We start from the raw sequence: 72,089 nt of genomic DNA on the forward strand, positions 1-72,089 counted from the left end.
ACGACCCAAGATTCAAGTTGGCAAGTTGACTCATATTAGCTTTGTTTATCTTTTGGATTATTTTTTAATTGAATATTTTTTTTTAACTAGGCTTTATAATTTTTTTTATTTGCTTTTTAAGAGGTTATCCTGATCTCATGATCATATTTAACGGGTTGAACTGAGTTGACTTGGTTAATATTTTTTATATAATTTTAATTGATTTTTTTTTTTCAATTTTATTATTCAACAACTCAATTTTCATTTTTTTTTATTTAATTTCACTCTCACTCCCATCTATCTATCTCTATCCACAACATTCTTTCTCCATAGAAGTGAATAAACCCTCGAACCAAAAGGCATTGATAAGCAATTGTCTGGTTTCAAATACCAAATGTCTTTTTCTATATTTGTATTAGATCCACTTTTGATATGCTCGTGACATGTTTTTTGATTCAAAAACCAAAATCATGCCAAAACCTATTATTATGCATTCAAAAACCAAAACTCATTAATATAAATGTCTTTTCGTAAGGATTATTTAATTATTCTTTCCCTGACCCAAATCATGGCAGCTATAGTATTTATGCCTTTTCAAGACTTTCAAGCAAATGGACATGTCCAGTGGTTCCTACTCCATGATAGTTGAGATAATTTTTTTTTTTTTTTTATATATATTCACCATGATGAGAGGGCCCTTCAGCATAGACCTTTTTAAAGTTGAATACAAGCATACGTGGAAGGAATGATTATTATTGGTTTGCAAATTGTGATGGACGATTGACATTATTTTATGTTTCATGATTGGTGGAGGTTTTTAGGCTGGAAATGGGAGGGTAAAAGCATAGTAGTTTTTACATATTAATCTATTATCATATCATTTTAATATTTTAAAATAAATTATTATCTACCATATCATCATATACTAGTATTTTTTAAAAAATATCATTCAAAATATATTATATTAAAAAATTTAATCCAACCCTTGAATACGAGCAAATAATCTAGTGTTAACCTATTCAAATTATGGATAGGATAACGAGAAGCATGCTTAAAGAAAAATTGAGTTCCATTAGTTCTAAGAGCTTTTGGTCGTAATTTGTAATTCATATTTTTTGTTATTGTTCAATTTATACAATTTTATTTTTCTGTTTAGGTTGAGTGTTGTTTTCCATTTCACATTGTTTCAAGTTAATTTTTATTTTTATTCAATCACATGATTTATATTTTTTTTTATTAACTTGAAACCGGTCTTTCAATCAATTCAACAAATCTTAAAGTTAACGAATATATAATCTTTAATGATATTGAAATTTGAGGATTCAAACCGATAACTAAGCAAATCCAAAAACCTAATTAATTAAATTCCCCCCTCAAAGATACATGATTTACATTTTACACCATACAAAACAAACTAGCCCAAATTCAAATTAAAGGAACACAAGCATCCGAATCGGTGATGATGCTGAGGAGGTGACCACTAGGGTGACGACAAAAGCAACCCACATCTCTTTCTAGTTTTAAAAGCTTTTATTCGTGATTTGTCATTTATATCCTTTGTTGTTGTTCAATTTGTACAGTTTAATTTCTATGGTTAGGTTGAGTGTTGTTTCCCATTTCATATTGTTTCAAGTTTTTATTTTTATTCAATCACATGATTTATAATTTTTTTTTATTAATTTAAAACGCGTATCTTAATTAATCTCATGGATCTTGAAGCTAAACATGTAATTCTTTAATGATTTTGAGATTTAAGAATTTAAATTGATAAATTTTAAGAAGCAAATTTAATAACTATTTAATTAGATTACAACCTAAAAATATATGATTTATATTTTACACCATACAAAACAAACTAGCCCAAATCCAAATTAAAAGAGCACAAGCATCCGAATCGGCAATGATGCTGAGGAGGTGACCACTAGGGTGGCGACAAAAGGAAACAACGTCTCTTTCCAGTTCTAGTTATAGGAAGGACACCAGTTTCTGTTTCCTCCTCTCCTTGATATCATACGAATCATAGTGATACACAACATATAAATATATAATTGTTATTATGCTCTGGGGTGGAAGATAGAACGTTTTAGAAAGACAGCTAATCAAGAACAAGACAAAACCGTAGTGTGTTTATCTAGTAATCTTATGCAAACGTCTGCCTAAGCCACAACACCGAGGTTACCTAGCTAGCTGGCTCCTCTTTCTTTTTTATATACTCTCTAGAGAAACCAGAAAAGAAGTGGTTGTTACGTGTACTGAGGCCTGACTGTGGAAGTAGTAATGGCAGCTCGCAGGATATCTTCCTTGCTCTCTCGTTCTCTTTCTGCTTCTGCTTCTGCTTCGTTTCTTTTGTCTCGAGGTACTGTTATTTCATTTCTGTTCTTTTCGTTTTTCTTGGTTTAGATGATGATATTTTATTGCAAAGGTTTTTTTTTTATTTTTTATTATGCTGTCCATTTACGGGTGAGTTAATTTTGGAGGTACCTTTTGCCTTAGGTTGGTTGCCAAGAGGTTAAGGTGGGGAAGAACTGGAAAAAGAAATTGGTTAAAAGTGTTTTTCTTTATCTGATTCATGAGTTCTAAGGATATCTGTGTTCATCTTTCTTTTTTCGAGTCTAAAGAAGATTCAGCATGGAACAAAAAGTTTTGGAGAATTTATTCCACAACTCTTTTCATCTGATTGGAAGGTGTTGCACAAAAAAACAGCCAAATATTTTTTTCTACAATTAAAACTGGAAAATGGGTGTCAAGTCTCTATATAGACCTTAAATCAGAAACTTGGGAGAAAAAAAGGAGTTGTTTTTTTCCATTTTTTAATTTTTCTTAATTCAACATACTATATCTCTTTAACTACATGATGATTTACAAGCAGTATATTTCTATCCATGGTGGCTCCCTTTGACTTTGGGGATAAATAGATACCAACAGTCAAAAGAGGATTCTGAGAGCATATACTGAATAAAGAACACAACTTATAAGTAAAAGGAAAAACTTTGTGCATTTCTCTCTCTCTCTTGGTTACAGAGAGGTGGAATTTCAATACTTAATGCAGGCCCTGCTTTTCATTTTCCTTCCTGTGCATGGGAATGCAATGATACTTTCTAGTTTTTGTTCCAATCATGTTTTTTTTATATATACATTTTTTTTTTGTTGGTTTTCGACATCTATGGTTGTCAGGATTAGTTTATATGTCTCTGATATGATCCTCAGGAAAAAATCCCAGCAGGGGAAGGAGCATCTACAGGTTTATCACTGCTACGGCACTTGAGGAACCAATCACTCCACCTGTTCAAATTAGCTACACTCAGCATTTCATCAATGGGAAATTCGTTGATGCAGCATCTGGTAGTTCTTGGTTCATTGAACATTAGTGTGTTATTTTCCTTCAGTTTTCATTTGCACTTCTTGAATTGGTCTTTTGAAAACTGGTTCCGATCCGTTGAGTCAGGCATTGATTCTTGCTGATCTTCTATTTTCTATTGGTTGTAGGCAAAACCTTTCCGGCATACGATCCTCGTACAGGAGAAGTGATTGCTCACGTGGCTGAAGGTGATAATGAAGATGTCAACCGTGCAGTAGCTGCTGCTCGTAAAGCGTTTGATGAGGGCCCATGGCCAAAAATGAGTGCTTATGTAACAATTTCTACTTTGCCTCTCTGGTGAATTATAATGTCAATGCTGTCTTGTTTGTAGCTAGTTGACTTGCGTTTGGGAATTTTGGCAGGAAAGGTCACTGATAATGTTGCGGTTTGCTGATTTGGTTGATAAACATAGAGATGAGCTTGCAGCTTTAGAGTCATGGAATAGTGGGAAGCCTTATGAACAGTCTGCTAAATCCGAGTTGCCAAGTTTCGCACGTTTATTTCGGTATTATGCTGGTGAGATTTCATGCAATTTTGACTTCTTATTTTGTTGTCTCCATGGATTTCTGATTCCTTTTGTCTATAATGATCCAGGTTGGGCAGACAAAATCCATGGACTAACAGTTCCTGCTGACAGTAATCACTATGTTCAAACATTGCACGAACCCATTGGTGTTGCTGGACAGATAATTCCATGGAACTTTCCTCTTATCATGCTTGCTTGGAAAGTTGGGCCTGCATTAGCATGTGGTAATACAATTGTTCTAAAATCAGCAGAACAAACACCTTTGACTGCTCTCCATGCAGCAAAGCTCTTCCAAGAGGTATGATTAATGACAAAAGGTTACATGATAAATATCTGGTATAAGAACTCAATAGAATTATCATGACATATGCTAACAGCAAAGCTATTCAAACAATGAACTTACGAGGTATCATAGAAGTTCATAAAACATCACCAGCTCAAGAAGTAGTGGGATGCTCAATTGGGTTCAAGTATCCAACTTAAGTATGAAAAGGTCAATGCATAAGGAAATAATTGCATTATTCAGCAATCCTTACATTATCTTATGCCTGCAGAAGAACAGTGCAGTTTCCTTAAACTAAATAGCATGCTTGATTCTTTTTTCTAATTCCTGTTGCACAATAGTTTTAAGATGGCTGACATGAAACATGTGAAATTTCTATACTTTACCATGGTGTTCGCCTGAATTTTTTTTTTTTTCCTTTCATGGCAGGCTGGTCTTCCTCCAGGTGTTTTGAATGTCGTTTCTGGCTATGGTCCAAGTGCTGGTGCAGCTCTTGCTAGCCACATGAATGTGGACAAGGTATTTTATGAGCTGTTAGTATCTTGCCAACTTTCAAGAGAGATTGAATCTCTACTTCATGATAAATTATATTCCACACAAGTTGAATCAATGGCATGTGATCTTGCATTATAGTACAGAATTTTTAGCACTCTGTATAGCATGGCTCAGAGAGTGAAATTTTGTTCCCATTTGTGTTCTTACTGTTGTTTCAACTTTCGTTCACAACTTTCACAGTAACAGTGATACAATGACAATGTCTAGCGCACATGAATTTTTATATGAGAATCATAACCTTCCTTGTGGCTGTTTTTAATTTCCTAGTCTAACTTTCTCTGATAGATGAATTGGCACCTCATGAATCAACTGCATCATAGAATCTGCTTAAGACCCTGCCTTCCTATATAGATAGAATTTAGATGTGCACCTTCAGAACCTATATCTTTTCATATCCAACCAATTTCGATTCTTCGTCACTGTAAGAGATTTCATTTCTAAACATTTTTGGATTGCCAGTTTTTTCGTTGTCGTAATAGAAGCTTGCATTTCCAATACTTCTGGTTGTGATCATTGGAATCACCTAAAATCCTGTAGAATATGTCATGTAGCATGTTTGTGGAATCACAGTGATTGATACACCGCATTGTTTGCAGCTTGCTTTCACTGGATCAACTGAAACTGGTAAAATTATACTTGAACTTGCTGCGAAAAGCAACCTTAAATCAGTTACGTTAGAGCTGGGAGGGAAATCACCTTTCATTGTTTGCGAGGATGCTGATGTTGACAAGGCTGTGGAGCTTGCACACCATGCCCTGTTCTTTAATCAGGTTTGTCTAACGATTATGCAAAGAATTGACTTCAATTGATGCATAACCACTGATTAGTTGTGTAAGTTTGCTCGTTGCAGGGACAATGTTGTTGTGCTGGTTCTCGTACGTATGTACATGAACGTGTGTACGATGAGTTCGTAGAGAAAGCAAAGGCACGTGCTCTAAGACGCGTTGTTGGCGATCCCTTCAAGAAGGGTGTTGAACAAGGTCCTCAGGTATACCGTCTCCTCGTATAAGATTTGATGACTGAAAGAATTGAGCAATGGCTATCTTATAGGAATTTGAAGTTTCTCCATTACTCTGTTTAAGGTCCAAATTAGTTACTGAAACAATTAGTTTAACGAGGAATGTGCTAGTCATTACATTAGACCTAAGAGTTAGAAAAAATCAATCACAATAAGATGATGAGTATGGCCCTTCTTTTCTATGTGCGAGTGAAACTGCTAGTCTAGCTGAAGCTTATAACTAAATACTCAGTGGTAAAACATACACACTGGTACGAGTACATGGAAGTTGTTATGGGATATTCCTCTGTCAATTAATGGTTATTATTTACACACAAATTGTTGAGAGCTATCAAGTAATATTGTTCATGGACCCTGTGAAAAATTCAGATCGACTCCGATCAATTTGAGAAGGTCCTCAGGTATATAAGATCTGGTGTTGAAAGCAACGCTACCCTTGAATGTGGAGGTCAAAGGTTTGGCTCCAAAGGCTACTTTATCCAGCCTACTGTTTTCTCAAATGTTGAGGTAATATTAACTCCACTTTCATCATTATTTCTCCCACTAGATGTCTCAAAATAACTCTTAATTTTATTTTTTCTTTTGTTCTTCGAACAGGATGATATGTTGATAGCTCAGGATGAGATCTTTGGCCCCGTGCAGTCCATCTTGAAGTTCAAGTGAGCTATAATGTTACAGACAAAGATAGTCGAATTAGTTGAAGCCATATTGAATTTAAATTCAGTGATGGTCTTTATATTCTATGTTTAACGCGTGTCTTCTTCTGCACCAGGAACGTTGATGAAGTAATACGAAGATCAAACAGCACTCGCTACGGTCTTGCTGCCGGAATTTTCACCCAGAATGTGGACACTGCCAACACCTTGTCACGAGCACTGAGAGTTGGAACTGTATGGATCAATTGCTTCGATGTCTTTGACGCAGCAATTCCATTTGGTGGCTATAAAATGAGTGGAATAGGCAGGGAAAAGGGTATCTACAGCCTCAATAACTACTTGCAAGTGAAAGCAGTCGTCACTCCATTAAAGAATCCAGCATGGTTGTAAAGCTCGTCAAATCCTTCCAAGATGATTATGGCTTTCCTTTCCACCGGCAAATAATTATGCAGGGATCGTCTGAAATCATGGGCTAAATTTAAACTTTCTTAATTATACAACAAGCTTCTTTGTACTCAATTACTCAAAATCGGTTCTGCCATGTCGATTTATAATTCACTCTTTCAAGGTCGAGTATATTGTGGCAAACATATTCATGAGCATAAGGTAATTAGTTCCCATATTCAACAGTTTCTCGTCTGCATTTGATCGGCTAGCTCCTTTGAAAACATCTATCACCTCTAAGCGAACCTATCAATCACCTCGATAACGAGCGAATCGCAGAATGAAAACAGTCCATAATTCTGCTTGTAGAAAGAACAGCAAAACAGAAGTTGGAAGATAGACCGAAGAGTTATCCCGGAACAGTCAACACCCAACCTGCATTGACTCTCCTCGCAGCAGGTTTATAATCATGAATTCAAGCGTTAGCTATCCCTCTCAACATTGTTAACCTTGACCATCAATTTTACTCTTAAGAAAACGTGCTTGTTTTGAGCTTAGGTTTCATGTAGCTTCTTGATGAGTATCAAAATTCAAGACGTTAGATAATTAGTTGATATTTTAATTCAAGCAATCTGGTTTAATTTTTAGAAGTTCAGAAGGTTGGTAACAGGTAACTGATGATGTCCAAAAAGCCATGTAACCTGTAGCTAGTTCATCCTGAGTCCTATCACATACTTAGGAATAAGACTAATGGATCCACATGGGATCCCAAAAGAATACCAGGCAAGTGTTAGATCCAGACTCATTAAAAAAGAAAAATACATCGAGGCACGCTACTTGAACCCAAGCATGTTGGGCTCGGGCATGCTCCTCAACCCAAGCACATTGACGGGGTATTTGGCATGTGCCTTGCATTGACTCGAGCATCATATCCTAGCCCAAGCTCTTTAGGTGTTAGGCTCGGGCTACCATGCCTGAGTCCACTTTTCTTGGCTCCCTTACTGTATTTTGAGCTTGAGATATAAAGTCCAAGCCCAAAATGTGTTCTTGTTGGGTTTATTTTAGGAAAAATTTTTAAATCTATTTTTTAGGATTTTAGTTCCATTTCATGTAAACCAGAAATTGTGCCATTGAAATATTCTACTACGCTGGCTTTACATAATCTGTTCCGTGGGTTCAATTGGTTGGCCAGGAACATACCTATCACCTAAGAAAGTGTTCCCTTAAGAATCGAACCGTAGAGTGAGACACCACATTCATCATTCAGCCATAGAAAGCCTGAGTTCATTTCAAAGTTCTTGCTACTTCATCAATGGTAGATTCACAAAAACTCTTCGAGACAACAGACATGGAGGCAGCATAACTGTGGAATCTTTATTGCTTAATTATTCCAGGAACGCACCGCTTGAATGCCGTAAGGTTGCCAAACAGGCAGCATAAAGTCACTTCGTTCGACCTGCTCTGATAAGATAGAATGATATTATTGTTGATAGGTGGACGAATTGCAATCATCTCTGTGTAGCTATACAACAAGACAATTTAGGAAACTAAATAAAAAGAATTATATAGAAATCTTTATCTTCTCTTTTTATTAGATGATTAGAATATATATTTTTTAATTGTTTGATTCTTTTATTTCTTCTTGTCATTTATTAGAAAATAATTCACAATATTTATTTTAATTATTTCTTTATCACACCCATGCAAATTAATCCAAAATAGTGGTGAGCAGGCCTAATAAAATTTCTTTACAAATAAGGGTACAAGACAATTTTAACCGACAAGCCAATAATTACAATTTCATTAACATTAACGAAAACAAAAAAGTTAAAAAGAAAGGAGAATTTATTGTACCATTCTTCACAAAAAAAATAATAATTAGAATAGTGTTTTCTTCTTCTTCTTCTTCTTCTTTTTTTTTTTTTTTAATTTGAATTCTATCTTTCGATATTAGATTTATTGGAGATTGAGATTTTATAATTTCTTTTTAATTTACTTTTAATGAGATTAGTATTACTACAAAATCATGACTTGAACCACAAGTTTGATGAGTTAACTCGATTGATTAGAGTTTTTTTTTCTTTTTTCTAATTAGATTTTTTTTCTCAATTTCATCCTTAAAACTTTGGTTTAATTTGAAATTAAGCTTCATAATTTATCTCGATTTACTTTTTATGAAGTTATTTTCATCTCATGATTTGGGTCACAGGCTTGACGTGTTAGTCCTAGTTGACTCAAGTCATTTTTTGGTATCCCTTTTTAAATCGTTTTTTTTTCAATTTTATCTTTCAACACTAGGTTGATTAAGAATTGAGTTTTATAATTTTGTTTTAGTTTTTTTTCTATTAAGTTATATCGGTTTCATGACCTTAATTGTGGGTTTAACAGGTCAACCCAGATTGACTTGAGTCATTGTTATGAGTCTTTTTTTATTGTTTTTTTTTAATTTTATTATTCAATATTGAGTTTATTGGAAATTAAGCTTTATAATTTATTTTAATTTGATTTTTATTAGATTGTTATGGTCTTATGACTTGGTGTATGGATTCATGTGTTAAACTGAGTAGATCTAAATAGATTATTTTACTAGTAAATAAAATGCTAATAATATTTATAGTAATACCAAATCAACAATAATGGTTATTTTATTAGTAAATAATGATTATTATAAATAATGATGATATGATTATTATAATAATGGTGGTGAGTCTGATAATAAAAAAAACTTAAATATATTTACAAAGTTAATGAAAGTGATGGTGAAATTAATGATGTTGGTGATAATATTAAATTAGAAGAAGATAAGTGACCGTAGTAATTATGATAATAACAATGTAATATCATACACATAAAAAAAATTAGTTCTAGAAATTATTCAAGAAAAAATGAAAACAATATTTCAACAAAAATAAAAGAATTCTTAAAAAAAAAACATAAAATAGAAAACCACAATGATAACAAATGATACCTTAATAACCAAGTAACTATTTTATTTTTGTTTGTTTTTTAGAAAGTCATCAAATTGTCTTTTTAATAAATAAAACTACTATTTTTTTTCTTAGAAAATTCAATCCTCTCCTTTTAGGCTATATTTGTTTTTATGTTTGGAAAGTATTTTTGAAAAAAAAAAAATTTGTTTCAAATTAATTATTTTTTAATATTTTTAGATTATTTTGATATACTGATATTAAAAATAATTTTTAAAAAATAAAAAATATATTATTTTAATATATTATTTAGTAAAATATACTTTAAAAAAATGACTATAATTACACTCGTAAACATGTCATTAGTTCCTTGAGAAGAAAGATAAATAAATTGAAAATCAAGATAAACGCTAATTGGTCTTATCAACACAGTTGGTTCTGATCTCTTATAAAAAAGAAAAAGAAAAAAGTAAGTATGAAAACAACCTTTCCACCTTTTTTTATATTCGTAAGAGTCTTGATTTTGCGATGATTTTCATAATAACTCAGTCTAATTTTTTAACCTAATTTATAAGTCATACGAAAGGCAAATAACACAAAGAATTAAGAGGCTGCTTTCTTTCTGGGTCCATTAATTAAGATTTGAAAGCTTGACTGGGAATTGAAGAGTGCATGTACCCATTACCCTCCACGTTCATAATCGATGCTGATATATATATTATTAAAAAAAGTTTACCTCAATTAAAAAATACTAAATTATTGTAATGTAGGGAGAGCTAGCGCGTAATATTAGTCATGAAATGGTTGGTCCACGTTCAAGCCACACCTTTCATTAGTCAACATCAAGCGTTGTTTGCCATAATATTAATAACTCGTTTATTTTTATGTTTAATATTTAAAAAATTATTTTTTTATTTAATATAAATATTTTTTAAAATAACCAAGGAAATAAAATAATTAATATCAAAGATTTTATCAACAAATGATAATGATTACGTAATGGGTATAAGTCATGCAGGAGATGTGAATCCTTACCAAGACGACTTTTGAAGTTCAAGTAGATTCAAAGATTCTTTCTCCTGCATAATTCTAGAAATTTATCTGTCCACGTAAATATATATTCAACTAGTAAGATTTTTATTTATTCTTTAAAAATATTAATTATAAATTTTAAAATTATTAGAGACTTATCTAATTATTAATTTTAAAATCTTAAAAAATTAATCAAGATATATATAAATTAATCAAGATATCCGCATTAAAAAAATAATAATAATATTTTTACATTCATATATGCTATGTCCTTCTTATTGAGACCATACATCCTACCCTCTTCACGTAGTGAAAGAATTGTCTGATTTTTTCGATGGGATAAAGCTCACTACGAGGACATACAGTGCAATGTTAAGCGAATGGAAGAGGGCGTCCCCATAGCGAGGAGAAATTGGTCTTGGAAACAACTAGCTAGAAACAAGTGAAAAGACAACGAAGCGATCAAGTTTTCTGTGTTTTAATATTAATTTTAAATTAATATGTTTTTAATATTTTTAAATTATTTTGATGTGTTGATATTAAAAATATTTTTTAAAAAATAAAAAAAATCATTGGTATATATTTTAACCACGAAAAAATTATTTGAAAAAACAACTATAATCATAGTAGCTTGTTTGGTAGTGTGGTTACGATTGTTTTTCAAATAATTTTTCATGTAAAAAATATACCAATGATATTTTTTTTATTTTTAAAAAATTATTTTTAACATCAACACATCAAAGTGATTTGAAAATACTAAAAAATATATTAATTTAAAGTTAATAAAAAAATAAAAAAATTTAAATTTTTTTAAAAATATTTTAAAACGCAGAAACAAACAATAAGAAGAATCATGATGACATCCTTAATCACTTCTCTTGCGTTTTCTTAAAGTTTTCAAATTTCACTTTCAATAATGGACAATTCATTCTTTAAGGTGAGGTGAGCTTGTCTTCTTTACCAAATATTCATGGATCTTCTATTCAAGTCATGATTTCTTAATGAACTGATTATGAACTAGCTAGTTTGTTCTTGATGGAAAGCACTTTAGTCTCTTTATTATATATATCTTGTGATGGCATCGATCTGTCAAGTCTGTTATAGCTTCTAAATCAAGGATGGTGTGATCTTGCTAGAGCGTCTGAAGTATTTCAAGGTCAATAAATTCCATATTAGACATTTCAAAAATACAAATTAACCTATTTTTTCATACCCTCCATGCATGTTGTATATATAGTATGAAAATCTTAAACTTTGTGTTATACACTATATATATATATATATATATATATATAAGATGAACTTGCAACTGATGAACCACTAACATGGCTCTAGGTCTCCATCATCAATCTCCTTAAAACATCAAAATTCTCAACACAAATGTTCTTTTTTCTCAGCACTAACATGACTTTGTGTTAAATGTTCTTTTTTCGCAATCCAAACCAACACACATTTAATCATATGCTAGCAAAAACATTCAAATTGTCTTATATAACTTAAATGACATCTAAATGCCTATTTGATGAAAATACTTTGAAGTTCTCATTAATTTCATTTCAATAATTAGACTATATGAACACCATCATTAAAATTCACATTTTGGTCCCAAAAATCATTTCCAGATCTTTAACACATTGTATTATTTATTTTGAATTATTTTTAATGTGTCACTGGTTTTTGAATTGTGATGAATCTTTGTTTGTTTGATAAATAAGTGATTTTTTTTTTTTTTTTTATCTGACATGTCATTGATTTATATTTTTCATAGTCTAAAATTGGCCAAGCTATTATAAATCATATTTAGATTTATCCTCATATTTAGTACCTAAGGTATTTCCATTTTGTATTGTAAATATTGATGTGGTGTATATTTTCACATTTCTTACTTTTGATGCTTTATGTTTTTCTTATAACTCAAAATTAGCTTAGAAATTGTAAATTATAATTATGTTTTTCCTTCGAACATCGCATTAATAGTAAAACAAATTTCAATGTATTTTTGCATCCATGCCTCTTTTTTGTTGATTAGTATTTTTCTTATAACTCAAAATCAGCTAATAAATTATAATTTATAATTAGATTTTTTTTAGATGCTGAATTAAGGGTAAGTGAGATGATTTTAGATCCATGATCCTATTTTCATGTTTTGCCTTTTGATTTGATAAATATATTTGATTTGGATCAACATGAATTCCACATAATCCTATTAGGAGCAAGAGGTGGCCTTCGATTCCATTTCGAACATACACAGGAGAAAATGGACCATAGCACAATTGACCATAGCCTTCCTCTCGGATCCAAAGCCTATATGCAAAAGAGTGAGGATTATGCTTATTATTAAGTCGAGATCTCAAATTTACTGTCTTAAATCTTAGTATCCTTTACCTTTAACAATACAAGCAACACATCAGTTCTAAATAAATTATTAGCATGTAAATATAATAGGTATATTTTTACCATTAAAACAAACACAAATGAGCTTATCTCAAGTAGAATGTTTTAAGATGATTTTAATTTTTTTTTAAATATAATTAATCTTTTATCTAGAATTTTTATAGACCAATTAAAATTTTTAGTTACTCTAAAACTAAATATCAATATCTTTTTATATTTTTAACTTTTTTATCTTAAGTTCAAGAAGATGTCCCACACAATATTTATTTTTTTATTAGATCACACCGATTACAATTGTTTGGTCATAATAATTAATTATTTTACACCAAACACGCCTCTCATTGCTACTCAATATATATCAAAATCGTTTGAACAAGATTTACAATATCAATCGGAAGAAATTAAAGCATTATGCTGGCATAAATAAATGAAACTTATTATAATTATAATTAATTTAATAATCACAACAATGGAGTGAGTGGTGTCAACAAATGTTATATATATATATATATATATATATATAATATATATATATATATAACAAGTTAACTATTAAAATTTTATGATTTTGTGAATCAATATACATCTAATATGTCAAATCGGATTAAAACTCAAAAACTAGTAAAATCGATCAAACTCGATAAAATTGGACCGATTTTATGAATTTAAAAAAAATATAAAATTATGCATTCTGGTAATTTGTATCATAACATTTTCATTATTCTAAATTTATATCTTACAAAACTTGTGCAATTTGATAATCAAATGCTTGAGTTTGAGTATAATTATTATAATTTTTTTAACGATACAAGTTATTTGTGGATTTTATTTCTGTATAATTAAAATACATATTCATTTTTCACAATTTCTTATGTAAACTATTAACATATCAATTTATATATTACTATGTTTTAGCTATCAAATATATAAAATAAAAGTTGTAAATTGGCATGCTTGACCCTTTGAGTAATTAATGTTAAATGGTTTATCAAAATTTAAAAGGACTCATTTCTTGTAAATGATGAAGTAAGTGGGTCGATTAGTTAATTTATCAAAGAAGTAGATGAATCAATGTGAATAAAATAAAAATACTTGGAATTTTCTATTGTTTATTTTATTTTTATTTTAATTGTGTTATATTGTTAATTATTACTTGATTGAAATTATTAATATATAATTAGTTAAAATATTTTACTTATAATTTTATAATTCAAGTTTATATTGTATATTCTATATCATGTTAAAAAAAATATTTTTAATAACTTTGGTGTAGACCCTTGCATGTTTGTATATACTCCACAGCTTCTTGTCTTCTGTTTACAACTCTCTATGCAGTTAATTAGACCTTACAAGCTCCAAATTATTGATTCGTAGAAAATTCTTCTTCATAGTGCTTGAGTTCATAAAACTCCTTTTTTTTAATTCGAAACAGCGTTGGATACATCCAAATTATCCACAATATTTATTCCAAAATGGATTCATAATGTACGTATCTAACTTTATGTTTTCTTTTCTAGTTAAAATATCAAAATATTATTTGGCCAACTCATACCTTTGAAGATTTAATTTTTTTGTTTAATTTTTAAGGTAGTAAATGTATTCCAAGGAATATGTTGACAGCACAATTTAAATAGTATTTGGAAACGATGATTGAAACTGTGTTTTTTAAAAAATTTAAAATATATTTTATTTAAAATTAATTTTATTTCATATTTTTATATCGTTTTAATATGATAATGTTAAAATATTTAAAAAATTTTAAAAAATATTATATTATGTATTTATAAATAATAAATATTTTAAACTGCATGCATCCATCTATTTATTTCTTATCTTAGAAATTAGAATTATTCCCTATTCTTTTCCTAGATTTAGCTCCGAAAATTCGAATCAACTCCAACGGTCTTAATAAGAAGAAGTCTCCCCATAGAAAAATTGTAACAAAAACTAACTGTTTTTCAACAATGACATCAAAGACACTGTTCTTTTCCTAGATTTAGCTCCGAATAATCTATTCAACTCCAACGGTCTTAATATGAAGAAGTCTCCTTCCTGCTTCCGAGAGGACAGCATTTTTCCTTAAGAAATAAGTCATAATAATAATATCTCAAGCCATCTCATCTGCATGCTACATTGTTTTGAATAATCTGACTCCCCGTTCTCGAAGCAACACGTCGTCTGATCATTGGGCCACGTTTCAAGGAGTCGGCTGGTAGGACCCACTTGCATCCCCTCACTCTAACAGGTCCGTACACCAACAACCCTATCCAAATAAATAACAAGGATCCAAGAAGCAGCACTTGCCCAACGCCATCTATCCACCTGTTCTCGCATTTTTGAATGTCAAAACTAGCCGTCAGCTCAAGTGCCTTAGACGCTTGCTTTTTCACCACGTGTCCAGGAAGATTTTCTTAGCTACTCCACCCTCATATATACGTCCGAATCCTCCTCCCACTTTCAACCCAAAGAAAATCACACTACACCCGAAGCGAAACAGAACAGAACAAAACCAGAGTAAAGACAGAGGGTCCTCTGTTTTTCACTTGAAATGATTCTAAAGTTTGACCAAACTGATCGCCGGATTCTCACATTCCCGGCGGTTCATCCCTGTGAAGGAATCTCCCCAGCAACCCTTCTCAGCTCTTTGATCGATCTCTCTCAAAACATATGCAATTACCAATCAAAGTTGTTCGCTACACAAAGGAAAAATGCCCGTGAAGCCATTCGACAAATCGGTCTTCTTCTTCTATTTTTCGAGGAAATAAGGGACCGTGGATTGGTTCTTTCTGATTCGGCCCTTCTTTGCTTCTCTGAGCTCCACCATGCCTTTCAGAAAGTCCAGTTCTTGTTGGAAGATTGTACGCGTGAAGGTGCAAGGTTATGGATTCTAATGAAGTGTCAACTAGTTGCTACGCATTTTCGAGCACCAATTCGAGAAATTGCGACAGCTCTTGATGTTTTGCCATTGAATTTGATTGATGTCGGAGGTGAAGTGAAGGAGTTGGTTGGATTAATAGCAAAGCAAGCACGTAAGGGTAAATTTGAGCCAGACCCTGTAGATGAATGGGCCTCGAAACAAGTGTTTTCGGTTTTGGATCATTTTCAGATGGGAGTTGAGCCTGATTCCAGCTTAATGAAACGGGTTCTTGATAATCTTGAGATTAGGAACTGGAATGATTGTAACAAGGAAATCAAGTTTTTGGAAGAACAAATTGGTTTTCAGTGCTCCGATTGTGATGAAAGAGAGGTTCCATTTCTAAGCAGCTTGTTGGGGTTAATGAGCTACTGCAGGGGAGTGATTTTTGAGACATGGAATAATCGCAACAATGATCAAAGCGATGCCAGGCACAGCATCGAGGCCCTTAGTTGCATAAATCGTGAAGATTTTCGATGCCCGATCTCACTTGAGCTGATGACTGATCCAGTAACTGTATCGACTGGGCAGACTTATGATCGGTCTTCGATTGAAAGATGGCTCAAAGCTGGAAATATGACCTGTCCGAAAACAGGTGAGAGGCTTACGAGCACCGAGTTAGTTCCCAACACCACTCTTCGAAAGCTGATCCAGCAGTTCTTCGCCGAGGTAGGCATTTGTGCGTCCAAATCAGGAAGCCGGAGTCGAGACGTAGCCAGGACTATCTCTCCAGGTAGTCCTGCTGCAGCAGAGGCGATGAAATTTCTTTCAGGGTTTCTTTCAACAAGGCTGGTTTCCGGTTCAAGTGAGCAGAAAACAAAGGCTGCTTATGAAATTCGGTTTCTTGCAAAATCAAACATTTTTAATAGATCTTGTTTGATTGAAGCAGGCACAATCTTACCTCTCATAAACCTTTTATCCTCTTCTTTAGACCGTCACGCACAAGAGACTGCTCTCTCAGCTCTGCTGAAGCTCTCGAAGCATACTTGTGGTAAGAAAGAGATGATCGAGAGCGGTGGATTGAAGCCAATTCTTGCAGTTCTTAAAAGAGGGCTGAGTTTGGAAGCAAAGCAAATGGCAGCCGCCACAATTTTTTACCTTGCTTCCGTGAAGTCATATGGGAAATTGATAGGAGAAACACCTGAAGTAGTTCCAGCTCTCGTGGAACTGATCAAGGATGGGACCACTTGTGGCAAAAAGAATGGAGTCGTGGCAATTTTCGGCCTGCTTCTACACCCAGCGAATCATCAAAGGGTGCTTGCATCCGGTTCTGTTCCATTGCTGATGGATATCCTGTCATCCTCAAATAACATTGAACTTATAGCAGATTCACTAGCAGTTTTAGCAATCATAGCTGAAAGTGTTGATGGGACATTAACAATCCTGCAAACTTCAGCTTTATCTACAATCCCAAGGATCTTGCGTTCTCTGCCATCTAGAACTGCGAGGGAGTATTGCGTTACTGTTCTGCTAAGTTTATGCAAAAACGGTGGTGCAGAAGCGATTGCGATTTTGGCAAAGGACCATAATCTCATGAGCTCCCTATATTCACTTCTAACAGATGGGACTTCTCATGGTAGCAGCAAGGCTCGTGCTCTGATAAGAATTCTCCATAAATTTCATGGAACAAGCTCCTCGGGAATGAATGCTTCAGCAGTTCCATGTGAACGACCGGTTCATGTTCGGTAATTTTTATCCATCGCACCTTCAATTCCTTTTTGTCCTTGTAAATACATACATTACAGATTGATGATGATTTTTTTCCCTTGGAGTATAATGCAATTAGCACAGTTTTTGTAAGAGCTAATTGCTATATCCGCTGTATATTGTTCATCAATTATTTACCAGATATCTGTGTACTTTGGTTCTTTTCTGTAATACTAGATAAGATGGTGTAAGAGTTACCTGATGTAGTGGATTACATACTAGTTTCTGTTAGAGTTTTCGATTTGTATTCTCTTGCTTCAAAGACAAATTTGATGGAAGTAGCGGAAGGAATGTCAAAACCTGACAGCGACATAGACAGTACTTGTAAGTGCTATCCTAGTCATTTTTTAATACATCAGAATTACGGTTTTAACTCTCTCAAAAAAATTATCGTCATCAAGTCATGTAAAAACTTAACTAGAAATGAGTTTTGAGAATGTTATTATTGGTACGATAAATATTATTATTTTTATTATAATGAATATTGCTAATATAATAGTTGATAAATTTGAAAAAATATTATTAATATTGGAATATAATTGTAGATTTGATTTGAATGTTGAAATTAAAAATTATAAGAATTTACATCAGATATGTTTAATATTATTATTAATATTATTGTCATTATTATTAGTATTATTGATATAATTATTAAAAAAAATTAAAAATATTATTACTATTGAAAAAAACTATAAATTTGATTTGAAGGGTAAAATTAAAAAATTATTGTTGTTGTTGTTGTTGTCATTGTCGTCATCGTTATTATTATTATTATTATTATTAGTGTTATTCTTATTCTTAATATTGTTATTATTTTTATTATTATTAAATTTTTTAAAAAATTATTATTATTAAAGAAAAACCATAAATTTGATTTAAAGGGATTAAAAACTATAATAACTTGGGTAAGATAAGTTTAATATTATTATTATTATTATTAGGGGAACCAAACCCCAGAAACTTGGGTCTGACTGAGACGCAAGACCCAAGTTTGTAATATATAGTATTATTCTTATCATTATCATTAATAATGTTTTTAAAAAATATTATTACTATAAAAAAATCATAAATTTGATTTCAAGGAATAAAATACTATAAGAACTTGGTTAGATAAGTTTAATATTATTATTAATATTAAAAATATTACTATTAATATTAATATTATAATTAATATTATGAATATTACTCTTGGGTCAGGCGTTGCAGCTAGACCTAAAGCTTTTGGGTTTACCTTTACAGATAGACTTAACGCTTTTGAATATTAGTATTTTTTGATATTTTTTATTGCAAAAACAATTAGCCCATAGTGTAGTGCAGGCCACCCCCACTAGTAATGTCTATTATGGATCCGATACATGTACAAATTATATTTATATATACATGATTTTAAAATGGCCATGTTTAATATAAATAGTAAGGAACATACTACATAATCAGTATTCATATCATTTATAGCAACTTAGACTAGGTCATATCAATTAAACAATAATCATTAAGTTACATAAAGAAGGATATATGATTCTTTTTATTATAATCATATGAAATTTGTAAGTTTGTTTATTGGGTAAGATGACCAAAACACTCTTTACTGAAAGAGTGAAAGATCTAGTGAATTGTACGTGGACCAAAAAGAATTCGTGTCATAGATGGATATACATGTTTCATCATTAATGACCATATCAGATATGGTCATGTGTATTTGATGAAATCTTGAATCATTTGAAAGATTTAAATAATTCAGACATGAAGTTGAAAAACAAATTAAAAAGAGTATTAATATACTCCAATCGAATTAAGGTGGTGAATATTTCAACAAGAATTTTCAAGATTGTCTCACAATGAACACCTTATGAAACACCATAATATAATGGAGTTTTTAAATGGAAAAATTATATTCTATTGAATATGATATGGTTCATGATGAACTGTATAGACTTTCCTCTTTTTTATAGGGCTATATTATATAAACCAGTGCTTACCTTTTAAAAAAGATTCCATTAAAATTTATTGATAAGAATTTATATGAGATATGGAATGTTAGAAGACCAATTTTATCATTGGATGTTGTTGCTAGAACTTTTTCTTCAAACTACGTCAAATGTTTATGATAATTTATTGCTGGTTGCTAATGTATTCTTATGCTAATATTAACTTTTCTAGTGTAAACACCTTTTTTAATTTCAGGTATCTAAATTTGATCATGCTTCTTGTATATGATATTAATTTGGATTTTCATAGCCTTCATTTGACAAAAGTTTCTTTGCACATTAAAGATAGCAAGATGTGAATCATTTGAATATATATGTATATAAAAGGTTCAATTTGGAGAGTTAAATTAAAAAAATAATAATATCAATTTACTAATTTGATTAAAAAACCTTATAACAAACTAAACCTAACAAGAAAATTTTATATGATTTGATTATAAAGTCTATAAACCAAACCCAATAAAAAAAATTTGAAAGCCTGATTTAATGTAAGCTCATTTAAAAAAAAATCCAAAAAACCCATATTTGATGGGATTAAACTTCCCAGTTTTATGACAAAAAAACTGAATTTCACTAGACCGAACCAGTTTGGTTTGAACCAGAATTCGGTCTGGTTTGCTTTATATTTTCCCAAATTTAGGTTATGGTTTGAACTAGAATTCAGTCTAGTCGGTTCGATTGATTTGCCCTAATTGTGTGGGTTTAATGTGATCTCACAAGGATGGATGGCTGTGGTTTTATCATACTTGAAAAGAGAAACAAAAAGCCTTCAGAAAGTTTAGTTTAATTTCCTTATCGTAACCTTTGATTTCTAACCACATTAATCTTCAACTAGCACTACGATGGGCCTTGTTTTTATTTCTTTTGCCATATTACGGGAAAAAAAATCAGTTTTTTATTATCGTTTTATTAACTAGTCTCCCTTCAACTTTTCTAATTGCTCCACAGTTCCACGGCGTAATTAGTTCACCCGAGTTTAATGTTAGATTGGAGTCTAGCTCCAAAATTTAATGATAAATCTGTTGATTTTTCCCAAATTTTATCATCAAAAAATGTTCAAACCCTCTCCCTTTTTGACAAAAAATAGCGGGTCTGACAAAAAAATAAAATAAAAAACAGAGCTCCAGTCCAGCCGTGATGGTTTCTTATCAAAAGCACTCTGTGGCCATGGAAACAACACAGAGTGATAAGTTGGCAGACAGGAGGCGGTTTAGCATCTTGACCTGTAACCAGAGTCTCCTAGCATACTAAGCAATCATAATTTCAACCAAACCTAATTAAAATATTTCGATATGTCAATTATCTGTCTTGATGCACCAACACCACCAACTGGAAGTGTGCATATACACACCATGTCCTTTCCCTATGAAAACATGCCCTTTTATTTTTACCTCACACTAAAAAAAAAAAAAACATGGAAATTTTAGATGTCATCTCGTTTCATTGCCAAGCAGTGAGAGGATCTTTGAAAAATACAAGAAAAGTAAAATATTTAACGTAAGAGATACACCAAGGGAATAGAAGGAGCAGTACCAATCAACTGAGTTCTAGCAATGTTGGTAGCTATATAGACCTTATGCATGAAGTAATCAAGCCAGTCTAGCATGAGAGGCCATTTGAAAAAAATACACATCTTAAAACCACCCCAAAAAATATTACAAGAATAGAGCAGCTAAATAACTTTACCTCGATAAAGCTGGATGTGACAGCCCCTCACCTATATCCAACATCATCTTTCTTCCCCTTTTAGTATCATATATCTCCTTTGTCTTCAAGGTTTATGTTGGGCCATCAAAAACCTTGAAACAAACTATCACAATTGTTCATATCCTTCAAGGGCCTCGATGCCTGCGGAAGCAAAAACAACCCCCTTGTTGATCAGGAGGGATCATGCCTCCACCTTTTGTTACGTCAATGGCCTCCAACATGGAGACAACCTCATCCATCTCAGGCCGCTTGTCGGGGTTAGCATCCCAGCAACGCTTCATTACATTTGCTAGAGAGCTTGGGCAACACCTTGGTATCTCTGGTCTTAGATTCTACAGTTGCAACATGGGAAAAACATTAAACAACGGATTATTCCTTTTATTTGTTTAAACAAAACCTTGGGTGGCATTGCCAGAAATGAATGGGATAGGAGAATGTGCCTGACCTGGCGGACCACAGCTGAAGTTACTTCTGCGAAACTAAGATCAGGATAAGGCATGTCACAGCAATATATCTCCCATAAACAGATGCCAAAACTGTACACATCGCATTTCCTGTTATATGGATTGCCATTGAGAACCTGTAACCAGCCATATAATGAGACACTGATCACAACCATATACTGAGACACTGATCTTTAACCTATCAATGTTTCTTTTTAGTCAACTAAGAAAAACAAGTTCAAACCCTATTTTGCAAAGTTGAATTACTCAAGTTATGTAAAAGCCAAATCTTTCAATCATTTACACAAAATGGGACAATATGAAAATTGGTGAGAACAAGAAGGTTTTTAAATGGAAGCTATGCCTTTGCCAGTGATGCATCCCCTTCATAATAAACATCCTAACACTTGTCAAAAATGATTCTACTGATTGCGTTTTCAGTGAATCATGAGATAAATTGAAGGTAAACTCTTCACCTCAGGAGCCATATATCCGAGTGTTCCTGTCTCCCCAGTCATATCATTAGGATTTGAAGCCTCAATACGGGCAACACCGAAGTCAGCAATTTTTACAGTCCGTGTCTTATCCAATAGCATGTTTTCAGTCTTTACATCTCTGTGAACAATTTTCTGAGAATGAAGGTAATTTAACCTACACCATACAGTCAATTTGCATTCATTTCACTTGTTAGCCTGAGAAATAAGTAATCACTCTTGAACTGCCTAGATATAATTCGCGAAAAGAAATAAAATAAAAAAAGAAGAGACGATAATGCTAATACCCTCTTGCAAGATCAAGTGCCAGCTCAACAACAACTTTAAAAGCTAGCTTTCTTCTCCTGTTTTTTATAAGGTATGATTTCAGGGCACCCCCAGGAAGATACTCCACAACAACACAACATATATTATTTGGCATCCCAATTTGACCATTCGCAGTTTGTATTTGTAGCTCTGCTGAACCCATTGTTGCCCCTATAAACTGCACTACAAAGACCAAATTCAGTATAAATAAGTTAACGCAAGCAAGCTATACTATCGTATCTAAGCCACTTGAATTAAAATGGTCAAGGTCTGGAATGTTCATAATTTCAAACAGATAGACTGATGTTAGCAATCAGCAACAATTCTTTTATATAACATATCTAAAGTGACAAGAGTTGATTATAGGATTTTGGCGATATAACATCAGCAAAGCCAAGGGAAAGCCAAGGTATCAAGAAAGAGCGGATCACCTTGGACAACAGGAAAAAGACAATAATTTAATTCATGGAGCAAGGTGCATTGAACTTGAAACAAAATTTTATTCTTTGGATTAGGAAAAGACATACCAAATGCAATCTTACAAATGAGTTGCAGAAACAAATTGAAGCAAACTAATGCTAACCTAGAAAATAGGAGCATGAGTGATGGAGGACTTAACAATGATTTTTGGAATTTCAGTTTGGAAAGAGAACCAGTGAGTTATGTACTTTTATTTTCTTATTTGTTTGACTCGTAATCCAATCACATGTTTTGGAGTTGGCCATCTGATGATAATTTAAGCCATGTACAATTTCTCTATAATTTCTACACACCTCTTCTCTCATCACTTCTTTCTACTCTTCTACCCTTTCTCCTCTGAATTATTGTGTGAAAAAAAACTTTTCAAGGTGTCAAAGAATCCCAACCAGTTTTATGATTGAAGATCTAAAGCAATCAATTCATTTTTTCACTGCTCACTTGCAAAGGTAGAGTTGAACAAATACACCAATTCAGCCAAACACATAAAAAATTCTCTATATCCTCATACAACAAATGCTCCAGCAAAACGACATAAGGAGCAACCTACTGAAACTCAACTGCTGACTAAAGTATATACACAGGCAGTATGAAATAAAGCATTTGAGTCCACTGAAGCGATGGATAAACAATGAGCAAATAGGACAAGCCGGATAAAAGGCCCGAAACATGCACTTCCTACAAAAATGAAATATATTCCACCGTGGAAAGCCAAAAAAGAATCAACTCAGTAAGGAAATGAACAAAAAAAATACTTATGCTGTAATTCCACTATGCAAACAAAATTTTCATGTTTTCTTACCACATTAAAAAAGGTCAATGAAAAACCAGAATTTAGAGAAAGAAAGAAAGAAAGAACGGGAACCACAAATCTGCTTAACTGGCTAAAACTGATGAGGAAATCCTCAACAGTTACTAAATTCATTCAACCACTATTCTTTCTATCCCTTTCTTAAGGAAACAAGTAACATATGCGAAGAGCTTATGATAGCCACCATTAGGCTGAGGACCAGATCATGGCTCTCGGACCAACTCCAACCAACTGCCCAACCCAGCAAAAACAAGGAAAAGAAAACAAAGAAAGAAACCAGTAGCTGAATCCGATAATGCAATAGTCAACATATGAATAGATAGAAGTAAAAAAAATAAAAAAATCACAACCTTCATAATAAAGGCGAGATATATGGAAGTCCTCCAAACAGTTAGAACGTAAATTAAGGCCATGGCTATCTCAAACATATATATCAGATTTATAGATGATCACAAACATATAAAAAAGAAAATTTTAAAAAGTTGAAAGCGACCTTAGTAACATTTGGATGATCAAGCTTATGCCAAACAGCAACTTCTTGGGTAAAAGCTGCCCTTAGTGCTGCAATCTCAGCTTCTGTCCTTTGACCCTCTTCTCCCCAGTCAAGCAGTTTAACTAATAATGCCCAAAGACAGAACTTTTGTTAGTAAAACAAGAACAAATACTTCTAGTGGTTAGATCCATATTCCAATACCTCTGCATTAACCAACAAGTGGGATCACATAAACTTTTAGAAATAAGCAATTTCAATTCAAACACGTGTAGAAATCACAGATTGCAAAAGAATTAACCATCACCTCCTTCAAAACTAATGATCAATCGAAAGTTACCGCAAATAAAAAATTTCATCTTTTCCACAAGACAAAAGGAAGACACAAACAAAGAAAAGTAGAAAAACAAGAGGGGAACTGACCGGCGACATCCTGGCCATCGTAGACGCCACGGTGGACAGTGCCAAAAGTACCACGAGCGATTACAGTCTTGATGGAGAGCTTAGAAGGGTCGATCTCCCATTCCTGCCTCTGCTTCTTGAAAGGGGTGGTTTTAGTGGTGGAAGGCGTAGGTGTGGGATTAGCAGTAACAACAACATCATCACCGTCATCATCTCTCTTGTTCTTGTTTTCAAGAGTCAATACTCTATTGAGATGCCTCTCCAATTGTTCATCTAGACTTTTAAGATCAATCTGATCTGCTCTCACAAACCCATCACTGTTTTCCTTCATTTTTTGCCAATAAAAGAAAGACTACTGCTTTCTTTCCTTTCGCTTTCTCTCTCTAAGAAAAACCGAGTGGCAGTCTTGTACTTTAGGTTAAAAACAGATAAGAACGTAGTGAGTATTTATTGTTCTTGTGTCCAGCTACAATAAGCCATGTGGGCACATGCCATTGCCTCCTCTACTCTACATAACGTGGTGCTGTTGTTGTTTCTTCGAATTCTCAATCTGACCCAGTATTATTGCCTTGCCTTCTTTCTCTTCGCTTCTCCACTCATTTTATTTATTTATTAGCATTAGTCCTGGCCTCCCCCTTTCCTCCCCCATTAATTACTGCTTTGAGTCGAATTTGACTTCATGGTTTCGTGAAATAGTCGAATTTGACTTCATGGTTTCGTGAAATTCCAGTACCCTTTATAAATTGCTTTGATTAATTAGTGTATTTTCTGCACTATACTCTAAAAAAAGTATTTAAAATATTTTTTATATCAAAATATTAAAATTAATTTTAATGATTTTTTCAAGTAAAATACAAGCCACTCACTTATAAGTTGCGTGTCATTTCATCTCAAGGAAGGTTTTGACTTCTATTTTATATAGTTTTTCTGCGTTTGTATTCGTATACTATGAACTAACCAAACCCACATAAATGATAAAACACTATACCTATGAGCAGGTCTCCGTCAGCTCACGAGTTTTCTTTAACCAAGAGTGACTGTCTAGTTCTTCTTCTACATTATTGAAATATTTATAAAATCTTCAGGGCCCCTTTTCTTTATATGTATTATCTGTGTTTCTTCTGTTGTCAAATGATTAAACATTAAAATAGGAGAGATTTGAGTCGTAATGTTTATCTTTTTATAAAATTACAGACCAAATAATTAAAACTTGTTCTTGTTCTTGTTCCATAAAACTTCACCCCAAAATAAGTTGCCTCCCTGGCTTAGGGGGTACTACGATCTTTAACTGCAGAAGAGTAGAAGGGTTCCATCATAAGATGATGCCATGGGATTTTGATAAAATTCTAAGTACTTGATAAGTCATCCAACTATAATGAAAATTGCCGTTAAGTCCCCGATATTTCATTGATGTTTCCGGTCTCCATGAGCATGTGCATGTATCTCATTTCAAATTAAACATATTAAATTGATAAATTATTAGCTACAAAACTGATAAATTTAGACCTTTTAAAAAAAATTATATATACTTTATAACCCCACCTCAAGGCGTAAGCAAGTGATCAAAGAGGTTTCCCTCTTCTTCTTCTTTTTTTTTTATTTCTTAAGTTCAAATCTTGAAATTAACACTTGATTAATACCCTTAAATACATTATTTAGATCCATTTAGAAAATACATTTTTAAGATTATTTGAGCAGGGAACATAGTTTACCACAATCAATAAGTTGGTCTGACAATATATGTTATAGGGAAAAAAAAAAAAAAGCACATGTAATTAACAAGAATAAATTAGTTTTTGAGTTATATACCTTAATTTATTTATTTTTCAAAGGAAAAGTTACAAAAATAATATAATGTAATTCAATCAAACATCTCTTATTTATCTGCTCAATTCTCGAGCATCGATCCCATCACCAGATCTCTTAGCCAATTCTCGAGCGTCGACCTCATAACCGGGTCTCTTATTTATTCACCCAATTACCAAGCACCGACTCATTTACCGGGCAACTAATTCATTTTCCCAATCTACTAGCACCAACCCCCTTTACATGGCCACTAATTCATATGCCTAATTTACCAAGCACTAACCCCTTTACCGGGTCACTAATTATCTGCCTAATTTTCCCAGGCATTGATATTTTTACTGGGTCACTAAGTCATCCGCCCATTTTCTCCAGGCACTGACCCCTTTACTGGATCACTATTTCATTCGCCCAATTTCCCAGGCACTAATTCAATGTATAAATTTGTCTGCAATTAGCACAACCACAATATACATAATAATATCACAAAATTATTTTATTATCAATTTTAAAAGCATAATACACTAATTTTTTCTCGAAAATATATGATATTGTTCGTATCAATCATTACAATCCTTCAATTAGTTCTATTATTACCAATTCCTCCCTGGAAAATAGAACTTTTCAATTTTCTTAATAATAATATCACATCAATGTTCATATTTACAATGGCATTATAAGAAAAATTACAATATTTTAACATTTATAAAATTTCCTAAATAGATTAGGTGTTGAGCACCTACCTGCAGTTTGGTCACATAATGCATGATCCTGATATTGTTCTCTCGTAGGCAACTCTCCTGTACCAACAAGAATTACTAAATCACTTATACAATTATTTTTTCTATAATAATTTAAATTTATCTCATCACAACATAATTAAATTTAAACTTCACATTCATAAATTAAATTTAAAGTTCACCATTCCATGACTTCAATTCCACCATTTTCACTAATCTTTATTTATTACAACAATAAAATTAAATAAGGATTTTGTCACAATTTAAAAATCAACTTTAACAACCCAATTCATTTATTTTCATGAACTTGGCCAAACCTTTATAAGATGGAAAATTAAGATTTTCCTTCTATCCTATTTAATTTGCAATTCAATCCTTCTCACCATGTTTTTTTTAATGTTTTTCAACACTAATTTTATCATTACCCACATCCAACACTAATTTTATCATTACCCACATCCAGATTCCATCATTTTATTTCTTTCCTCGCTTTGCCAAATTTCTTAGTTTTGTAAGGATGACATTTTTCTTTTCTTCGTTTGCATCCTACTTGTTTATGCATTACTTAACCCTATTAAATATATTTTCATCAACTCTACAATCCTAACTTAGTCAAATACAATTTTCCTCTTCTTTCATTGAGCCTCACTATATTTTTTTTAACATCCAATGAGGGATCAATTATTCTTTGATTCTAGTTTTCAAAACCTTATCTAAGGTTAATTTTATTCATTTGAGCATGATAATTTTTAATTTCATCAATCACACACATTCCCTACATTTTTCTACCAGTGCCAAACTTTAAAGTAAAGGGTAGCATTAAATTTATTCAACTTTTTACTCAATTAAACATTAACCCATTCTCATGCCAACGAATAAAGTTTCATCACAATAACACAAATTACTACAACCAATATACTAATCACAAAGTTCCATAATCAAGCACATCATCACCCAAGCATACATGTATGGAATTTCTACAATCAACACAATAAAACCATACTTACTACTAAGATAAAAATGAATTTAATAAGAAGAAACCTCAAGGTGAAACCAACATTTATCTCCCTCCTTTCTTTCTCCACACTTTGTTCTTCCTCCACAAGTTTTAAAACCCTTAGATCACTCAACTATTTAGTGTGGCTCACCATAACCTTTTTAATTATTTTAACTCTCCATAATCATACATTATTTTCAAGAATTGATGAGAGAATTGTAGAGAAAATATAAGAAAATCCTTAAGTCCCCTTTTTGTCCATATAACCCGCTAGACACCCAATCAAAATGGGGTTTACATAGTAAAACTTTCATTATTTGCATTTAAGCTCATGCCCTTTATGTTTACATTTATCTAGTCCCCATGAGTCATTTTCTTTTCTTTTTCCTTTTGGTCGGCTGGAAACAGCTCTTTGAAGGCTAAGTTTTCAACTAATTTTATACCATATTTCTTTTAATTATATCACCATGTGTTTCTGGTATATTTATTTTTATCCGGTTTCCAATATTTTTGTATGCAAATTTTAAAAATTACCGGGCATAATATTCTAAAATTCTGTAACTTTACCCTATAGTAAAATAATATATTAGAATGCTCCACACAAAGTTTCAACTCAATTTGTCAATCATATTAAAAGTTATGCGTGATAGCGCAAAACTGGTCAAATTATGATTTTTCTAAAAAAAACTCTCAATTTCTCCAAAATTTCTGAAATTTTAACCAAAGCTAAGAAAATATATTAGGAGTCTCCACGTAAATATTTGGATTTTTCTGACAACTTGATCGAGAGTTATGATTTTTTAACGTAAAACTAGTTAATTTTTTATTTTTCGCCCAAAAACCAAAATCTCCTTATTTCATCCCTACTCAATCATTATACTGTCTTCTTGGAGCCACTTTACTTTATTTATTTTCTATTTTTAGTCATTTATGATTTATTCCCGTGTCATGACAATATTACTAATTTCTTGCCAGTGTTTATACCAGCACTTTCCATACCATTATTTTTTTTTTGATCGGGGGTTTACACTTGGAATATATCTGTTTGATATATACCCTGCTTTGTATAGCTATAATCATGTATCTCATAATTTATGATAGCATGCATAATAGTAATGATCTCTCATTGAGTGTTTCAACTCACTCCTTCATTTATTACCCTTTTTTATTTTTTTTTCTAGATTTTTAGTCCAGTTTCAGTTGCATGATCTTTGGTTGTGTTCTTCATGCTACTTTGAGTTATGCATGCCTCACTTGTTCTCAAGGCTATTAATTTATTCTTTTTATTCAGTTTTATTTAATCTAGCTTAACTCCATATATACAAATGTTTTAAGGTATTTATAGATTTATTTTATGTTGAGATTTATGTACTAGGTTTGTTTTTTAGTTTTGTAATGATTACATATTTCAAGTTTGAGTATTTGTATTTTAAGCTGTGCTTATTTATAAAATTATAACTTTAAGGCTCCGTTTGTTTGCAGGAAAGTGAATTTCTTTTGGAAAATGAATTCCGGGGAAAGTGAATTCCGAGAAAGTATTTTCCGATGTTTGGTAGTGTTATAGAAAATACTTTCCAGTGTTTGGTTGTATTATGGAAAATGAATTGGAAAATAATTTATTAATAAATTAATTTTTTTTTTCAAATTTATCTAATATATATAAAATATTTAATCACTTACAATAAAAAAAAATAAAATCTAAAATGTATAATGATGAATTTTTTTTATTATATTCTATATTCATACATAGCTTATTTTATAAAATATAACTATATATATCATATCATATTATAAAGAAATAAGCTTGTGAAATATTTTTTACTATTCTATGAAACCATTTATAATTTCATTACGTACGAAATACATCCGACAAAAACTATAGTTTTAATAATATTTTTAGCATGTAATAAAATTGGATAAAATATTAAGGTATAAAATTCACTCCAAACTATTTTTTTTTTTTAAATGTTAAAAAAATAGCACACTTAAAAAAAAAAAAAAAAAAGTGTTCCCGCAGGCAAGTGAACAGTGCACTAAAACTGCACTGTTCACTATTTTTTAGTGAACAGTGTATGCAATACACTGTTCATGTAATTGCACTGTGCATTGAACAGTGCAATTAACATAAACAGTTACAGAAAAAACATGACAACGTAGTATTGGTCCACATCAGGAAAGTGTTTTTCAAGAATTAAAAGCGGAAAACACTTTCTTTATGTTAAACTTAACTTTTCCTTTGACCGGAATTGAATTTCCTTTGACTCACTTTTCATGTATTTGTCAAACATTGAAAAGTGAGGAAAATGGTTTCCAGAAAAGTGAATTCCTGGAAATAAACGGGGCCTAAATAAGTATGTTCGACTTAGCATAGATGGAGCGTCTCCTAATTAATAGTTGGCATTGTCTGTCATAGACTTGGAAATCAAGTTGTGGCATCATAAGTTCCATCTTTTGATGAGGTATTAGCCATAAATATCAAACATAATATATAATTGCATTGCATTAAAATATTAGATTTACAAGGAAACTAATGAATGAAATGGATTAGCCTCCAGTACTACACCCTTCGGTTTATAGTGCCGTTACACTTAATTGTCTTTATTTTATTACATTCCTAATTACAAATATCTCATATATTGCATTGCATTTAGAGGCAATTGACAGCAATTATATTTTTAAGCATCTCCATTTGATGGCCACCTTTATGTTTCAGATGCTGATATGCCATCCCACATATGAACACTTAGCAAATCAGATCCTGCAATCTCTCACATACCCTTGAAGTCTCCACACCAAGTCTGGAAATTCTAACCTGATAAATTTAATTACCAAGCAAATAAAAATTCAGTTTGTATATAGATGAAGCATGAGATACTTATACATGCAATATTCACCAGCGCGCAGTAAATTAGGGTTAAAATTAAATAAGTTGCATCGATCAATAATCACCTGGGCATGAATTGTATGGAAAACCTTGTCTCCAACAGTTGAATAGCTGGCACTGACAACTTCAGCTCCTTCTTCACTAAGAACATTAATAACTTCATAAAACATGAAGTTCTTGTTCAACCCACTAATCAACACCACTTCTATGGTTGACCCAAAATCTCTCAGTTCAACCACTGGCAATCTCAAGCCAATCATCATGCTAGTCATGGCACTGCTGCTTGTTCGAGTTGTTGTGATTGCTTGTTCTTCCTTTACCCTCCTCAGTCCCTCTACTCTTTCTCTCAGTTGCTTTATATAGGAGGCAGCAAGCTCAAGTTGATCTTGTTGTGATAGCATGTCCTGAATAAATGTCACCAAAAAAAGAAAAACAAAGTTAGGTTGTCAAAATTAATGTTCGTAGTATACATGGAACTTGGTAACGAACAGAACTAGTACGTTCAAGAATTGATTCAACATAAATGTACAAATTATAATTAATTAACAAAATACCCAAAAAATGTTGGAATCAAAACTTAGCTTATAGCTGATTTCTACACCATGTAAAATTATATATATTGTAGCTGAATCTAGATTAAACATCTTGGTAAGAATCTACACTGGTTTATGAGTGCTAGAATTTTTTAAATAAAAGGACAAATTACTAATAAGTATTTGGTATTATATATTATACATACATGTGTTATATATAAAAATTAATTTGAAATATATATATATATATATATCAACTCAAGTCAAGTAAAATTAATTTAATAATGCTTTTAAAATGAAAAAAACTTACATTATAATTGTTCTCTTCAAGATTTTATATTTTAAAACTACTTCATAATAATTTTATTTTTAATCTCATTAAAAATATCTTTCTCAATATTATTATAAACCCTAACATTTTCAATAACTAATTATAAAAAAATAAAACTAAAATTAGATAATGAAACAAATAGAAAAGATGAAGAAAACTTTCCTAAAGTATAAAGCATAAGAGGTTAATTGCTTAACTAATTAATAGCTTAGGTTTGAAAAAAAATTTAATAGAAGGAAGAGGGTCGGAATTAATAATGAAAAAAGAATAAAAAACTTGGTTCAATTAGTAGCTAAAATATTATATTAATATTTTAATATAACAAACTGGTTACAAAAAACTATGTCTGGACTTATGTAATCCCGGCTGCTATATATTCTTAAAATTTCACTTTATTTAATGGAAATTTTTGTTTGAACAACCCTTATTATGTTATTGGTTACATCCTTGAGTTTGGAAAGTGAATATCATATGCAGAGTTAAAATTGTCAACAAATAAAATGTAGAACAGCAGCTACGAGGAAGACGAGCTGCACTTCAAACCTGTAATAAAACCTGCAAAGTTGAATCAATATACTGCAAAAGTTATATAAGGAGGAGCTGAGAAATCTCTCCAATTAATTATTATAGGCAAAATTATTAGAGGAGAATACGAAAAAAATTCTTCTTTCGGTATAGAAACTTACACAGATGTCTAAAGTAATCCAATATTCTAATTTGAGGTTTCACCAAGGTTTTTTCATGCCTAAATTATCCAATGACGTCGTAGATAATTAATGCAGCAAGAGGCATTGCATGGTTTGCTTTTGAGGAAGAGAGAAGATGCCTTCTTTGTTGGGATTATTTGATTACGGGAAAAAAGGTATTATTGGTATCAATCAGTCAAGATCAATTGCTAACTTCAGTCAGGTCAGTCAGCTCACATAATAATTAATTTTAAAAATTATAAAATTAATTAAAATATATATAAACTAAACCAAAGATCTATATATATATATATATATATATATATATATATATATATATATATATAAAACCCACTTGCTAATAGCTGCTAGCTACTAGAATGAACATTAGCTTGTGCTTCCTTTTCTAAGCTTCAATTCAATGTCCAATCCTCGATTGAGTGTTTCCTTGAAACAAATGCGAATAAATTATTGACAGCAGAGATTTCTGTTCTTTTCTTTTTGAGATAAATTTCAAAAGCAGTATTTACTAGTTGATTTCACGAGGACAATGGATAACAGCAGTACACAAGAGAACACGACCACAGAAAGCCTTTACAAATTTATGCTAGCACAGAAAACATAGCAATTATTGTACGTACCACCTATTTATGGCAAGATAAGCAGTGATATACTTTGAATTTTCATCCCAAAATGTAAGCTATGGAACGTGAGGCCCTCGGCTTCTTATCTGCATTTTTTTTATTTTGCCATTGTTGACTGAAATATATATTTTCAAAAATTTTAACTATATATGTTTTTTAATTATCGTTTGGTGTTAGGGTTTTTGCAAAGAATCTCTTCTATTATTATTTACAACTACCCTTACCAGCAAATGCATTTGTAAATATGTTAATTAATATTCCACATGCATCTTTTATAACACTTTCAAATTGGTTTTTTTTTTTATTTGTTGTTGTTGGAGAAGAAGGAAGAAAATAATATGATTTAATGTATTTTTATCACACCTAAATTCTTCACGAACCAAAAACGCCTTAGAGGGTTTGAGAAGATGATGAGGAATTAGAGAAGCAAGCTTGAAGCATAAATCTTTTAACACTTTAATTTTATTTATATATTTGGAGAAGAAGGAAGAAAATAATATGATTTCATGTATTTAGATCACACCTAACTTCTTCATAAACCAAAAATACCTTGGAGGGTTTGAAAAGATGATGAGGTATTAGAGAAGCAAGCTTGAAGCATAAATCTTTTAACACTTTCAAATTGTTTTTTTTAATTATTTGGAGACGGAAGAAAATAATATGATTTCATGAATTTGTATAATACCTAACTTCTTCACAAACCGAAAACGCCTTAGAGGGTTTGAGAAGATGATGAGGAATTAGAGAAGCAAGCTTGAAGCATAAATCTTTTAACACTTTATTTTTATTTTATTTTTTGGAGAAGAAGGAAGAAAATAATATGATTTCATGTATTTATATCACACCCTAATTCTTCACAAACCGAAAACGCCTTAGAGGGTTTGAGAAGATGATGAGGAATTAGAGAAGCAAGCTTGAAGCATAAATCTTTTAACACTTTATTTTTTTTTATCTGGAGAAGAAGGAAGAAAATAATATGATTTAATGTATTTAGATCATACCTAACTTCTTGATAAACCAAAAATACCTTGGAGGGCTTGAAAAGATGAGGAGGGAGCAGAGAAGCAAGCTTGAAGCATAAATCTTTCATGTGAATCCTCCGATTTCTCTCCACTGTTTTTCTGTCAAGCCTGGATGACTCACTATTTCTCTTCTTCATCTGAACTCTCAAAACAAAACAAGAAAAAGGAAGAAGAAGAAGAAGAAGAAGAAGAAGAAATCCTTTCCTTAATTTGTCAAGTCTGGACGACTGGCAAATTCTTGAAAAAACAAAGATAGGAAAATGGAAGGAAATAGATGGGATGTAAAAGACAAGCTTGGGATTCAGAGGGTAGGGAGTGATACACAGGTGCATGCACCAAATATATAGAGAGTGAGAAGGAGGAGACTTCTTCGTTCACACGCTCTAGATTCTTAAATGACATATATCGGGAAAACGTCATCAGTTGTTAAATGTCAAAGGAACAGAGAGCGGGCCCAAAGAAAGATTGAAATGGAATATAAGGACAATTATGGAGACTATAATCTAATTAGCACTGTCATTGTCTTTGATTAACATGGCGTGCATTTAGCTGATGACACGTAGCCTCTCCGACCATATACTTTATCCTTCACCGACCATTTACTGTACCTCAGACGCCCTAATTAGTGGTGAATAGTTAATTGACCACAATTTGATGTAAGTTGGATATATTTTGGAAAAATATAGATCCATATATAAGTTTTTTAAGTGTTTATTTCTAAATTATAAATTCAAAAACATATGCATGCATTTAATTAAATACATCAAAAACCATCTATTTCAATAAATACAAAAAATAAAATATTAATGTATTTATTCAACTCACCTCACTGCAGGTCGAATAACATTTTCTAACGTAAAAGAATTAATGTTTAGGTATTATTAACTTGTTTTTTGATATCGAGTCAAAACATTTAATTGTGAATTAAAAAATCGATATTTATATATAATAAAATATAGCAAATATCATATATGTTAGTAAAAACATATAAAATCTCAAGCTATTTTTTAAAGTAGCATAAGAATGGAGCAATATTGCTACTACTATAGTGAAACATCATTTCCTTAGTCTTTGTTTAATAATTTTTCAAAAAAAAATGTAAAGAAAACAAATTACAAAAGAATAAGGATAAGAAAAAAAAAATTAGAAATAGACCAAGTGTAAAGTAATAAATATTTAAAGTGTAAAAAATAAAAATAAAAAATATTTTTTTCCAAAAAAAAGTTTAAGAAAAAAAAAAAAGAAAATACAAAAAAAATATTACAAAAAAATGATGATAAGAGATAAAATGGTGATAAATAGTCCAAGTGTAAAATGATAAAAATATCGAGTATAAAGAGCAAAAAAAATTTAAAAAAATGTTTTTTTTTCTAAAAAAACAAAAATTATAATTTTTCCACCGCTACAATGAAGGTCATCAAAGTTAGTACAATTGTTGATCATTTAGCATATAACGTTGTAAAGGACTATGAGCAGTTAAATTTTGATCTTCTTGATGATGATGTATGAGTAGTTGAGGATGATGGTAAAATGAGTAATTGGTGGACCTTATTTGATGGTCGTGAACTTATAAGGGAATGGGCTAGAGCATTAATAATTTCTCAAAAAAAAAAAAAAAAAGGAAGCAATATCCTATCTTAGTGAAGTTACAATATGAATGCACCAATAACATAGTTGGATATGAAGTTTGCAACATTGGTTTAGAAGCCGCATTAAAATTGGATGTTATAAAACTTGATGTTTATGAAGATTAAAATATGTTAATTATTTGTTAGGCAAAAGCAGAATGGCAAACTAAGAATGAGAAGTTGAAACCATATCAAGATTATCTCTTGAAATTAGCAAGTGAGTTCGATAAGATTAAATACACTCATATGAGTAGAGATAAGAATCAGTTTGTTGATTCCTTGGCTACTCTATCCATAATAACATAGATCAATATTGGGGGTAGAATTCAACCGATAAACATTGAAGTCAGAAATTTCCAAGTTTACTACTACTTGTTTGAAAAAATAACCAATGAAAAACCATGGTACAATAATATCAAAAGGATTATCTAGCACCAAGAATATCATTCAGGAGTCTCTAAGATGGATGCAAGAACTTTAAGAAGGTTGACTATGGATTAATATTTGAATGATGAAATATTGTATAAGAGGTCGTTCAATGAGATTTTGCTAAGGTGTTTGAATGAAAGAGAATCTAAACAAGCATTATAAAAAGTCAATAAAGGAATTTATGAAACTCATTCTAATGGGCTTATAATGGTAAGATAGATGCAACGATTGAATACTTTTGGTTGACTATGGAAACAAACTATGTTGACTATGTTATGAAGTGTCATAAATGTTAGATATATAATGAAAGATAAATGCATCTTTAACTCCTCCATTTAATATGACCTCACCTTGGACTTTGTATATGTAGGGATTGGATGTTATAGGACCAGTCAATCCAAAGGCTAGCAATGAGCAAAGATTCATCTTAGCGGCTATCAACTACTTCACTAAATGGATAGAAGCCAATTTTTACACCCATGTGACACATAAGGTGGTCAAGAAGTTCAATGAGAAGGATTTGATTTGTCATTACAGCTTGTTGGCATAGTTGATAATTGACAATGCTTAGAATTTTAATGGAAAAATAATTGTTGAACTCTACACTAAGTGGAAGATTAAACACTTTAATTCTTCTCCTTACAGACCCAAAATGAATTGTGTTATCGAGGAAACTAATAAGAATCTCAATAAGAGCATCTAAAAATGATAGTCACTTATAAGGATTGGCATGAGATGCTTCTATACACACTTCTTGCATACCACACTATAGTTAGAACTTTTACAGGTGCACCTTTTTACACTTTGGTGTATAGGATAAAAGCAATGATGCCTTTAGAAGTAGAGATTCCATCATTAAGGATTCTAAAAGATATAGAATTGGAAGAATCAAAATGGGTAAAATTAAAGTTTGAACAGTTGAATCTAATTAGTGATAATAGACTAAGAGCAATTTATCACCATCAGCTATACCAGAGCAGAATAAATAAGGCGTATAACTAGAGAGTCAATCTAATGGTATTTAAAGAACAAGACCTTATGTTGAAAAAAATCTTGCCAATCCCATAAAAGGATTAGAGCAAATAGGCACCAAACTATGAAGGACCATATGTTATGAAGAAAGCCTTTTCATTTTTTAAAGGGGCCTTGATTCTAACCAAGATGGATATATATGATTTACCTAAGCATATAAACTCTAATGTGTAAAGAAGTATTATACATAAAGTATTGTGTCAATGAATCAATAAAAATAAAAGTTTAGCCAATAATTTTTTTTTTTTGTGTATTTTCCACTTTATAAACTTTGGAAAAAAAAAATCTATATCGTCTTTTGCATGATCTCATAGGCTAAAAGATAAGAAAAATCTCAATCAAAACCTCTTTGAAAATCAAAGGTTTTGTACAAATTAAAAGGTCAAATTAGTGTGCATTTTTAACAAGCAAATTTTAGGAATTCAAGTGATCTCTAGGTGAGATGACCAAACTCTTAAGAAACATTAAATATGAACCAAAAACCATTCAAACTGACTTTGAAACTAAGTTTTAATTGCTTGGATAATGATTCATAATTTAATTATGATGAAAACTATTTTGCATATCTAACTCATTATAATGGATAAGGGCAAAACTTATTGATCTAACACGTATGTATTTGAGATGATGAAATGCCATCTTTGATAATGTTTTCATGATACTTGAAAAATATCATTTGAAAGTCACCGTTGAGTTTAGTAAATTTTTTATTGAAAAAGTACCCTGACTTAGATTACACCCTACACTAGAGGAAAATATGAGGATTATAAAAGCAATTTAATCCTGGAATATATTCATTTATATTAATTTGTTAGTGTCAATCTTGTGTTCAATATATTTTTTGCTTTCCTAATATATTTTTTTCTGTTTTGTTTGAGTGCACAGGACTCCTGCTATAAAGAAGTTTAAATAATACACATCAATAAGTTAAAATACAAATTACAAAGCATTGCCTTTAAAGGGCTTAAAAACAATAGCAACAAATTACATTGTCATAAGACACTCCAAGTCAAAAAATAAATATTCATTTGCATATCTTCTTAATAAAAAAGCACATCAAGAACAGTGCATTTTGATTTCTTAATAGTTAATACTATTGATATCAAAACCTAAAATTAAAAATCTAGATTTATAACATGATAAATTAAATTAGAAGATATAAAAATAAAATGGAATATTTTTACCATATGTTTTCAATATGTAATTACCAAATGACAGCATGTTAATATTTATACATGTTGAAATATGCAGTACAACTTTAATGAGAAATAACAGAAAGAGAAATGAAGGAAGAACATTCCAATGTTTCATAGTGAGGCATGGACACCAAGAGCCCATAAAAAACTCCAATTGACATTTGCACAAACATGAGATTTCAATTCTGGCTAATTCTATTTCTGGCTAATTCCAGCCTATAGGAATAAAATCTTAAGTTCGATGTAAAACAAAGGGCCAAAAGATGGTTCCTAGATGAAACAAACCATTTTGCGTAATTTTCAAGATAAATTGTAAGAAGTAGAATGAAAATAGGAAGTTGAACAGAGAAACAAAAATCCAAACAGAAGCAAAAACAATTTCATATCTTTTCTTAGCTGATTTTGCATCATCAACGGTAAAGATGAGCAACCTTGGGATACTTATAGGCAACAATGGGAAAATTAGAAGACTTACTTGTAGTAGTCAAAAACTTAATTGCAGTAACAACTAAACTATTATGACTTGGGGACTGAGACACATTCCCTAACAAAGCCCAAACAACTTGTGCAAAATCATTCAAATAATCCTTAAACTCCTCATTTTTCTCCATATAAAGATTAATATTCTCACATATTGCAGCCCTAAGCTCATCAACAAGATCTCATCCTTATAAATTTATATAACTTATGCTCATATTTCTTCTCGAACTCGCCATTAGGATGCCTTTTCACAAATGTTGTTTTCCCTGCATTGTGCAAACAACCAGAAACCAAAAATCATCACCACTGATTTCAATTAAAAAGTAAAAGTAAAATCAACATCCCAAATCCAAAACTCTGCTATAAATCAAAACCTTAAATTTCTTGCAAAATAAACATGATTTTTCCTATATTTTTCAAATACCCGAATGCCAAAAATCCAAACCTGATTTTTAAAAATCAAAACCCCAAATCTTCTTATACAGATAAATCTTATCTACTCTGCATTTAAAAGAATACCTAGAAGCTGAAAAAACAAGACACATGTTTTTTTTTATATAAAAAATATCAAAACCCAAATCCAAATAACACTAAAAATCAATAGGAAACACATAACCCAAATAAAAAAAAAACCTTTAAAAATATTAAAAATCATAAAAACTCAAGATAGATTTAACCAAAACAGATGCACATACTTGTGCCGCCGCCGCCGCCACCAACAATTTGCTATAGAATTGATTCAAGAGAACTTTCTTCTTGAATCTACAATCTGTTTTAGACCCAACATGTTGTCTGTAACCATGAAAAAAAAAAAAGCTAGAAGAAATTCAGAAAAGTCATTAATCATTATGGTCTTGTTGTATAAGGGGTCGGAAAAAATAACAATAAGAGAATGTTGACAAGATGCATATGTTAAAACACTATAGAGGAATAATGGAGTACCATGTGATCTTGTTTAGATGAAGAGGAAATGCCAATTGGATAGTGGATAGGTTTTGAAAAACATCAATATGTTTTTTAGAGGCTTGATTGGTTTCAAATTTCAATTGATTTGCATGTTGGTTGTTTTGGATCTTTGTGTTTCTAAGTCTAAGGAGAGGAAGAGGGAGAGGCAAAAAGGCGAGAAGGGGCAAGTGTCGGTAGCTAAGGTTACTAGGCAGTGGGCAAATTATTTTTTCTATTTATAGTACCTTTTTTTTTTAACCAGTTCGATTTAGGTTAATCGGTTTCTACCTTACAAAACCGAAACTAAACCAAACCAGAATTTTTTTTAAATATTCTAATTAGTTTAATTAGTTTTTTTTCTTGGTTTAGTTTTTTCAGTTATAACTTAGCCTCTAATCATTTGAGCTCATCTCAGAGATCAATTCCATAACTTATAGCTCAAGTAGACCAAAGCTAATGAGCTATGAAAACTTGCTACAAAGATTGAAGCTTTGAGAGATAGAGTCCATAAAGAAAAGGGGCTTATGTTTCTTAGGTAAAATTACATGTATATTAACTCCCTCCAAGCATTTCATCTTGATCCTTGTAGAGAGTCTAATGAAAGAATCCTTAACAAATTCAATTTTTTTTCTAACAAAGGAAAACTATTGGAGGTTTATTTCTTACCAACACAAGGACAAATAAAGCCCAATTTTCAAGATATGAGATCATGAGATATCTTTAAGGTTATGAGAATGCAATTTTGAAGCATATCATTTTAGAGTGTGCTTTTTAGCCACTCATTTTTAGACACCATTTTTGAAGCGTATCATTTTGAGCACGCTTTTAAACCACTCATTTTTTCACCAATATCTTTAAAGTTATCACCTTTGAATGCGTTTTTAAACCACTCATTTTTAGACAGCATCTTTGAAACTATCATATTTTAAGTACACCTTTGAGCCCGTACCCACCAGATAGTGTGTTTTTTAGCTTATATCTCCTTTTAAATAATGATTTTGGAACTATCACCTTTTTTTAGTATGCCTATAAGCCCTCGCCTTTTAGATAATGCTCTTTTTAACACAAATCTCCTTTGATGTTGCTTTTGGAATTATTGCTTTTTGTGTATGCCTTTGAACCCTTGTCTTCTTAAATCACTTTTTAGCTCATATATCTTTGAATAATGCTTTTGACATTATTAATTTATGAGTGCACCTTTGAGCTCTCGCCTTTCAGATAATACATTGTTTAGCCTCTATTTCCTTTAGATTTTTGTTTTGGTACTATCACCGTTTGAGCCCTCATTTTTGAAAATTTTATTAGAATTGACATTTACGGAGATATCTTTGAATATCTCATCACTTTAAGAAGGATTACCAATTTCTTGTTTTGGTTAATCCATAAATCTCCATTGAAGTCTTTTATCCTAACATATTTTTTTCTTTTTTTTTTCTTTTCTTATAGATTTTCTATCATAAGCATATAAAAAAAGGAAACTGTCACAACTAATTTCAGGTTCCCCTTATAATTATACTTTTCTTTTATACAATAAAAAAAAAATAAAAATCTGCATGCACAAATAAGAGATGGAAGGACCAAACTGGATCTTTAAAATTTTTTAGAAACTTAATTACACCCTTGAAAGACCTTAATGTGAAAGGTAATGCAAATTCAAGGTTAACTTAAATGAGTATTGGAAAAATCTGTATAAAAACTAAATCTGATGAGTTTAATTTTATTACGGACTTAATTGGTGAAAAATTAAGGTTAGAAGCTTAATTTGGGCATAATTGAGAAGATTGAAATTTTGGAGGACTAAACTTAATTTTGACAATCTTAATTGGATGAAATTAGGGGGTAAAATTGCAAAAAATAAAATAAAATTATACGTTAATTAAGGGCCAAATTAAAGAAATTCAAAACCAAACCAAGGACCTATCTTCAAATCAAAGTTTAAGGTTTAATTAGGGATTATATTGAACAAATTAAAAACCAAGGGCTACTTTGAAAAAAAGGATCATACTTCATGGGTTTCAATTGATTTTTAGTAGGGGTCTAATTGCATAAAATTAATCAGTTTTTGTCATAATTAAAGATATTTGATCTTAAATTAAAACAATAGAGACTGATAAATTCCTAATTAGAAAACCCTAATTTTTAGGTTTTAAGCAGATGACATGTCACCTTTTTTCAATGAAGAAACTAAGTAACACATCATTTGTCTTTGTTTTATTATCTCATTTTGCCAAGAAGGCTAATCGAAATGCCACCTTCAATTAAATGAACATTACATCTTCAACTATCTTAAGGGCTCTAACCATCATCATCCAAAAGAGAAGATTCCCCTCTATAAAATGGTGCCAAATTTCCCCCCCTACCTACTACTAAGAAGCCCTCAACTTCTTGTTTGATTCAATAAATTTGGAAGTGTTGAACCTAACTTTAAATCGATGGTTGGAAAGTTACAGGCCATCAAATCAAGCATGGTTGAATCACACATGGTTCGTTTGACTACAATGATCTCCCATTTTCCACAATTATTTCATGGAAAGTGCACCCCCAGTTAGTTATTTTAGGTCAAGCTTCATATATGAGGTGCCCAACTTTTTCCTAAATGTTCCAAGAATTTGTTAGACATCTAAAAAAAGGGATAAAAATAATAAGAAGGGAGAATATATTCCTAAAAAAAGTTGGAACAATCCTCAGATGTCTAACAATAACACCTTTCAAACCTAGGTATTTTTAATATCAGGTCTGTTTCTTACAGTGTAATTTTACAGTATGATAATAAATGAAGTTCCTAAAAAAAAACATATTTTTATGTTTTATGAAATAAATGAAATTTCTTTTTGAATTTTTGAAATTCCAGAGAAAAATTAGGTATTTTTAATATTAGATCTGTATCTTACAGTATAAGTCTATAGTCTGATATTAAATGAAATTCTTAAAAAAAATTTCTTTTATGTTTTATGAAATACTGGAAATTGCTTTTTGAATTTTTGAAATTCTAGAGAAAAATCAGGTATTTTTAATACTAGGTCTACATTTTACATTGTAAGTCTACAATTTGATATTAGACAAAAACTATTGGGAAAATATGCAAGGGCCCTACATGTAATTTTAAAATTGTCCCTGAAATTTTTTAAAATTTCTTAAAATTTACAAGGGCCTGTTTGTCTAGATCCCAAAATAAAGACAAATTAAAATTAAATGAAAAGACGTAGGGCATGTTTGTCAAACGCACCCAGGGCTAAAATGAGAGGCCTTAAAAATGCTTCAAGAACATGTTTGTCAAACATGCCCTAAGTAGCCAAACAAAGCCTTATGTCTTTAAGGAAAAACATGGTGTGCCAAACACACTCTTATATTTGGTTGGCTTTAGCCCAGCGATATGGTTGGGCCTTTAGGCCCAAGGCCTAAGGTCACGCATATAGGTTAGGCTCAAGGCCACCTAAGCCTGATTTTTTAGGACGATAAATGACCTCACATAGTTTCCTTTACTTGTTTTTATGATATCGGCTGGACCCAGCCCAACCATACGAGCTATGCTAAAACAAGGGTCCAACCCTCTCTTTTATCATTGACTTAGCCCAGTGAGTTGTAATCTCACTTTTAACCATGCAAAACATCATGTAATGAACCGGGGGGGGGGGAAGCTAACTTGGGTGAGAGGTTATTGTTGACTATATGGTGGTGGCACCTTTGAGGTTATTGGTGGCTCATAGTGGTCGTTAGAGGAGGAGAAAAATGGCTAAGTGGGTAAATGAAAGGAAAAAAAAAAAAAACAATGGATTTTGCCTCTTTTCTCTCATAATTTTCTCTTTTATAGCGGTTTTAAGGCTTCTAAAAGACAATTGTTTTGCTTTGGTTTGAGTGTAATGGCAAGTCACAAGAGTAATAATTCTTTTCTTGTATGGTGAAGGTATGAGAGAGAAGGAAGGCTTAAAAGGTGACATCATAGCTATCAATTTTTGTTGACATCAGGTTGAGATTGAAGATAATAAGAAGTGGTCAAATGACAAGTTATGCGGGTTTTTTTCTACTTGGCTTTAACCAAAACAATGTTGTTTTGAACTAAAAGACATTGTTTTGGTAAAAAAAAATAGCCAAAACACACGCTTTCATTTAAATAAAATGATGTATTTTTGGTGTTTTGGCTTTAATCAGGTAATTAGTTTTCTTTTTAATTTCAGCCTCTAATCTTCTAATTTATTCAATTAGGTCTATAATTGAATTGTGATTTCAATAATTAATTCAATTTCATCATTGAAAAACTTCAAAAACACCCCTTAATTTTAAGTGTGTTTCTCAAGTTGGTCCTTAGTCCTGGGTATTTTAAATTTTATCCCTAATTAACCTTCAAACTTCTAATTTCTTCAATTTCATCATTTTCAATTGAATTACATCCCTGAATTCACACGTTTTTTGGAAAAAGCTTTTTGGTTCCAAATTTCTTCCATTTGACCCTTAATTGACTCTCAAACTTTGACTTTATTTCAACTTTGTCCTTGATTTTACCCAGTTGAATTTATAAAAAGGAAATCTTGTCCTCCAAAATTTCAATCTTCTCATTTAAGCTTAAATTAAGCTTCCAAACTTATTTCTTCACCAATTAAGTTCCTTATAAAATTAATTTGGCCCATTAAAAGTATAATTACGTCTTGGTAACTAATTAAAACTTTTAATTTGACCCAATTTAATTATTAAACTAAATTAAACATTTAATTATGCCTATGATTAAATTAAATTGACCTATTAAAAATCTAATTAAGTCATCATACTAAATTTCTATGCAAAATTGTTCAATAATCAACCTGCTCTTGCGAAATTCCAGTCTTTTTTTTTTTTAATTTTAAAAGAAAACAATAATTTAAAAGAAAATCCAAAAATCAGGTTATGACAAAGGGGTGCAACTCAACGAGCACACCCCTCCCCTTTTTATTATTATTTTTATTTTAAATTAGGGCTCATAATGTTTGTTATGCATCCTTTGAAGTCTTTTATTTGTTTAAAAGCCAAAATTTTTATTTTGAAATGTTTAAGCATAATTTGAATATAACTTCTATATGCTCAAGTTTTGTTTAATTGCTTTGTTTTGATGTGTTAGAATATAATAATGGAAGGATTTTTGATAATGTATAATGTTATTTTGCATGTCTAAATGTTTAGTTTATCAGTTTTTGAAGTCATGAAAAAATGTGTTATGCATTGAATTTGTTGTGATTTAGGTTGTTTTAGATTGACTTGCTAGGCTTTTTAAAGTTGTAAGCATGTTATTTAAGGTTCAGGACAGTGAGTTTAATCAATAGAACATTGCTCTTACCTAACAGAATGATATTTTTATGTACTTTCATTATTTGATTTCATGTATTATTTTGCCATTGATTCTTTGTTTCTTATTGTTTTGTTGGTTCAAGCAAGTTGTATTGAGCATGCTTAAGTTTTGGTTATTAGGTTTAGGTTCCTTTCTATGCTCCTTATGTTTTTTCTGGGTTTAAGTTTTGCTAGGTATTTTTAGGTTTTTGGATTTGCATTCATCCATTAAACTTTTTCTTGGATCATTTATTTCTATATCTTTTTGGTTGATTGATGGTTTTTACATATACGTGAATACTTGTTGATTTAGGATCTTAATGGTTTTAAAACATTGAAATCATGGCTTTGATCTTCAATTCTTTGTTTATATATATATATATATATATATATATATTATATATATATATATATATATATATATATATAAAATCAATTAATCACAATGATAAGGTGTTTATCGTGATGATCTAACCCTAGAATTTAGATTAAACATTGGTTTTACATGTTTTTGTGCCTTTAATTTGATGTAAATTGGTATGGTTTTTAATCCATGTTTTCTAAGATTTTTCTTCTTGTTTATAATGTTCTTAATAGAGTTCAAATATTTTTTTTTTCTCTTTGATTATCATTCTTTCTTTAGGTTGTGTTTATAGGTTTGGGCAAAGAAGCCTAGCCCATGTGACTAGGTTGAGTTTATTTTCAATAAGGTAGTGTTTAGCATGTTTAATTTTCATCAAAAAGAAAATGTAATATCTTTCCTTAAGGTGTGTTTGTCAAACAAGGCCTTAAAACCTTTTTTTAAGCCTCAGATTTTTAGTTAAAGAAATGATTGGCAAACACGCTTTACTAATTTTCAAGCAATTTTTTTTTTTTTTTTGCCAAACAAGCCCTCAAATAATTTCTAAAAATTCTGAAAAAAAATTCAGGGCCCATTTTAAAGTTATTTATAGGTCCCTCACATATTTTTCAACCTTTTCATTTAATATTTGGATTGTAGATTCACATTGTAGGATACCGACTTAGTATTAAAAATACTCTCTTTTCTTCAAGATTTTCAAAAACACCATAAAAATCATTTTGTTTAAATTTGGGATATGTATTTTCATTTTTTTTTTAATTTAGAATGATTAGCTTTTTAGCTAAATAAGATAAAGATCTCCTTATTAAATGAAACTTTTCTTGAACATTAAATAGACAAAAAAATCAATCAACAAATAGGTAGGGTGCACCAGGGGTGATGCGTCTTTCTCATGTACATAATTAGTCTCCTTACTTAAACTTTTATAAATCATTAGATTTCCTAGTGATCATGATACTAGGTGTCAACTCCTGAACCCTATTAATAATATTTTTATGATTATTTCCCAACACTTTTAAAACCATCTCGATCTAGGAGTCATACATGTCATCCAACATTTTGCATGACACGACACACAAGACCAAGTTTATTGACAATGTCAAAGAATTCCTTATGCTTTGGACAATTTTTTAATGTTAAAAAAACTTTGTTATGAATTGTAGTGCAATATTGTTTACTAAATGATAAATAAGGATGGTAAAAGCTTGTTTGAGAATGTGGTAGAGGTTACTTTTTCAAAGTGCTTTTCACTTGGAAATACATCAAAATAAATATTTATTTTATTTTTTATTTTTTAAATTTTATTTTTGATATAAGCACAACAAAATGATCCAAAAACACCATAACAAAATAATTTTAAGTTAACAAAAATTCAAAGATTTTTAAAAGAACGAGTGGATCACAATGCCAAAACAAGATGTAAATCCATCACCATCGATCATTCTAGCACGTTCATGATGACTTTTCCTAATACAATAACAAAACATGATGACTTTTCAACATTTAAGTTCAACTAATAATAATAAATCGTACTTTGGATGAAGAACTTGTGAATTGGGGGAGAATTTAGGTCGAACATTACTCAAATTAAATTTAAGAAAAAAAACCAAACAAAACTCTACTCTTAAATAGAAAAAAACTAAATTTTAGTCACCTAACTAGGAAAGAATTATAAAATAACTAGGAAAAATAAATACAATTCATAACAAGATCATTATCCATCATTCATGGTTGATCATGATCTATCATTATCGAATATGGTCAAATATATTAGAAACCTTTATTGACTCAACCAATCTTCTTCTCGGTCTTGGTTGGACTTTTCATTTATATGCCTCATGTAAAGCTCCATCACTTGATAAGAACTCATCCTCAATTTCATAGTAAGAAATTAAGCTTTTTCAATTTCAAAAAAATAAATTCTTTAAATATAGCAATTTTGACTTTCTAGTCAATTACATGTTGAAAACATTTGTAAGTTTTCTCATTGTGTTATCAACATCTATAATTTGTTTCACCTTTGGATTTTTGATTAGGTCACCATTAATTTCTGACCCCACACATTTGTTCTTCATGACTTATTTCATACTTCTCAATTCATTGATATGTTTCTTGTGTAATAATAGACCTTTTATTATCTTAAGTAAAGAAGAATTTTATGGATCTTCCAATATATCTAATTCTTAAATGTAATTTTCAATGCTTTAAACCCTAGTTTTTGTCCCAACATTCTTTTTCATGGAAAGGAATACATTTAATGATGACTAATTTTGATCTTCTAATTTTTCTTCCAACATTATCTAACATGATGAACATTCCTTTTCTTTTAGTTCTTCAAGACCTTAAGAATCAATATAGGACACTTAATTTATGAACTTCCTTCATATATTCTTCACCAATGGTAGATGAAATATCTACAAGAAAAATAGTGTTTACAACTATTTTGTTATTTTTATTCTTACTACTAAGTTGCTGAAATTGCCTACTTTGAAGAGACTACACTTCCTCCAGTTTTTCTCCTCGCTATTAGAAAAGGTTAACAGAAAGTAAATAATAATAACCATAATCTTAAGATTTGACCTGGTTAATGACTTTGTTTAAGACTCAAGTCACGGGGTGGCCAGGTCAAACCAAAACGACATCATTTCGAGATTTAAAAAAAAGAGTTAAAATAACATTATTTAAAAAAATATATTCAAATCATGTCTCACTTGAATTTTTACCGAGTCTTACGTATATGTATGGTTTGCAATGATGTAATTATCTTCTTATTAGTAAAAGCTTTATCGACTAGAACATCGTGCCATCAATTTTCAGCATCATAAGTAAATTTATGTATGGAAAATCCTACTTTATGATAACAATGAATCTTGTTCAAATAAAAGTAAACTTACAACTCCAAAAACCTTCTAATCAATTCATTCTTCAAGAGATTTCCTTTAAATAAAGGAGTTTCATCATAATTATAAACTTATTTATGAAAAGGTTGATTGTTGATTGTTAATGGAATTTTCATTGCATCACCAATCATAAATACAACTCTTCATATAGTCATGATTGTAGGAAAAGATATAGGGTTTGGTTTACTCCAAGATAAGTCTTTGAGCACATCTCTCTTCTTTAAAATTCCTACTTGAACATCACTTTTATAGTTGATCCATCTGCTCATTAAACCTATTGCAAAATATTTTTGCCAATCAAATCTTTATTATAGGGTTTCTTATATTGCCTCTCAACCCCTCATAATATCTTAAATAGGTAGCACTCATACATTGTAAGATGGGAAGATGATGATGAAACCTTCATCCATCAAATATATCAAACCTCATTAAATTTTTTTGATTTCTAAATTGGCATGGTTATCTTTCTACACATTGATAATGTAAATATTATATTTTATAAATATTCAAATATTTCATGCCAATTATTATGGTTGAACATATAACCTTTAGAAATCAATAAAACAAAGTTCTTCGCCTCTACATTATTATAAAACCAATTATTGAATTCATTGCTCTATTTATTTTTTTAATCAATAATTAGCATGGAATACTTTATTATTTATAAATTCTTTTATAAAATGCTCTTCTAATATCCAACCTATATTACTTTCCAATAATGGACAACATAAAAAAACCTTATAAGGCATGGACCACATCTTTTATAGAATTCAGCATGGAATTCTTTTATAGAATTCGCTATAATACAATACAAAACCACATCCTCAAGCAATGGACCTATATTGAAAGTATCCCAAAAAATGTTTCCTATATTGCCCTTAACTTTTTTATTTTATTTTATTTTATTAAAGCCTATAAATGTTTTTAATTCAGTTTGATTTTAGTTTTTTTAGAGTAATTAGAGAGTATTTTAAGGTTGAAAATGATTTTATAAAAGTTTATAGGGTGTTTTAAATTAAAACAAGCTAGAATTTTAGTTTTTTGAAGTCTAAGATTTAAGCCTTAGTTTTTTAGTTGTCGAAGGTGGTCAGAATTTGAATTATTGTCTTCATAGATAGATGATGTCATTGTTTTATTAAATATTTTTTTTTAAAAAAAAGAAAGGTAATGCAAGAATAAGCCTAGTCTTCTAAGTTATGCATGTCTCAACCTTTTCTTTTAGACTAGGGACATAAAATTTGTCCTTGCCCAAAAGCGACTTTTTTTTTCTTAAATGGCCCTTAAATTTTTTATTTTATTTTATTTTATATAATAAAATTCTCCTTCAATAGATTTATTGAAAAGATATTTAAAGAATTATCCAATATTTAACATTGGGTTAGTTTTTTTTATTTGCTTTCTATAGGTTTATTCTAGTTTCATAACCTGGATCATAGGTATAACAGGTTGATTAGATTGCCTCAGATTTTTTTTTTCATCCTTTGTTGTAATTGATTTTTTCTCTAATTATGTCCTTTAATATTGGTTTGGTAGGTGATGCGGCTTGGTAATTTTTTCTAATTTTCTTTCCATATAGTTATCTAATTGTCATAATCTTAATCGTGAGTTTGATAGGTTAACTCGAATCAACTTGCATAGTTTTTTTTTTAACTTTTTATTAAAATTGAATGTTGTTTTAGTTTCTTCCTTCAATATTTTATTGATTGAGACTTCAATTTCATAATTTGTTTTTATTTTCTCTTTAAAAGTTACACATTCCTATTACCCGGGTCATTGATTTGTAAGATTATCCAATGTTAGCATTGGTTGATTCAATATGTCAATGTCTTAGTTTTTTTTAAAAAAAATTGTCCAACATGTCATCTTAATATTTAAAAAAGTTTTATCCAATGTGTATCTAGTTTTGAATTTTAAAGTTTATCAGTTATACTAGGTTATAAATTTTCCTGTTGCTAATAGCCATCGAGGTTAAAACCTTAGGTGAGATTATAAGAGGTAAATTCTAAATAATACCTGGAGAGGTAGTTTATAGTCTAGGTTTAGAAATCCGGTCTAGTTCAAAAAAGAAAACAAAAATATTTATTGCAGACAACTAGTTTACAGGGTCAAACAATATTGGAGGTTGGATAAAAAAAATTTACTTTAACATAAAATATCAAGGTAGTAGAGAATTATTTAGTATTATTATTAAACCCGACCCAACAATAAACCTTAAAATCTTCTAATTCGATTTCTTGGTTAGTTCGATTTTAAAATTAAATAATGTAGAAGTTAGTCTGTCATGATCTAATTAACTCGGTTAGTTTAAAGATAATCTTGTTTTTTGTTAAAAAAAACAATTGAAGAATGAAATTGAGAATAAACTTTGTAGGAATATATATAAAAAATAAAATTAATTGGGGGGGGGGGATAAAAAAAATGGAGTGAATTGACGTGTTCCAGCAATGTAGTTGTCAATTAATGACAATTAAAGCTACCTGGTGACAGTTATTGATCCAAGCAATATCCTTGTTGCTTCCCATTGACCAAAGTTAGATTTCTGAATGCTTTATTCACACTTGTAATTCAGAGAAAAAAAAAAGAAAAAAAAAGTAAAAAAAGAGGTTAGGCCCCCACCAAAGATTCGGCTTTTAGAGCTGTTGAATCACATGTAAGATTTGATTTGCTCATCTAGAAACTGTCCCGTGGTCCTGCTCGTGGAATTGGAACACTGTTGCATTTTCGATCAACGGATTTAAACATAAGACACGTCGACAATTAGTATTAACATTTCTTTCTTTAATTATGACAATTCAAATCTGGAGTAAAGTCCATGTTTTTCATTTCTCTTCTATTAAAACTTTATTTTTCATTCAAACTAGTATCTTAACACCTAAATGGAAACAACTTGATTTTCTGTTATGAAACGAAACCTGGGTTCCGTATTGGGTTTTAATTAGAACTTAGGTAAAATTTTTAAAAAAATTATTTTAAATTAATTTTTTTATGTGTTTTGATCATTTTAATATGATGATATCAAAATATATTTAAAATATATGACCAGTCTATTTGTAGTGTGATTCTCATCTTATATCTATATTTATATATGTATCCACACACAAAATAGCTTATTTGTAATGTGGTTCCAACCTTATATTAATATCTATATCCACACATATAAAACGGTCTAGAGGTAGTGTGGTTCCAATTTTATATCTATGTTTATATCCACACACATAAAGTATTCTAATTGTAGTGTGGTTCCAACTTTATATCTGTATCTGTATCTATATCTATATACATATACATGCGGGCGCACAGCACAGCGGCTTTGCCTCATCTGTTAACATGGAGGCATCAAAATGTTTTACGAATCTCTGTATTAATTGCATCATCCGTACGTAAAAGGTAGGAAATCGAAAGTAACATGCATCCTATTAGCTATAAAGTCATGTGATGTTCATCCAACTGCATGTTTCCTGGATCTCATTTCGAGCGGGTGTGATCCACATTTTGTATTCCAGTTGCAAGCTAGCCGATGAGATGGAATGGAGACATTTCTGTCTACACTGTGGGGTACTTTGCTTCTAAATCACTGTAAAAAAAGGGGGGGAAAGAGAGCCTAAATCATCACATTTTAACCCCATTAGGAGAAGCCAGCTATTTGAGGCAATCGATAAGAAGAATAAGGCAATAGCTAATTCTTCCGACGACTTTTTATCTCTAGTTTTTTTATTTTAATATAAAAATTAAAATTTTTTAAAAAAATATTATTTTAATATAGTTTTAAATAAAAAAACACTTTGAAAAACAATTAGTTTTTTTAAAACCTAAAACTTAAAATAACCGGAATCCAAATTTTATGGTAAAAAATTTATTTAAATTAATCTGACTATATTTTGGCACCCTGAATGTTCAACGAAATGTATACTCCTCTGTAGGGTACAAGACTGCCATCTCATAAATATTGGGACACATGACCTTCCATGCCCCAGACTTCAGACGATTGACCACTGTAACCACATTTCAAGCATGCAAAGCGGTCAGAATATGTAAAACGAAAAAAAATAAAAATAAAAAACCGACAATCTTGCCACGCGTTCCTTAAGGTACGTTACTGCAGTGACCAACGGAATTGCTCCATGTGGCTAGATGGTCCACTATTCTTCACTGGCTATAATTGCTCTTGTTTGCCGCAAAATTGACCTTAAAATCTTTGTTTATTATTAATCTAAAAGCATTATTTTTTTCTTTTTATATAATCACGGCGACAAAGGAAGAAAACAGTTATGAAAAAAAAAAAAAAAAGGAAGAATAAGAAAACGAAATAGCTAGATATTATACTAAGCATGGAAAAGGCCATTATCAAGGCTGAAGCATGGTGGCTTGTGGTCGGTCGGTGATATGACAAGAGTTGTTCCGGCGAGCGTGGTCAAAGTGTAAATGTGAACAAGCATTGCTTATTTCGCCTGCTTCAAGTATTCAACTTACCAATTGTGCCGCCGTGTTTTTATCCGTGTCTGTTTCTGGTTCTACTAGCCGCATTCCTTTTCCGTCATAGCACTAAAATTTAGCCGTTAATTTCCGAGTCGAGAAAAGAAAACGCTGACGTTAAAGATTCTTTTTTCCAATATCATGAAATTTATTTGTTGAATAATTGAAAAATAATATCTATGCTTAATAAAATAAATTAAAACATAAATAAATTCATGAATCCTATTAAGAGTTATAAATACTAGTTAAAAATTAAAATAAGATTTCGACCTTCCTATGAATATGTAAAAGATAAATGGATGTGCAAATAGTACATGGGCTAAGTATATATAATATTTCACCTTGTTTATATTTTGTTTTTTATGTATTATGGAAAGTTAATTTCCGGTCACTAAATAAATATAGTTTTTATTTTTATAAATAAATAATTCAAATACAACTTATTTATTTAAAATTTAATAGAAAACAATTTAAAAGATAAATTATAGTGATCTCTTTGAAGCATTATGAAATTATAAAAATAATTCAAAGATCAATTACTAATTAAAAAAATATATTAAACTAGGCAATTTAAGAAAATAAGAGAGGATATTAACAATAAATTAAATTTTAAAAATAATTAAATTTTTTTTTAAAAAAAATGTTAGGCATTGTTGGAGCTAGAAGGTCAGCCCGTGTGACTGGCCTAAGAGGAAAAAAAACCAATTGAAGCTAGGATTAGAAGGTCAGGTTTGTGCCCCTAGCTTTGATAATTTTAAAAAACAAAAAACAGATAACACGTTGTCTACTCAAGTAGTTTTAAAATAAAACAGATGACATGTTATTTACTTAAACGGACGATGTGTCATTCACTAGGATATTTTCTAGTCATCATTGGAAAATAAAAGTTTGAGTTTTGAGATCTCAAAACCAAAACTTCAACTTGTTTTCATCTATAAACAACCTATAAATAAGCTGGAAACTCATCAAACTACTTTCTAGTAATAAAACACCCTATAGTCAGATTAAAAATAAAAAATCAAACTGAATACAAAAAAATTCATGGGCTTTGATGTATTTTTTTCAATGTTTGAAAGGAAAAGCCATCTTAGTTGAACTTCCAACTCTTAGACGGATAGATTGACAACAAGATCAACTTTTTCATGGTTGTAATATGATTGGTTGCATCCTTTCTTTTTCCTCTCTCAAATTCAAGGACTAAAACATAAAATAAATTAATAAAGTAAGATCAAAATATAAAATCCTAAAACAATAAGGATCAAATATTTATAAATGAAAGCTTCAGGATCAAATTGAAGTTTTTCATGTCTTATGAACAACGAATATGAAAAATGGCGATGCTTTTTGTGTTAATTTTGGTCATTATTTTAATTTTTAACTATAACCTAAAATTCTAGTTTGTAATATTAATCTTTAATTTAATGTTGTAATATTCCTAACAATTTGTATGCGCTAGATTACGTAAATCAAAACAAATTCTAACTCATAAAATCATGTTAATATAACTTTTATGGAAAACATTATAGAGAAAAAAGTTTAATCACTAAAGTGTAAAAGCAAAATTAGAGACTTAATGAAAGAAATTGGTTATAAATAGTCATGAACAATGAAATGCGTGTATGTGTGTGTTAACAATGTGTGCTATAATAAAAATGCTTCAGTGTTTTACCTATATATTTTAGTTTAATAGTAACTAATAAATCCATCTTACTACAGGATTTACACATGGCTTACTTGAATATTAGACACTCTAGCTGAATGGTGTGGTACATATTAATACATACACCACTTATTATATGGTTAATGAAAACATTCATAGCAAAAAAAAAAAAAAAGTGAGGTTCACTCGTATTTGAGATTAAGATTTTGTTGAAAAATGTTCTCGAACATAATTTTTATAACACGAGACATTACTATGTCTAAAACTAATTATCCATCAAGGTTAATGTCTAATCTTATCATTTACTTTTTAATTACCTACTAGATAATTTTGCTTTTCAAAAATAAATTATGTTAGTAATTTTTTTTAAATTGGAAAATTTAATTGTTAGGAATTAATTTTGCAAATCTATGTAACCCTAGTCTCTTTTATAAATAGTGGAGGGGGCTTCCATTTTTAGATAAATAAATTATTTGCTCTCTATTTTTCCAATGTTTTCTTTTGATCTCCTTGTTCTAGCTTTAAGTTTTGTTTTTATAGAGAAAAAGTTTGAGAAAGCTTTTTAGTTTGCAGGGGTTGATTGAAAATACATCATTTCGAGGTGTTGTTGTAGAAAATCTTGGGAGATTACTTGAACTAAGATTATTCCTACCAATTGACTGGCAATTTAATTTTAAAGACAAAAGATACAACCTGTGATAATTACTTTCTTTCCTACTTTATTATAATATCAAATTCTGTAAGTTTTTTTTACACATATTTTTATATTTTATACTTATCTTTTGGTATAATTTATTTATAAATTTATATAGTTACTCTCTTGATCTTTGTTAACTAAATAATTTTATATAATATATTTTTTTAGGGATTATTGAACAAAATGATTAATTTCTTTTGTTATTGTGTAGAGAATAATGAACATCATTCACGAGAATGCTGATTTGGCAAACGCTATTTTTATAGGGAGAATCCCATCATCACCTTATGTGGTGTATGGTGCAAAACCTTGAAAGTTCAATGGTGCAAAGTTAAAAAAGTTACCATACTCTTCTTTCCTATCATCTTAGACTTGGTAAAATTATTTATAAAGGATGTGCTAAAGCTATCAGATAAAGAGTTTGATCTTATTGTAGGGGTATATATTGATAAAATAAAGCATAATGATTCAGTGTGAAAGAATTAGATCTTGAATGAGTTGGATAATATACTCTATAATATGAATAGTTCCATTAATAATGCTAAAATGCTATGGTAATCCCATTAGAAGCAAGAAGTCAATAACAAGATTGAGTCCACCATGCAAAATTATATATAAAAACTAATTGATCTTTCACCTAAAAGCAAACCATTATTCCATTAGATTTTTAAGGCCTCATTTGTTTGCTAGAAAATATAATTTTTTTTTAGAAAGTGGTTTCCTAGAAAATAAATTATTTTTCAATGTTTGATAGTGTCATAAAAAATGAGCTAAACAACACTTTCTAGTGTTTAACTATGTAATGAAAAATAACATATTAATTTTTTAATTTTTTTTTCAAGTTTATTAAAAGAATAAAGACCAAATCTAACAAATAAAAAAAATTGAAGAAGGATGAGATTGAAAAAAAATCTAATTTCATAAATTATTTCAAATAAAATAAATAAAATTAAAAGAATGGGGATCAAATCTTGTGGATTAAAAATTTCAATTAAGAAAAGGATAAGAGAAAAGCAAATAAAACAATGAGGACCAAAGTTGATAAAAATCAAATTTTAAGAGATAAAATTGAAAAAAAAAAATTTAAAATAAAATATATAGCAATCAAAAGATTGAGGATCAAATTTGATATAATCAACAAATAACAAGATAATTATTATTTTTTTGTAACTTCTAGAAAGTGTTTTCTGCCAAAGATAAAAAGAAAACACTTTTTTGAAAAATAAGTCAATTTTTTTTTAACTAAAAAATATTTTTCATTAACTAACTTTCGTAATGGTAAACAAATACAAGAAATTTTAGAAAGTGATTTTTAAGAAACTATTTTTCATGAAACAAATGGGGCATAAGAGGAAGATAAAAGTTGAAAGAACCATTAAGAAGTATAAAGCAAGACTTGTCAACGGTTTCAAACAACTAGGAGTGGACTATTTTGATACATACTAACCTATATGAAAAATGGTTTTTATATAGATGTTAATGGCCATCATGTAATTAACAAGTTAGAAATTCATCAATTAGATTTAAAAACAACTTTTCTAAATGGTCTATGTAGTACAATCCAATGGTTTATTGTTAAAGGAAATGAAAATAAAATTTCTAAACTTGTCAAGTCATCATATGATTTGACTTAAGATTCTAAATAATATCATGAAAAGTTTAACAAGATTATATTGTCAAAAGAGTTTAAAATCAACAAGGTTGATAAATATATTTATATAAGAAACAAATATCATTATATGTCTCTATATGGATGATATGTTAATCTTAAACAAAAATTAATATATGATCAAGTCTACCAAAAAAATATTAACTAATAAGTCTGATATGAAAGACTTAGATTTTATAGATATCATGCTAGAAATAAATATTACGAGAAAATCTCATGGTTATATATTGTCTCAATCATATTATATTGAGAAAAATATTATATTTTTTTAAAAGGTGATAACAATACTATCAAAACACCAATGGATACAAGTATATATTTATCCAAAACATAATGTAAAGAATTCTATGAATAAATATTATATTTCTTTACTAGTTTAGACCCCAAAACCCTAAAATATGTTGAAGGGAAAAAATCATAATTCTATCCCTCTTCTCTTCTTCTATACTTTTAATAGTGGGCTGATAGCTATTATAGTGATGTTGTCGATGTCGGTTGTCACATCGATTGTAGCCTTTAACAACAGCTGTATTACTACTGCTGCTCATGTTAGCAATGTGGGGCAACAACCCTCATACTGCACCACTTGTAGCTTGAAGCTGCTATCTCATACAGTAAAAAGTTGTTAGTAGCGTTATGGCTGCTAGTGCAACCATGGTGAGTTGTTGTTGTTGCTTACCAATATTGAGATTGTCATAGTCAGGTGCACCAAATTTGTTAGAGTTGCTGCTAATGGCGTTAGAGTCATTAAAAATAATTTTTTATATATATTTCAAAGTGGATTCTGACCGAATCTAAAAAATCCAGCCACATCTTATCGGAATATAATTTTGCACACAAATATAATTCCCAATTAAACACAATAATAATTAAAACATGCAGTCAACAACTTTAATTATCTAAACAATGGCACCACTATTAATATTGGGTTTCTTAAATACAAACATGCAACATAAATGGTAAATTTTAAAGAATTTTAGGAGTCCCAAGATCTCGTTAAACAATCTATTGTTATTTAGGGTTTTACCAAAGATTACCCAATATCAAATATTCTTTTCAGCTTTGAATAATTGTGTTAAGATTGTGTTATCATAAACCACAAGTCGTTCAAGTATTTGGCCTCTAATGATAATACACATGAACCACCATTGAGAATTCTCCTAAATGCTTTTAAGAGATATGATTATTATGCTTATGAGTTCTAGTTCTTTTTTTTTTTTTGTTCTATAACTCACTTAGTTTTTCTCTCTCTTTGTTGTGTGTATACTATACTGAAAATAAAAGGCATAACATTTTATTTATAGGAAAACTTAAAAATCCTATAAATGACAAAAATATCAATTTGTCCCATGAATAATATCGCATATATTATTTAAAGATAATTTTAGAAATTTATTCAATTAAATCTCTACTTGATTTTTTTTCTAAGTCTAGAATTGTAACCTCTTGTATTAATTACATTTTAGTCCCTAATTTCTAAAACTTATTTACTATCAAGTTACACTTGATTAATAATCCTAGTTTAATTTATATCTAATGGTTCTTATATGTGTGACCTATTAAGTTGACCCAAATATAAATCATAATTGTAACAACCCCAATAAATTTTCCACCAATATATTACGAAAATTCATGATGATTTTTTTTTTCAAAAATTTCGGTAGAGTTTCCCCTAATTTAGCTTGTCCCAAGTTATCGACAAAATCAACATTAGTCCCTAATCAACCATTTCCACAATTCAATGTTCTTATTATACTCCAACATATCTAAATCAACAATATTTCACTTTCTCTAACATATCAACTCAATGAATAATTATTTTGCTAAAATGAAGAAAGAATTATCTTAACCATGAAACACAAACCATAGATTATGGATTTAATATAATCTTTTAAGTACAGTTTATCACAAATGCTATTAACTACATGTGCTTATATATATATATATCACCATCATAATTAAGAAAATATTTACATAACAGAGTACAAGTTAAATAAGCTAGTCCATTTAAATTCATACATACCCAACATTATAATCTTTAAAATATACAGATAGTAATGTTATTATCAATAATTTACATATCCAAAAGATTTACTGGTAATAAAAGTAAATTCTAAAAACTACTAGGAGACGCGGTATTGAGATAAACCTGCATAATGATTTAAAAGATAATCATGATCAATTAGAGCATTTACATTTGCAATAACATATAAATCTATGCATTATTTACTCACAAAATTTCCACATTTACTATCATCTTCCAAGTACTATTCTCAAATCAATAATCCAAAATTTAAATATGTCCACATCATAGAACTTTAGTTCCAAACCAGTACAACTGGACTACCAGCACTAGTTTCATACCAACACAGCTGAACTACCAGCATTAGTTCCATACCAGGATACCTGGTCCACCAGCTGCCCATTCACAGGGCACCAGTTCCATACCAGGATAATTGGTCAACAACTGCCCATTAACAGGACACCAGTTCCATGCCAGGATAACTGGTCATCAACTGCCCATTAACAGGGTACCAGTTTTCCATTTCAAAATAAATTATCGTGGGAAAATCTACTAGCATTCCATATAAAATTTCGTTGATTGAGAGAAAATTTAAATATCTAAAGTTCAAAGAAAGAAAAAATATTCAAGATATTAAACACCTACCTGGTGTTTGCGTCCTGCTAGCTGAACCTGTTTGCTGAGTGGTTCCTGTAGCCTCGTCCACTCCTGCAGGTTCATTTCATTACCAATTAAATTTTATTTCAACAAAATCAACTTGTCATCAATTTAATTATTTCATCAATAACATCACCACAAAACCACTTTACTTATCAAACCAGCAAAACAACTCATTGCTAATTTAATTATTTCATCAACACATCACCACAAAAATTCATTTAATTTTCAACAACAATATCAACTCATCACTAACATAATTTCTTTATCATCAATATTACTTCATGACTCATTTAATTATCACTCAACAATATTAACTCATCACTAATATAATTTCTTCATCATCAATATTATCACATAATTTATTTAACTATCAAACAACAATATTAACTCATCACTAATATAATTCCTTCCTCATCAATATTACCACATAACTCATTTAATTATCACTCAACAATATTAACTCATCACTAATATAATTCCCATTTAATTTCCTCATCAATATTACCACATAACTCATTTAATTATCACTCAACAATATTAACTCATCACTAATATAATTCCTTCATCATCAATATTATCACATTATTCATTTAACTATCAAACAACAATATTAACTCATCACGAATATAATTCCTTCCTCATTAATATTACCACATAACTCATTTAATTATCACTCAACAATATTAACTCATCACTAATATAATTCATTCATAATCAATATCACTAATATAACTCATTTAATTATCACTCAACAATATTAACTCATCACTAATATAATTCATTCATAATCAATATCACTAATATAACTCATTTAATTATCACTCAACAATATTATCTCATCCCTAATATAACTCCTTCATCATCAATATTACCACATAACTCAACAATTAATTATTGATCCAACATTTTCATTCATTTTCTTTTTCTTGGCCGAAACCTCTCCTCAAAAGAACCCATAATGATTTTTTCTTCAATTTCACAAATTGAAACATTACCCACTATTATTTCATTTATTAAAACATTAAGTCATCATAATTTCATAAGTTAACCCATTAAAGCTCACAACTCATACCATAATTATACACTAATACAATTGAATAAAATCTTAACATACTAAATATATCAATTTAATTGAGAGGAAGAGATTTGTTACCTTTTAATTCAAAGAAATAAGAGATGGAAAGCTTGAAATCACCAAACAAATTTCTTTCCTCCTTCCCCCCTTATTTTCCTCTCAATGCCTCCCCTCTTTAAAAAAAAACATCTTTTGTTTCCCTTTTGAGATTTTCTTGTTCAAACCCTTCCTAATAAACTTTAATCACTAGTTATATCTCCTTCCCTTTTTTTTTTTTTTGAATTTATTTTGGATAAACTTTGATAAATTTCACTCAATTCTTTTTCCCTCTCAAGCCTTAACATAGCCTGCCATTCCCCCCTTAAAACCACTCCCTACTTGTTTTTATATTTACAAGTTTTCCCCCCTTTTTCATTTAAGTCCTTCATTAACTTATATATATATATATATATAATATATATATATATATATATATATATATATATTCCCCCCCCCTTCCTTTTTTTTGTAAATCAAGAATACAGGAATTTACCCGGGAGTTACAATAATCCTAAATAAAATAGGATCAAAATAAGTTAAACAAATCAATGTATTATCAATTTAATAATTGATTCATTTATATTTGAAGATCAAATACAATGTCTATCAACATGTTAAGATCCACTAAATATTAGAAAAGTTATAAGTGATTTGACTTAACCTTTTATTGACCACTTTCTCATTGTAATTATTATTCCTTCATTAACAATATTTTGATTTAGATAGTATAGCATAAAATATGTCTACTCTGTCATATATATTTGTTATTAACACCATTATCATTTATTCTTTCAATAAAATTTTAAACTCTTTTTAAATCTCATTTCACCTTCCGCAAGAATTTACAATTAATATTATTTAAGAACATATAAAATATTTTTTTTCTTTCTAATTCACTTAAGGTGATGAATCATCTTTTGATCATTCAAATACTTTCATATAGTTCATGTTATACCTAATATTTGTCTGCTTGTTATCCTTGATTAGAACAACTTGTAGTAGGATTAAAGTATAACATTCCTTATATAAGATAATTTAGTGATCTCAAGTCTAAGGATCACTTACATAACCATCATGTGAACCATTTCATAGACAAATGTGATTTCTTCATAGGGAGTTCTCGTGTAGGCTAGTTTAGTGTACATGTCAAATGACAAACACCTATTTATTAGTTTTAGACATCCCTCATATCTAGGTTTATGAGAACAACTATTTCCTTTCATAAAGAAAATAATATGATATGTATCAGTCTCAACGACTCTAATTAATATCTAGTTTTAATAGAGCATTAATTAGAAATTTTTAGAAACATTATTTATGAGAACAACTATTTCCTTTTATAAAGAAAATAATATGATATGTATCCCTCATAGACAAATGTGATTTCTTCATATGGAGTTCTCATGTAGGCTAGTTCAGTGTACATGTCAAATGACAAACACCTATTTATTAGTTTTAGATATCTCTCATATCTAGGTTTATGAAAACAACTATTTCCTTTCATAAAGAAAATAATATGATATGTATCAACCTCAACGACTCTAATTAATATTTAGTTTTAATAGAGCATTAATTAGAAATGTTTTGAAACATTGTTTTGATGCAATACAAATTCTATAATTATAACTTTATAATTTTCTTTACAAAATATTTTTGTTTTAAGAACTTTATCTTTACTCTAGATTTATTATTTAAATATTAAATTCATTACTCAGATATCTGATAAATATTAAAGATATATCAATCTCAATATCATGGTAAATGTGACATAATCAGTCCACTCCCATAAAAATCATACAAGTTTTATAAATAAAGCATCAAAAGATCAAATGAAACAGCCACCTGCATCAATTATTCATCACCTAATACATTTTCAAAAAAATATGTTTAGGTTTGTAAAAAGTATAGAAAATTTACCTTCGATAAATAGGAAGTATATATAACGAGTAATTATCTCTTGGTGATGAAACCAAGAGGGAAATCTTAGACTCTCCCCTTGATCTTGAGGTAGTAAATTTCTTCCTTAATCTAGCTTGTGAAATCTTCGAGCACAAAGGTTTTCTTCAATTGGAATCGAATTAGCCAAACCTTTTGTCGTGACTCTTGAGTGCTCTCTGAAACCAATTCAGAACCTGATTTACATTTCGAAATTGGTGTTGTTTTCTTTTTTTTGGAAACACATACAACTGCCCCGGCTTTGACCCTTGTTTTCCTCAGTCTTCACGTTGTCATCCACTGAGATAGGATTCCACCCTCTCCACCAGTTACCAACCTGCAAGCATGCATATATAATATATATATATATATATTGGATCAAGGCAAGAGCATGCCTTCCTTATCTTCACACAAATTTTTATGGTTGTCGGGTCGGGTTAGCACTTGAGCGGCTCTGTTTCTTTATTTTACAAGTTAGTTCTTCAGAGCATCAAACAGAGTCTATGGATAGTAATAAATTGTATTCTTGTAGTATTATAATAATTCAAGTGATCGAAAAGAAATCTTAGTGCATAACACTAACATGATTATGCGTACAAATTATCAAACTTAGAGGATTATCATTAAGTACGATCCTTCTTTCAGTGCTTGCGAAGCATGTTCCCCTTTCACTTATTACAGCAATGAGTAGAACAGGCCCGTTGGCCACACAGGTTTGCTGCTTAAGTGAACTACATACACGCCCACCTTTTTAAGGCATAACTTGGCTGAGAAGAAAGCATCTAGCTCTACTATACAAGACACACATAGAAGTGCCTTTTTTTCCCTCTTAAATTGCACATATTTCCTTAGATATCTACTGCATAACGAGACGCCAAGAGAGACACGCACAGTTAACGAAATGGGCAGAGAAGTCATGGCTGTTATGAGTGTTCTCTTCTTGATTCTCTTCTTATCGTTCTCATCTTGCGAGGTATATTAACCCTCCTCTCTTCGTTCTCTTCTCTTTATAATTAATGCATGTACAGTTACATATTTTAACGCATTATTGTTTCTTGATTTAAAAATGCAGGTTTCTTTCGCCGCTACAACTACAAGTAGCCTACATAAACAAAACTTATCCACCCCACTTAACCCATTGTCCCCAAGAGCATCTTTGATCCGTTATTGGAACAAACATATCTCGAACAGCCTACCTAAACCACTGTTTCTCCTCTCCAAAGCTTCTCCACTCAGTGCAATAGACTCGGCGATCCTCACTAAACTTGCCACTCAAAACTCTCTTTCCTTGCACCTTGACTCATTCTGCTCTTTAGCCAACTTATTTTGCTTCTTTGACACAAAACAAAGTTTACGCAATCATGACCAAGATTCCAACTTTGCACTTTACTCCAACAAGCGCTTTACGAACTATGGTGGATCAAGACTCAGTGGGGTCGACTCATTTAAGAACTACTCCAACGGGTTGAACTCGGTTGCCGACTCTTTCTTAAGATACAGCCGTGAATCTACTGGCCATAGTGAGACATTCACAAACTATGGTAACGATGGAAATGTCGCCAATGCAACATTTGGCAACTATGGCTCTGCTGCCACTGGTGGTTCTGGCACGTTCAAGAACTATGATAACCGAGTCAATGTGCCTGGTCTTCGATTCACTACTTATGCCTCAGATGGAAATGACCATAAGCTCTCCTTTTCAAGCTACAGTGATGAAACAAATGTAGGTGCTCAAGGATTCAATAGCTATGGCAAGAAAGGAAATGGGGTTCCATCTGAGTTCATATCCTATAGTCGAGATTCAAACGGTATTGAATCTAAATTTACTGGTTATGGGGAGTTAGGTAATGCAGCAAATGACTCTTTCACTGGTTATGGAAACTCGGGTAACAACCCACATAACAACTTCAAGAGTTATGGAAGTGGTGCAAACTCTGCTATTGATCGCTTCTCAAGATACAGGAACGGAGCCAATGTTGGTCAGGATTCATTTCAATCTTATGCCAAGGATTCAAATTCGGGGAAAGTGAGCTTCGCAAATTATGGAAAATCATTTAACCCTGGAAATGATTCATTCATAGATTATGGCAAAGGTTCAAAGGGTGTGACCACCATTGGGTTCAAAAGTTATAGTCTTGATCGATCATTCATGGTTTATAAAGATAAGGGTGTTACATTTGCTGGTTACAGTAACACAAGTAGCATGCCGAGTGACAATGGCGTTTCTGTAAAAAAGAGATGGGTGGAACCAGGGAAGTTTTTCAGGGAATCCATGTTGAAGCAGGGGAATGTTATGGTAATGCCCGACATTAGGGACAAAATGCCAGAGAGGTCATTTTTACCCAGGTCAGTTGTTTCAAAATTACCATTCTCAACCACAAAAATGGCCGAGCTCAAGGACCTTTTCCATGCGTCGGATAACTCAACCATGACGCGCGTGCTTATCAACGCACTGGCCGAGTGCGAGAGGGTACCAAGCCACGGTGAGACCAAGCGATGCGTTGGTTCTGTCGAGGACATGATCGACTTTGCAGTTTCGGTCTTGGGCCACAATGTGACGGTCAGGACCACCGAGAATGTTAAAGGGTCAAAGAAAAGAGTGATGATCGGATCGGTTGAAGGGATCAACGGCGGACAAGTGACCAAATCAGTGTCCTGTCACCAAACCTTGTACCCGTATTTACTGTATTACTGTCATTCGGTACCCAGAGTTAGGGTTTATGAGGCGGACATTGTTGATGTTGAGAGCAAAGAGAAGATCAACGTCGGTGTTGCCATTTGTCATCTCGACACATCAGCTTGGGGTCCAGAACATGGAGCCTTCGTTGCCCTAGGGTCCAGCCCTGGGAAAATTGAGGTTTGCCACTGGATCTTTGAGAACGACATGACTTGGACCATTGCGGACAGAGGGTAGCGCTTGCTTAGTTTATTTTGAAACAGTTCTTGATTTGATTCGTAGCTTTCTTTGTCTCTGAAAATTGTTAAAGGAGAAGAAGTTGGAATTTACTTTTGTGTTCTACCATCGATGGCTTCTCTATTTGCAAGAAAGAAATCATTTGCTACGTGAATCTTGGCTTTCCAATATGAGATCAAATCTCAGCTTATATTCTCTTGCTGTGGGTTTATGCACAAGATCAATCATTAAACTCGTTCTTCCCAACGGAGATTCCCGACAGCCAGACTAATTAATCGCTAATCACCCTGCCCATTACTATTTAAGAAACCTTTCAAATACAATCAATCAACAGGCTAGGATATTTGAACTTTATTTTACCTCATTGGACGTCGAAACCTTATAAGAACTCTGAAAGCAAAGTTTTTGCTTCTTTTTTAATTATAACAGAAGAAAATTAGTTTGCCGTATGCACTTGAGGTTTGCTTTGCCATAAAGCTGAAGAAACAAAAATACGAGTAGAGACACAAAAGCCAAGAAAGAATTCCAATATTCCATTGCGGAGGTAGGTGAGTTAGGGTTCTTATTTTGAAGGAACAAAATCTTTGCTGGGTTTGGTCTTGTCCGCCGTGCCTGTGGCTTCTAGCATTGACCATGACCAGCAAGCAGTCCCTCCAGCTTCAATCCATTCACTAGCCACATCCAACCCCCCCTGTCTGTGTGTTTCTAAACTTACTGAGTTTATTTATTTTTTTAATTATTTAAATATATTTTTAAACAAAAATTATTTTAAAAAATAACTATATCATATTACCGACGAATCTCTTAAGAATTGAAGTGCGCGTGTTATATGCAGCTGATTGCGCAGTCTAAAGTAAACAGCACGCCATGTTTTAGCAGCTTTAGAGTGAAACCCAAGATACGTTCCATCAAAGTGCTGGCTTTGATCATGGATTTTGATGGTAGCACAGTAGATTGAATGTTTTTTTGCTAGCTAGCAAAGTGAATGGACGGGCCCCACTTAGGGAATGTCTGGGAAAGCTGAAGATTTTGTTTGCTACGGTTTTTGTAGTTGTGAACAAAATGGCTTTTAAGATATTTTTATGCTAATTTATTAAAAAATTTCATTTTGTAAAATTTGATATTTTTGGATTTTGAATAGATTGTAGAACAAATTTCAGAATTTCAAAACATTTTTTTCCATTGGATGTTGAAGTGGAAGCTATAAAATTACCGAAAGCTAACGAAATGAGCTCTAGTAAGTAGCATACATAATTAATAACCCTTATAAATATAAATATTTCATCAAAGAAAATCAACGCATTTTTTTTTTCATTCTTGAGAAAGAAATGCACTCATAAGGATACAGATCACTAGAGACTTATTTTACACACAATTAAGTGTTGATGCATAGTTGCAAGAGCATGCGCATGAGAAGGCTTGTTAGTTTTAATCATTGCTGCTCAAATTCAATGGCTACAATTGTATTATTAACCCAAGTATAATTATATCTCTAGGTCTTTTTAGATATTATTTTTAAAGTAGTTTTTTTTAAATATATCAAAATATTTTTTTATTTTTTAAAATTTATTATTGATATTAGAATATCAAAACGATCTAAAAATACAAAAAAATAATTTAAAGCTAATTTTTTAAAAATATTTTGAAAACTATAATTAAACTATAATATTAAATACGGCCTAAATAAGATAACAATCAGTAGTATCATTTATTTGAAGGATAAAGTTATACAATTGCTAAAGTTTTCCCACCAAGAAAATAAAAGAACTTTTATTAATTTAATTTCATGTTAAGTAGGAATGTCATTGTATATGATCACACAAATATTTGGAGAAGAAGCATAGTTGGTTAAACCAATCACCATAGAAATTTACATAATGGATTGGGGATGGTAATGAGTACATATAGGTTCGGTTTTTATATTATTCATATTTAAAACTCAAATTCAAAACTACTATACATAAATGATCCAAAACCTAATAGGTATGAATCTTGGATACCCAAATATGATTTTAATTGAGCTCAACAATCTATTGATGTACCCATTATGTGGTCACAATGATGCAAATATATACCATTCATTCATCCCAATAAAAAAATAAAATTTTAATATCATATCATCAATCCTTGCTAGGTTAAAAAACATTCATCCCAAAACTTGAAATTATCTATTTATAATTACATTGAAATCAAATCCTCATATAGCATCCATACAAGTTTGGGTTTTCTTTCAAATCTCAAATGATTTATGCCACAATAGAACAATTTACTCAAATAAAAAGTTAATAACCAATACTCAAGTTTTTTTCTTTAAAAATAATTCATATGTTTTCATAATATAATTTTCATACCACTTTCACCACTATCAATAACACAAAATATAGTGGCATAATTATTCAAATCTAGTGTTATCCCTTATTAAAAAAATCTCCAACTAATAATTCAACATATATCTATGTAAATTAAGTTTTTTTGAAGATTCATCAAGTTTCTTTATATTTTTCTATATCAAAAATCAATTTAATCACGATAAAGTATCCCTATCTTGTGCTCAATTAATGATATTTAATCCTAAAAGCCTTTAATTATAAATCATGTGTCAATCTTATTATGGTTCAATCGGTTCAATAGATGAAACAATAATTTCCTAGAAATATAAGCAATAAGATCAAGGATAAACATCAACATAAAAAAATGAAAATAAAAATAACTTTAAATTTAAATTATATGATCAAAACTAGACTACATCATAGCCCTAGAAAAATAAAAACTAGTTCCTAATGAATTTAAAATAAATCATTTTCTTATTGGAACACATCAAAATAAAATTAAGAAGAAGAATAAAACTCTTTTACTTGGAATCAGTTGAAAGAACTCCACCGCATCATGTGGTTTCGTCTAGTTCATTTTTTCTCTCGTTTATCCTCTCTTTAAATGGTAAAGAAAACCTCCTTTTATAAACTATGGTTGTTGTCCCTTCTTTAATCTCCTCTCTATTTTTTTTTTCCAAAATCTCTTTTTTTGTTTTGTTTCCAAAAACTAGTAGATTTTAACCCCCTGACTTTTAGCCTTGTTTTCTTCTTTAAAGAGACTTATTGTGTAACATCCTTTATTTTTATATTAGGTTAATGCATAATATCAAGTCATTGTCCATTGACAACCAAAGTATTTTTTTTACGTACATATTTTGAAGTATTCATATAAACACTACCGGAATTTCAACAAAGTTTTGTCTATATCCAAGACATCTTAAGTTATTGTCAAACACCTGTACACTTCTAAAATGATTTTTCAAATTCTAAATCCAATCATCTTGGATTATATTGCATCATTATTTCACTAAGAATTCCATATCTTCTTTCTAAGTATGAAATTCCCTTTTAGCATCAAAGACAATTACAAATGAAATAATTGAAACAACATCCAAACCTTAATGAAATCATAAACATTAATAACTTGAATAACTTTTATAGGTGTAAAAAGATAAAAACATTCAGATCACATGTTATAAATTCATAATCAACTTATATATAGACCCAAAAGATATAAAAAGTTTTAATGTTCATAATCACTACTTACTGTTAAAAAGAAAAAAAATATAGCATCAAGCTACTAATTCTAGCGCATTAGAGCTAAAACTTAAACAAATAACATTGTAATATATCCAATTATCATCACTGTCATTAAAAGATATTTAGCACAGAATCAAGGATTCTTTGATTTCTTATATTTTTAATCAATCATTTCCATACTTAAACTTATTGATTAATCAATTCAATCATTGATCTTGCAAACAATTCAATTCTAACATTCCTTATAAATATCTATACTCCAATTATCACTCTCAATTGTTAATGCATCTTTCAATTCCATTACTTACCTTTATCAATCTAAGTGCCATGATTTTTATTAGTTTATATCAAATTGAGTGCGTACTAATTATTATAAAAATAATAATATTTATAACACAAATAATATTATTTTTAATATTAATATTTTTATTATAATTATAATAATAATATTTATAGCACAAATACTACTATTTTTTTTATATCAATACTTTTAATTATAATAAAAAAATATATTTATAATACAAATAATAATATCATTGAGTATGGCTACACAGCCAGACCCAAGGCTATTGTGTCCCGCTGCCCAGCCAAACCCAAGATCAATGGGTCTTGCTGGCTAGCCAGACTTAGTCTTTTTTTGAAGTATTTTGGGTTTGGCTCAGCTAGATCCAACACTATTGGGTCAATGTTATTGGCTCTTTTTGGAAAGTTTTTTGGACCTGACTTGGCAGTCAAACCCAATAGTGTTAGGTCTCGCTGCTAAGCCAGATACAATAGCTTTTGACAGAGGAGGAAATACCGCAAATTGTAATTGTTGACCCAAAACACAATAGAGCAACGCCTCCTAGGGCTCTAAAATATTTATAACTCAAATAATAAGATTTTAAAATGAATACTATTAATTATGATAAAAATAATAATATTTATAATACGAATAATAATATTTTTTATATTAATACTTTTAATTATAGTAAAAATAATATTATTTATAACACAAATAATAATATTTTTGAGATTAATACGTTTAATTATAGTGAAAATAATATTATTTATAACAAAAATATTATTATTTTTTATATTAATACTTTTAATTATAATAAAATTTAAATATTTATAATAAAAATAATAATATCCTTGGATATAATGGCACAACTAGACTTTAGGATATTGAGTCCAGCTGCCTATCAAGTTCAAAATTGGTGGGTCTGGTTGCCCAACTCTTTTTTGAAGTATTGTCAGACCTAGTATTATTGGACTCAATGATGTTGGCTTCTTTTGAAAGTATTTTAGGTATAATTGCCAAGTCAGACCTAATAATTTTTAGTAAAGGAGGCAATACTCTCAGTCTCAAGCTGTAATTCTTGACAAAAAAAAAAAAAACATACCAGAATAGTGCCTCCCAGGGCTTTACAATGCTTTGTTAAACAAAGAGTAAGTTATTGATCCCGTTATAATTTATAATTAACTAGAAGAGTCCGTTCAATATTCCTATCTAGGATTAGTGAATAGTTTTGATATTTTAATTTGAAGTGCAAATAATGAATCAAGAAAAGAGGATAGGCTTATTCCAAAAAAAGAAAACGGGAAGATTTCATAAGTAATTGAAATAATTAAAGCTGCCAAATGAATCGAAAGACTGGTATTTGTTTTGGGAAGGGACCATGAAAGTTTTGTAATGAATGAAAAGATAATCTATTTTTATTAAGCTATTTATTAGATAATTAAAAACAGAGAAGATTTATGCAGAGGAGTCATTAAAAAATTCTAAGCCCACTTACAGAAAGTGGAAATTAAAGCGCATTAATTTCAATTAAATGAAAACTACAAAAAAATTTTGAATTTAATTAATTCAACTTTTAAATAATTAGAAAATTATAAAAACAAAACCATTGAAAAAAATGGGGTCCGTTTCAGAGGAAGAATGGGGTCCTAATTAGACCCATCTGCATGTGAAGAGAAAGCCCAATTCAAAAGATTCTGGACCATCTTGCTGGAAAAATATATTGAAATTTTACCATACAATGAAGCCCTCTATGCTGCGAAATTTAAATTCATACGAACTTTTTTCTTTCTTTCACAAAATTAAGAAATTAAATAATTCAAGAGCTTCTTTTGTAACCAAAAAAAAAAAAACTGTTACATTAATACTAGATAAAATACAAACAATATATCCTCTATTCATTTAGAAACAACCACTAAATCTTAAAAAAAAAAAAAAAAAAAAACAATGATATATAGCCGAAAAATAAGTCTAAAAAAAGAAAAGAGATAATCTAAAACTATGAAAAAGAGCAAAGTGAACAATGACAGTTACATGACTTGACTTGTAAAAGTCAGATTGGAGGTGATATTTGGTGACTAGGAAGAGGAATCCACACTTCAATCCTTGACGTTGAGGTTTGATAACCTAGTCGAATTTTATATATCAAGCCGAAGGTAGCAATTGCCGAAGTTAATTGATAAATTTCTGGATGTTGAACATCAAAATTAATATGCTTCCAGATAGTTACTTTCTCCCAAAATCCGTTACATGCTGTGCCAGATTGATCGTAAAATTAATATTACAGTATATCATAGCATGTAGGGGTGTTCAAAATAACCGATTAACCGAGAAA

At 30.5% G+C, this 72,089-nt stretch overlaps 5 protein-coding genes across 5 annotated transcripts; 3 read left to right on the forward strand and 2 right to left on the reverse strand.

The window, feature by feature from the left end:
- Window positions 1–1,884: 1,884 nt before the first annotated feature.
- Window positions 1,885–7,030, forward strand: LOC118044547 (benzaldehyde dehydrogenase, mitochondrial). Its single transcript, XM_035052888.2, has 11 exons — window positions 1,885–2,335; window positions 3,187–3,321; window positions 3,466–3,608; window positions 3,700–3,853; window positions 3,932–4,161; window positions 4,576–4,665; window positions 5,298–5,471; window positions 5,552–5,689; window positions 6,089–6,226; window positions 6,317–6,378; window positions 6,492–7,030. The coding sequence occupies exons 1-11, from the start codon at window positions 2,257–2,259 to the stop codon at window positions 6,763–6,765; spliced, it is 1,617 nt and encodes a 538-aa protein (XP_034908779.1). The 5' UTR covers window positions 1,885–2,256; the 3' UTR covers window positions 6,766–7,030.
- Window positions 7,031–15,555: 8,525 nt separating this feature from the next.
- On the forward strand, window positions 15,556–17,980 carry LOC118044546 (U-box domain-containing protein 18). The gene has a single exon (XM_035052887.2). It carries the CDS (start codon window positions 15,661–15,663, stop codon window positions 17,713–17,715), a length of 2,055 nt encoding a protein of 684 aa, XP_034908778.1. The 5' UTR covers window positions 15,556–15,660; the 3' UTR covers window positions 17,716–17,980.
- A 3,205-nt stretch (window positions 17,981–21,185) lies between these two features.
- LOC118044663 (serine/threonine-protein kinase 52) lies at window positions 21,186–25,415 on the reverse strand. The gene is made up of 6 exons (XM_035053072.2): window positions 24,873–25,415; window positions 24,453–24,574; window positions 22,653–22,849; window positions 22,348–22,522; window positions 21,874–22,008; window positions 21,186–21,760 (listed from the first exon to the last, which is right to left on the reverse strand). Exons 1-6 carry the CDS (start codon window positions 25,180–25,182, stop codon window positions 21,554–21,556), a joined length of 1,146 nt encoding a protein of 381 aa, XP_034908963.1. The 5' UTR covers window positions 25,183–25,415; the 3' UTR covers window positions 21,186–21,553.
- Window positions 25,416–30,946: 5,531 nt separating this feature from the next.
- Window positions 30,947–34,804, reverse strand: LOC118044902 (transcription factor bHLH162). The gene is made up of 3 exons (XM_035053387.2): window positions 34,497–34,804; window positions 31,341–31,679; window positions 30,947–31,203 (listed from the first exon to the last, which is right to left on the reverse strand). Exons 1-3 carry the CDS (start codon window positions 34,626–34,628, stop codon window positions 31,135–31,137), a joined length of 540 nt encoding a protein of 179 aa, XP_034909278.2. The 5' UTR covers window positions 34,629–34,804; the 3' UTR covers window positions 30,947–31,134.
- A 28,954-nt stretch (window positions 34,805–63,758) lies between these two features.
- On the forward strand, window positions 63,759–66,056 carry LOC118044818 (polygalacturonase 1 beta-like protein 2). Its single transcript, XM_035053302.2, has 2 exons — window positions 63,759–63,961; window positions 64,061–66,056. The coding sequence occupies exons 1-2, from the start codon at window positions 63,890–63,892 to the stop codon at window positions 65,900–65,902; spliced, it is 1,914 nt and encodes a 637-aa protein (XP_034909193.1). The 5' UTR covers window positions 63,759–63,889; the 3' UTR covers window positions 65,903–66,056.
- Window positions 66,057–72,089: the final 6,033 nt, after the last annotated feature.

The sequence above is a fragment of the Populus alba genome, chromosome 12, assembly GCF_005239225.2.
Source record: "Populus alba chromosome 12, ASM523922v2, whole genome shotgun sequence".
In the NCBI taxonomy this organism is placed as follows: Eukaryota; Viridiplantae; Streptophyta; class Magnoliopsida; order Malpighiales; family Salicaceae; genus Populus; species Populus alba.

Coding starts and splice junctions, on each gene's coding strand:
- LOC118044663 (XM_035053072.2), bottom strand. CDS start 25,182: ATGAAGGAAAACAGTGATGGGTTTGTGAGAGCAGATCAGATTGATCTT. Junction 22,850..24,452: donor ATCATCCAAATGTTACTAAG/GTCGCTTTCAAC, acceptor TTTGTAGTGCAG/TTTATAGGGGCAACAATGGG. Junction 22,009..22,347: donor TCGGATATATGGCTCCTGAG/GTGAAGAGTTTA, acceptor GGCTGGTTACAG/GTTCTCAATGGCAATCCATA.
- LOC118044547 (XM_035052888.2), top strand. CDS start 2,257: ATGGCAGCTCGCAGGATATCTTCCTTGCTCTCTCGTTCTCTTTCTGCT. Junction 3,854..3,931: donor TTTATTTCGGTATTATGCTG/GTGAGATTTCAT, acceptor ATAATGATCCAG/GTTGGGCAGACAAAATCCAT. Junction 6,379..6,491: donor CAGTCCATCTTGAAGTTCAA/GTGAGCTATAAT, acceptor CTTCTGCACCAG/GAACGTTGATGAAGTAATAC.
- LOC118044818 (XM_035053302.2), top strand. CDS start 63,890: ATGGGCAGAGAAGTCATGGCTGTTATGAGTGTTCTCTTCTTGATTCTC. Junction 63,962..64,060: donor TATCGTTCTCATCTTGCGAG/GTATATTAACCC, acceptor TTAAAAATGCAG/GTTTCTTTCGCCGCTACAAC.
- LOC118044546 (XM_035052887.2), top strand. CDS start 15,661: ATGATTCTAAAGTTTGACCAAACTGATCGCCGGATTCTCACATTCCCG.
- LOC118044902 (XM_035053387.2), bottom strand. CDS start 34,628: ATGAAGAAGAGAAATAGTGAGTCATCCAGGCTTGACAGAAAAACAGTG. Junction 31,680..34,496: donor ATCTTTTCAAGCCCTCCAAG/GTATTTTTGGTT, acceptor ACATTTATTCAG/GACATGCTATCACAACAAGA. Junction 31,204..31,340: donor TCCATACAATTCATGCCCAG/GTGATTATTGAT, acceptor TAAATTTATCAG/GTTAGAATTTCCAGACTTGG.